General features: G+C 34.1%; 3 protein-coding genes across 4 annotated transcripts; all 3 read left to right on the top strand.

Moving 5' to 3' along the window:
* The first annotated feature begins 28603 nt into the window (after window positions 1-28603).
* Window positions 28604-29911, top strand: LOC107451125 (uncharacterized protein F54H12.2-like). The gene has a single exon (XM_016067120.2). It carries the CDS (start codon window positions 28604-28606, stop codon window positions 29909-29911), a length of 1308 nt encoding a protein of 435 aa, XP_015922606.2.
* A 3126-nt stretch (window positions 29912-33037) lies between these two features.
* LOC147806519 (uncharacterized) lies at window positions 33038-38394 on the top strand. Of its 2 annotated transcripts, none has more exons than XM_087169310.1 (3): window positions 33038-33249; window positions 33807-34008; window positions 34721-38394. In XM_087169310.1, exons 1-3 carry the CDS (start codon window positions 33181-33183, stop codon window positions 34729-34731), a joined length of 282 nt encoding a protein of 93 aa, XP_087025436.1. In that variant the 5' UTR covers window positions 33038-33180; the 3' UTR covers window positions 34732-38394. The 2 variants fall into 2 exon arrangements, with proteins under 2 accessions (XP_087025436.1, XP_087025434.1); XM_087169308.1 differs by having other exon boundaries at window positions 33807-34004; window positions 34721-36221.
* On the top strand, window positions 35528-38155 carry LOC147806520 (uncharacterized). The gene has a single exon (XM_087149660.1). It carries the CDS (start codon window positions 35528-35530, stop codon window positions 38153-38155), a length of 2628 nt encoding a protein of 875 aa, XP_087005786.1.
* Window positions 38395-62819: the final 24425 nt, after the last annotated feature.

The raw sequence follows: 62819 nt of genomic DNA, 5'->3' as shown, positions 1-62819 counted from the left end.
CAACAGATATATTTCCAGGAATTCTGTGATTAATTTCTGTAATTAAATCTACAACATTAGGGGCATGCTGTAGGCCTTCATTTTCACTGGTTGAGGAAGGTGCTCTTCTCATCAGCAACCAAGTTAAAGTAAGGTGCATTTGGTATCTCCTTCTGGAAAAAAATAAAAATAAAAAAAATAAATAAATAAATACACATATGAATATAAAATTGAGTGGCAAACAATAATAGCTCATGGTGATAGTAGCTTCTTTTGGGAAAAAAAATCCCTTAAAACCTGATATCTAAAAAGAGTGATAAAAGAATGACTTTTTGCTTTAAAATATTGAAGTATTAAGGACTTTTAAAAACCTTATAACAAAATTAAGTATTTTTAAGGGTCCTTATTTTCCCCAAAAAAAGTTAAGCAATTTTTAAGGACTAAAGACAGTAGGAACCCTGAATATTTTAGGGTAATTCCATACAAAGAATAAACCTTCAATTTCATAATGTAGTATTAAGCTCTATGAAATGGCACTTTGTAAAACATTAGTAAGATGGTCGTAATAAAAAATTACTTTTACCATTTACCCAATTATGCAGTAAATTATATAACAGTATCTACGTCATTTATTTTTAAATAACCAACCTTTACAATATTCAGAAATCTCTCAAAAGCTTCTTTGGGGGGTTTGCCAGGTATATTCCTACTTGATGCAGCTTTCTTTTTTCTGTCTCGAATGAAGCAAATCTTTGAAGATGGCATCAAATCAGGCTAAAAAAGAATTTAGTCAATGAACAAAATTTTATTGCATAAGTCAAAAAGGAAACATAGCTGCGACTAGATATAAACTAAAATTAAGTATGAATACTCAATTTATGAAGAATGTAGATGTTCACAATTATTTTGTCTTAAACTGTTGAAAGCCAACATTTTGTACAACAATTTATCATGTAGCAATGTGTTAATCTTCCACTACCACTTATGTGATATAAAAATTTAAGTTTCCCTTCATCTATATGATGTACACAATTTTGACATTTCTCAGAGTGTAATGCTTCTTGTTGAGTAGCTAATATATCAAGAATGAAGTCTCTTTTTTTAATTAAAACTTGAACTGAAAAGCATGAACATAGCTCAAATGTGAAGTCCTACATACAAACTGACCAGAAGTTCCAAAGATAATATTTTGCAAAATACAGATTGGAGATTACTCTACGTAAAAAGCAATTTGTTCATTTACCTACAGCATTTTCTCTTGTAAATATTTACAAAATTTTAAAAGAAAAACATGTCTTATTATACAGATTAAAAATTATTTTTAATATACATAAAAGGTACATAATCACCTTTTTGAAAACTTTCTTCCATCGACATGGCTCGCTAGTGCAGGATGGATTTTTTAAACCCTCCCGTATTCCACTCTCTATTGTGAATAAAAGGCCAGCCACATGAGAGCATGCCTCTCCTAACCTGTATAAAAAAAAATTTCAATGGTTAAACAACTAGGACAATTTAAAATATTGTACTGCAGATATTTGATAAAAAGATTAAAATACACTAATGCTTACTATATATATATATATATATATATATATATATATATATATCCGAAGAAAGTAACTAGGTAGCTCAAATTTTATTACAATTAAAACACATTAACAGGATTATTCAACAAACTTCCATGTATGGAACTCAGCAGTAAGTGTTAGTCTACTCATGAAACATAACATTTTTTTTTCCTTCAAAAACAGATGCTTAAAGTTATGTATCTTCAGTTATATACTTATGATATAGAAATAAAATAAAATGCTTACCCTGCCATACATGTGCAATGAGCACATTTAACTTTTCCAGTCACCTCTGCAATAGCCTAAGGCTCATGAGACTTTCTTAATGCCTGGCTTCCTTGTACCTCGCAAAGGAGAACAACACTTAACTTGTCACTTTTGAAAGAACGAATGGCTGAAATCTTACCGCTTGTTAAAAAGTTATATGCTTCTAATCCTTTATAGTTCTCAAAAGATTCATTCGTGTAGAAGCACTTCTTAACATGTAGATACATGTATACATCCCCAAAAGAGATATTTGGCCAAGCTGAATAATTATATATTCTGAAAAAATTTTCTCGTAAAAGGTCTTCCAACAGGTCAGGCAGAGTGTCGTCTCCAATTGTGAGCTTCTCCTGATACCGCTTCTTGGAAATTTCATCCAGCTGTTGAAAATAAGCTCCAGACATCTATAACAAAAAATTCTTTGAGTTTCTTTTTTAATTAAAAATATACATATAATGAAATTAATACAAAGGAATAAAACTTTGCATTTGTACCTCACATAGTAGGTGAATATGTTTGTTTCGTTACCTCTAGTAAAAATTGAATTTGTTGATCATAAAAATATTATTTATTATTAAAAAAGATTTCACAAATTTGAAAACAAACATGCCAATAGAAAATGCGAAGTATATTTGAAAAATATAAATTTTAAAAAAAAAGTCTCATGCAAAGTATTTGGAATAAAATTTTAATAACAAAACATTTTAAAAGTTTAGTAATAATGCTTGCTATTTTTACAGGTATTAGGAATGTTTATAATTATTTTATATTTGAAAGATAACTGATGAACAAACTGTTAACACACTGATTATTGGAAAATGGCACATTAGCAAATTTTTTTTAACAGCAAAGACAAATAGTACTTAAGATTGCACCTGTAATTTGCTAGGCTGTGAATTCAAGCTATGCAACAGGTATTTGTTGATCAGTGTCTGTTAAAATATTAAATCTAATACTCTTCAAGGATAATTTTTCTCTCTTTTTGTAAATACCAATATTAACAGTACTACAGTAATTTTTACCTAGGTTTGGGCGCGGTATAGCCAAACCATGGCTCTTGCGCCAAAAATTTACATCAATCAATCAATCTCTCTTTTTGTAAATACCAATATCATTATAAAAAGTTTTACTTCCTAAAAATAAAATATATTTTGATACAGTTTAGGTGTTATTTCGATTCAATTAATCATCTTACATGTCAAGAAATAATGATTCAGCACTTAGAGTGGACCTGGGATTACTAGCACTTTTTAAAGTATCGTTTATTAGAGTAACTGAAAGAACAGGTACAGATGGTTTTAATACTTATTATTACAAACAATTTTTATTACAAACTAAGAAGCCATTCAGTTTGAAGTCACAAGTTTTTCAGTATTCGATCAATTTCATAATGACTGATTTTACATTTTTATAATGTTTCTTTGTTTTAAAACTTTCTTTTCATTCATAAATATACAATAATTCTTCAAAGAAAGTCGTTTCACAAAATATAAACAAAAAAAAAAATTTTTTTTTTAAATAAGTCAACAAAAATTAGAAATCAAAATTTTAAAAAACTTTTTATTATTAAAAGCTACAAATAGCCATTGTGCAACTCCAGTACTACGTAGGTAAAATATCTACCTACCTAAAAACTACAATTTTCAATTTTATATCAAAGATAGTAAGAAAAAGAAAAAAAAACCAAAGAAATTTGATAATTGAAGGATACTATTAAATTTTTGTTTCTTTGATTTGTTGCTCATTATATCATGGAATAGCCCCCAAATAATATTAGAAAGGATTGGAAGCATGCGTTTTGGGAAGTAATGAAAACGTGAAATCTATATCAGAAAAATAATTACTATGAAACAATTATTACCTTGTTACGGATATACAATCTTCAAAACAATGATTTACAATACCACATGCCTGGACCTTGTGCCATTAAATCTTACATTCAATTCAATAACACATGCAATAACTGATAAATGTGTCGCTATATAATAAGAAAAAAACAAAAAAAAACAATACGCTTATATCATTTTATCAATGTTAAAATGATAAAGGGTATATAATTTTAACATTAATTGAGGATTAGTAGTGTTAAGTAGTAGTAACATGTGGCTTAATCAATAGTAAATATGTAAACCTAACATATGAAAAAAACGTTATAAAGCACTTCTTAACTTGTCAATAATATATGCCAACTTTCAAATTTAACTATTCCTGAATTATAATGCATAAACTTAATCTTGCTCTTCTAACTATATGCTAACACTAACGTAAGATGGTGCACAGCTTACAACACGAACAAATAGTAATAAACAAATGGAAAGAGGCTAAATCAAGACTGCCAAAAAAGCGAGTTATTCAAAATCTAGCAGCCATGTCACCTTTTTTAATAATAAATAGCAAAATAACTAAAACAAATTTTCACTCCAAACTCCTCAGAATTGCATAATAACATTAATATCTTATGAAATACAGCAGATTTGAGCTCAGAAATTTTCTAATTTATTTCTTTTATTGAAAACAAAATTATCCGTTTGAAAACATCGCCTATCAGAATAACATGTAGTAAGCAGCTGCAAACTTTTTAACCGGAACTAGAGTAGGTCCCGAGCTCGAGATTGTTATTGTTTACTTTTCTACTGAGAACACCATCCATATATTCTTTGCTTCAACTCTCGCCCGGCAAAAGATAAGAAAGAAAACAAAAATTGGTGAACGTAATACAAGAAAGCAATAAAATTCCGAAAAGTAATTTTTGAGAGACCCGGAATATTTTTTTTACAAACCCTGAAATCCGGGGTAGCTCCGGAAAACTACCACCCCTGTAACACACCCTGTACCACAATTTGAAGGAAGTGATAATCACTTCCTTCAAATTGTGGAAGTTTTAATTTAACTCTACAATATTCAATCGAACAGCCACACTTTTACTAAGCCCTTAGCTTATTAGACAAATGTAAACCTTCATTTTCTTGAAGTTTGTGTAATTCCTTAATAAATCTAAATTCTATTGGAGAATTTCATAGGCAAAGCTCCCCTTGTCTGCAAAAGTATTTCTGACTAACTTTAACATATGAGTAGGATCCAGAAAAAAAACTGAAATAAAACTGTTAGAATTTACAGGATTCTGAAATGTTGTAATCAAATTTTCATGCTCTAAACAACATCCTAAGTTTTTTGTCATTGTCAGATTTGTAGCTAGTCCATCAAAGTTCAAAGAAACTACGTCTGCATAAATTCCTGAAGCAAAGTTAGGCAAGTACTAATAAAAAAAATTTCTGGCTAGCATTTATGCCAGCAATTAGAAAATATCCCAAAGGCAGCTTCCAATGATCATTTATTCATAGGAGTAATACAACAAAGGCTTCTTTAGCCATAGGAAGTGAATCATTATTTTCATTTTGTCCAAGAGTGACGTGTCGACGGAAATTCTCTCCATCAAACTCAACATGCTGGCGTATGGCCATTTCGTCAAATACTAAGCTGAAGTATAAATGGTAGGCAGTGTTCTTTATTTTTAATTCCACAGCATGAAAGCATTCATCTGTAAAACCAGGTTCCCCCATCAATCCTTTGGTACCATCTAGCCAGAGTTCTTTGATGAGGCAAGGCTAAATTGAATGTTTTAAACACAAACTCATACGCTCTTGGTGAATAGAAGTGCAGAGTTAATGCAAAAGCTCGGAGCTCATTTAAAGGCTTTAGGTTTTGCTTGGTTTGATGCACTAGCCAATTGCCTGGTCAAAAACTCTTTGTTTACTCTGGAAACAGTTTCTAATACATGAATTGCATCTTCACCAACAAGTTTTTTCTTTTGCAATTCAGAGAAAAGTATATTCAAGGATGTTATTTTTTTCTTGTACAGTCTAGTTTTCTGGTGAAGCACTTTAATCTTTTTATTCTCACTCTCAATAATTTCTGATAAAAGATGAATTTTTCTTTTACAAGCTTCCTTGTTTGGGGATTGGTTTAAAATAATTTCTTCGTTGGAAGTAGATGGATCATGCATGATCAACGTGCCATGCGCAAAACAGACATTTCTCTGGCAATGGCATGATGGAAGACCATGCATTATAAAATGCATCCGCCATATCTGACATGAAGATATTGCATTTTATTTCACCAGTCTTCTTTTTAATTTCATTGAAGAAAATTTCCAGCACAAGCTGATCACATCTACTAGATGCAATGAAAGCTTAAGGAAACCCCTGTCGCAAGTCATCTATCGCTAAAAGAGTTATCAACTCAAAACCATAGGCATTTAACCCATGTGTGCCATCAAGGAACACACAATTTGTTCCAAACTTATTTAACAACTCTATTTGAGCCTCTGTCATAATGATTAATGTGAAATCTTCCATGGAAAGGAAAGGGTGTTCCACAGAATTTTCAGAGCTAAGTTGCTCTTTCACCTTTAAATGTACACTAACATAATCATTTTCATGCTTTATTACGGCAGATGATAGGTGAAAAGATTTCTTTATATTATGGAGGTCTTTTTTGGTCAGTAAATGTATTCTTTCCAATCCTTTATCACTTATACTAATCCTGATACAATCAAGAATAACATCAAAAGGGATGTTTGATGCTATTTTATTTGCTAATACAAATCTATCCTGTTTCGACATATGCATGTGACCTAAGTCACAAGCGTGTCCTGTCCAACATGCGTTTCTGTAAATATGACTTCATTATGTTTAAGATCATTATTCTTACTTCATTATGTTAAGATAATAGTCATCATTATGTTTAAGAACTTTGATTTTAGCTGGGCAAAATCCATTAATTTTATTACTACCACTTATTTTTAAATGTCTCTTCCCTAAATCTTTGGCGACAAAGTTCCCGGATCTGTGGCACTTGTAATAAATTGTAACATTACCATTAACATTTCTCTCATAGCTTCTATACTTTCGAAAAAAGATTTTGTATTTTTTTCCATTTCTAATTTCCAAACTTCAAAGCTCGAAAAAAAATCAAAATAATTTTCTGAAACTGCAATTTGAATGTCATGAAAGTCAGCAAAATGCTGTTCTATATTTACAGATCTTTCATTGCACAATGGACATATCCTTTATAATTTATAAGACCATGTTTTTCTCTTTCGTGGCTTTTAATGCTCCTTTCTTGCTGAAATTTGAAAATGTGCACACAAAAGGTTTTTCGACTTCTGATGAAGTTGATGTTTGGTATATGATATCCAAGGTACTGGAATTAACAATTTCTGTTGATGGCATTTCGATTTCTGATGTTGTTGGTTGGTTTTCCCAGCTACAGTTTCTGTTGGTTGATGTCCATACACACTGGCTGAGTGTCTTATCAAATTAAATTTGGATACGAAAGATTTATTACAAACTTTGCAAAGAAATTTCTTTTGTCCATTTAATGAAAGCTCTTTTACTTACTGATCGTGAATATTTTTAATATGCCTCTTTATATTAAATTTCGAAGAAAAAGATTTGTCACAAACGTAACAAAAGAAATTTTATTTTGATGGTCCTGAATAGGACCGTTTTTCATCATTTAGAGACATTTCAAATAAATATAGACGCCTTGAAAAAAAAACATAAACAAACTCGTTAGCCAAAATGTAAACAACCTACAGCACTCATCTCCCATAATTTCACGCACGCATCCATCTCTAACGTCATATTGTGACTTCATTTCAGCACTGCCGCTGGTGTATATTGCTTTTTGAAATGTGTTTAGATACAATTGCAAACATTGTTTAGAAATTACACCGTTGCTAAGATTTGCTACAGAACTTACGGACTAAACAGAGCATCAGGATTTAACCATGTCATTTCCATGTATTGATTCAATTCAGCAATTTGGGGGTTGCTTATTGGTGCGACGCTCGTGATTGTTAGGAAGGCATCCCCGATTTGATAGAGAGGAAGGGCTGATAATCTCGGAGTTGGTAGGCTGCGTGCTCTTTGGCCCATGCTTCACTGTAGACGAGTGGAAGGAGGCTAGGTCCCCCTCTCTTTCAACCGGCTGGTAGGGCATGCCTTGCACCCTGCTAGGGACTAGTCCTGCGTCAGTAGAGTGCCCTTGAACTCTGATAGTTTTGGCGGATCCACGCTCTCTTGGTGTAGTGCTATACCTGGAACTACCCTGGACAGATCGCTGAGGCTGAAGATTTCAGAGCCAGTGTGTTTGTTCCCCTTGTTGGGCTCGATGGTGGGCATGGGAGTGTCCAGTTGAACGTTTACGTGTACTATGGATACAACCAATAACACACACAGTTTCGAAAATACGACATATAAATTTGATTTATCAGAATGCTCAAACTATGAAACAGCAAAAGCCAGATTCCTCATTCTCAATTCTAAAGACAGAAAACTTAGTACAATATCACCCTTTATTGTGCAAAAATTCTTAGAATCCCACATTGGAAACCCTAAAAATGTCCGTCAGTTGCCTTCCGGTGACTTACTAGTGGAAACCAGTTCTAATAAACAAACCATGTCACTTCTAAAAGCGCATAAAATTGATAACTTATCCATAACCGTTACTCCTCACAATTCTCTCAATATATCAAAAGGTGTCATTACAGTCAAATCTCTACAAAACCTCTCAGTCAGCGAAATCGTTGAAGGTCTTTCTGATCAAGGAGTCGTTGACGCAAGACACATAACCATTAAGAAAGGCCAAGAAATATTTACCACACAGCATTTAATACTAACATTTAGCTCCCCCACTCTGCCAACTGATATCAAAGTAGGATACTTAAACTGCAAAGTACGCCCTTATGTTCCAAATCCTCTCAGGTGCTTTAAATGCCAAAAGTTTGGACATTCAACTAACAACTGCAGAGGTAAAGAAACTTGCTCCCGCTGCAGTGAAGCCGGACATATATTCAAAACCTGTACCCAACCCGAAAAATGTATAAATTGTTCTGATTCTCACTCTGCAAATTCTCGCCACTGCCCAAAGTGGAAACAGGAAAAACAAATAATCAACATTAAAGTGACTCAAAATCTATAATACACTGAAGCAAAAGCCAAATTTCTAAGTTCCCAACCAAAACCTAATCTCTCATATGCTGCAGTCGTAACCAATAAACCGAAGAAATCAATAGGCATACAATGCGATGTAAATGAAATTGAACCAAATAATAATCTCAAAGCGCTGCCTAGACAGGAATCCAACACATCAAAAGTTCCTTCCCAGCCACCTGCACAAACGCAGAAATCTGAAATATCCATAATCCCTTCGACATCTTCGCAAATCACTTCTGAAAGCCAAAAATACTTGAAATTAACCCCACAATTGATAACTAAGTTACAACAAAAACTTACTCAATCTCCACTCGTAAGCAAACAGAAATATGTGCCAAAAAGTAGGCAGAATAAATTTCACAAAATTAGGGTAAAACAGTCAAAAAATAAAGAACAGCAATCTCAATCTGATGCAATGAGCACCGATGACGATAACGCAATAGAAATTCAGAATCTACAAATGCAAACTGAGGTTGGGATGGAGACTCCTCCAAACCTTTACCCAAAAAATACGAAACATAAAATTCAAAACAAATAAATGGACAAAATAATATCTTGGAATTGTAGAAGTTATAATACAACAAAACCAGACATTATTGATATCATAAATATATTTTCCCCATGTTGTATTTGTCTCCAAGAAACCTCATTAAGACCTTCTCAAACAACCAAATTTCGCGGTTATAATATCATTAGGAAAGATAACGAAAATAATAACAAAGCCTGTGGCGGAGTCATGATTATGACTTCTAACATGTGTCCCTCCAACAAAATTATTTTAAATACTCATTTACAGGCAGTTGCTGTTCAATTAAACATTCATTGTTTATTGACAGTTTGCTGCATCTACCTACCACCTCGTGATATTGTACTTCCAGCTGACATTGACGATTTAATCACACAGCTTCCTCAACCTTTTATCATATTAGGAGATTTTAATGGCCATAATCCCATCTGGGGAAGTTCCGACTTAAATAATCGAGGACAATTGATTGAAAAACTAATAGATGATCATTTACTCAGTCTTATTAATACAGGTGAGAATACTTATTTTCACGCTCCATCACAGTCATTCCATGCCATCGATCTAGCAATTTGCAGCCCATCTCAATATCCATATTGGTCATTTAATGTTCATGATGACCTATTTAATAGCGATCACTTTCCCTTAATCCTAACTCATACAGGTAACAGTAATATCCAAATCTCCAGAACACCACGGCTTAAAATGAATACAACTAACTGGGACAAATTTACATCAGCCATAAAACTAACAGAAGACTTGTTAAATATAACTGATATAAATAATGCTGTAGAACATTTCACATCCGAAATACTTGAAGCAGCAAAACTGAGTACAAAAATGACATCAACTAAACTTCCAAAACATCCTAAGCCATGGTGGAATGAAGACTGCAAAAAGGCCCAAAAAGAGCAAAAACAACGTTGGCAAATTTTTCGCAGACACCCAACGACAGATAACCTCATAGCTTTCAAAAAAGCTCGGTCTATGGCTCGTAGAATCCGGAGAAATGCCCAAAAAGTTTCCTGGCAGAACTATATATCCTCAATAAAATATAACACACCAATAATCGACATCTGGAAAAAAATTAAAACTATATCTGGTAAGTACTCTGGACACAAAATACCTATTCTGAAAACTGATAATTCAACTCTATCACAAATCCCTGATATTGCAAACGCTCTCGCAGCTGCTTTTTCAGAAGTTTCTAGCTCTTCTAATTATACAGAACCTTTCGCATCTTTTAAAAGAAAAATAGAAAAAATCAAACTAACACCGAAGGAAGACGCTGACAATAATTATAACAAACCTTTTACAATGAACGAGCTCCAATATGTTTTGAAGAATACACATCCCTCAACACCTGGTCCTGATGAAATCCATTATTCAATGCTTCAAAATCTGCCGTATAAAGCTTTAACTTTCCTACTGCAACTATATAACCGAATCTGGACAGAAAGAGTTTTCCCGCGAAATTGGTCAACTGCATATATAATCCCTATCTTAAAACCAGGCAAAAACTCAGAGGAAACTGCGAGCTATAGACCAATTGCTTTAACCAGCTGCCTTTGTAAACTTTTTGAGAAGATGGTTAATAAACGCTTAATATTTTTACTTGAATCTCGAAATAAACTATCTCCATTTCAAAGCGGATTCCGCAGAGGACGCAGCACTAATGATAATCTATTAAAACTGGAAACCGATATTCGTCATGCCTTTTTGAAAAAACAGCACCTAGTCTCAATATTCTTTGATATGGAAAAAGCCTATGACAGGACGTGGCGGTATGGAATACTGCGGGATTTAATCAAATGCGACATTGGAGGCAACATGTTTTATTTTCTTAAAAACTTTTTATCTAACAGAACTTTTAGAGTTAAAATTAATTCAATTTTATCAGATGTTTTCCCTCAGGAGCAAGGTGTTCCTCAGGGAAGTGTTTTAAGCGTGACACTCTTCATCTTGAAAATTAATGACATGCTGCATCAACTTCCTACAACTGTCTATGGCGAGTTATTTGTGGATGATTTTAGAATATCATGCCGATCCGTCAATATGTCACTAATTGAACGTCAATTGCAAATCTCTGTAAATAAAATTCTAAAATGGGCAATTGAAAACGGTTTTACATTTTCTTCACAAAAAACTCATTGTGTTCATTTCTGTCGAAAACGTGGTATGCATCTTCATCCTGGGATAACTCTTAATAATAACGTGATTCCTGTTTTAGCAGAAACCAAGTATCTAGGCATGATTTTCGATGAAAAGCTTACATTCAAACCACACATATTTTATATTAAGAAAAAATGTTCCCACTCCATGAACATACTCAAGATCCTCACTAACTGTTCGTGGGGGGCCGATATGACTCCACTGCTTAAAATTTACCGTTCTGTTATCCGTTCAAAATTAGACTATGGTATTCCCGTATATTCTTCAGCGCGCCAATCTGTTCTGAAATATCTCGACACAATCCATCATCAAGGCCTTAGAATATCGTCGGGCGCATTTCGAACTTCGCCAGTTGAGAGTCTGTATGCGTTATGTTCAGAACCAACTCTTCATTTTCGTCGCTCGCAACTTTCCTTGGAATATTATTTTAAAATCAAATCAAATCCACATCATCCGTTATATTCAAGTGTCACCAATCCGCAATTTACCACCCATTTCTCTTCACGTCCATCCTGTATTCCTCCTTTTGGGATAAGAATCATTAATATTTTAGATGATTTTAACATTGTCAATTTCGCAGCTTTTACTAACATAGAGACTATCGCACCTTGGGTCAATGTCTCGATGTGTGTCCTAGATATCTATAATAATTTCAAAAAATCTGACACCTGCTCTAGCGTTTTTGTCCAAAAATTTTATGAACATCGTAATTATTATAATGATTTTAAACCAATTTTTACTGATGGTTCAAAACATGTGGCTGTGGTGTGGTTATTGAACATTGTACTATATCTGAACAATTACACCAAGACTCATCAATTTTTACTGCAGAATGCTATGCTATTTTGCTAGCTCTTAATTTTATCTCTGACCAAACTCATCGCAAGTGGATAATTTATACTGACTCTCGCAGTTTTATATCAAGTATTCCTCACATCGGGCGAAACCCTATGATTTCTAAAATTCAAAATTGCTTTATAAAATTGTGTGATGGAGGGTTCCACATCTACTTTTGTTGGATACCATCACATGTTGGCATACGCGGAAACGACCTTGCAGATATTACGGCTAAAAACACCCAAAATGTAAGCAATAACCTTATAACATCTCTTGATTTTAAACGAATATGTAAAACTACAGTACACAATGTTTGGAAAGAACATTGGAATAAACAAATTAATAATAAACTGCACGAAATTTATCCTAATCTTGACAACTTCAAAACAATAGATACTGATCGCAAAACCCAGGTTATTATTAATAGACTGCGCATTGATCATTCCCGTTTTACTCACATGCATTTACTAAAATCTGAACCTGCACCTAGTTGTTCTCTATGTCATGTAAACAATACTATTAAACATATTTTAACAGACTGCGAACGATTCAAACATTTGAGGAACAAACTTTTTGGCAGCTTTTATCCTAATCTTCAATTTTTACTTGGTGACCCTATACATCACAACCTTTTAAAGTTTATTAAAACTATAGGACTATATCCTCAGCTTTAAAATAATACAGTAATTTAACTTAGGTACCGACTTTTAACCTAGTGCCTGGCGCAGCATAGCCATTTCTGGCTCTTGTGCCAATAAAACCCAATCAACCAACCAACCAACCTTGTATCATGATAATTGATGTATGCAGATACCAAACCTAACGCTTGAACCTTAAACAAAATTTTGACATTAGAATAAGTGTTAATGATACTTTTCTAAACACTTAAAAATTTTTAACCTTGATTTTTTTTAGTCTTTCTAATATATACACAGTGCAGTCACATTAATGTGACCACCTGTCAAAAGCCAGAATAACCACCTTTGACAGAGTGGACCGCTGTGAGACGTGCAGGAAGAGAGTCAGCTAGGTTTCTGAAGGTGTTCACTGAGATGTTGAGAGATGCCGACTTCAGTGCCATGGCCAGCTGCGCTAAATTACGTTGTTGAGGATATGCGGCGCGATCAACCCGATAGAGGTGGTCCCACAGATTCTCGATTGGGTTTAAATCCGGAGAGTTTGCTGGCCAGGGAAGTACGGTAAACTCATCCTTGTGCTCTTCGTACCACGCACATACACTGTGAGCTGTATGACACCTCGCATTATCCCGCTGGTAGATGCCATCATTCTGAGGAAAAATCATTCGCATGTAGGAGTGGACATGGTCCGCAAGGGCAGATGCGCACTTGTGCTGATCCATCGCTCCTTCCACAATGATGAGTGCACCCAGTGAATGCCAGTAAAACATTCCCCAAACCATAATGCTCCCTCCTCCAGCCTGGATCCTTTCGGCAATTGTTGCAGGGTGTTTGCTTTCAGACGTTTCATGCTGTATACGCCAGCGTTCATCCGTCCGATGGAGCATAAAAAGTGATTCATCGAATAAAACCACCTGTCGCCACTCTGTGGACATCCAGTTGCGGTACTGGCATGCAAATTCCAGCATTCGTCGCCGATGAACAGCAGTCAGCATAGATGCCTTAACCAGGCTTCTGCTACGGAGGCCCATGCGCAGCAACATTCGCTGAACCGTTGTTGAGGATACACACTTGGTAGCCTTTTGGTTCATCTGGGAGGTCAGTTGCTCAACAGTTGCACGTCAATTCACCCGAACGCGTCTCTGTAGCTTTCCTTCGCCTCTGCCATCTATAGCCCGTGGTGCACCGCATGTGGCACGGCGCTGATTTTGGATAGTGCCATTTTACCATGCACGGTATACTTTCAACATGGTGGTACGAAAACAGTTCACAAAATTGGCCGTTTCCGAAATGCTTCCACACTTGGCCGGAAAGCCAATAATCATACCCTTTTGGACGTCGGATAAATCGCTACGTTTTTGCATTACGCCAACGCTTGAAATGCTCTCCGATGCCCTAGGACATCCTTTACATGCACTCTACTGTAATATGCTGCCACCTGCCTTCTGTGATTGGTTATTTCACGTTGACGTCGAAGATAGGGGGTGGTCACATTAATGTGACTGGACTGTGTATATAGTTACTATTATATTTTCAAATGATATTAATATTATTTTTTAAATTCATCATGAATAAAATTGATTTTTAAAATAAACTTAATTTAGTTATTGAAAAATGTCGCATAACATTAAGACTTTAATCTTTAGTAACCTTCCTCCAAATCGAATGGGAATAGTGAAAATAACACCCTTTAATCACTATCCAAGGGATGCTTTCTTTCAAAATCCATCATGGCACATTCTGGATTAAAAATATGTCCATTAATCCAAGCATGATTACTGATGTGCTGAAACAAATATAAATACGTCTGTTTCTTCTTATCAGGCAATAAGCTATAGATTAATGGGAATATTTTACCCATGTATGAACCATGAATGGTATAAAGCTGGCAAAAAAGCTTTGGTGCCATTTTAAATGTGCCATCTAAGTAGATTTTTTTGGATTGGCACAATATTCCGAGATTCTCTCTGGTGCCAACCATCTGAAAATTAAGTAAATTTTTTTGTTACATTTATACACGTGACAAAAAAAAAACTAAAAAACGTGTGAACCTGCCGAAGTTATTTAACCGTTTGAGTGCTGAAGAGTTTTCTTATACATATGCTTATATTGCGGAATGAAATGCGTTGTAATTTCATCGCACAATAAAAATCACAATTGAGTAAAATGAATAAAAACTGCGATTGATATGAATTCTACTGCCCTCAATAGATGCGAAAATTATACTAACCAACAGCAGCGTCTCCGCATTTTCGATACAAAACAAGCGAACCGCTATCGCTCTTCTGCTCATATTTGACACATAACAAGCGATAGCGCTTCTCCACACTCAAACGGTTAATATAGCTGAGCAATGAAGGGCATAACATTGAGTTGAAAAAAGAATTCAGTAGCAAAATTTACTTTTATATTGAACATTTTACCTCGGTTACAACTTCTCACAACCAAGTTCAAGCAATAACAAATATTATAGAATTTTTTTTATTTTATCTAAAAGCATTATTAAATCAGAGGTTTTGTTTGTGCTTCAAAAAAAAAGCAATATTTGTTTTTATCTCTTTTTTTTCCATTCACTTTGAAAATAAATGCCAAGAAAAAGTAAATGAAATGCTAAGAAATTTCCTTTCACAAGTATATAATTAAAAATAATATTCTGTGCTACAGTGTTATTTTGTGTAAAAAAGTTTGTTGCTTTACTGTTATTAACCTAAAAATTTCTGTAGAATAATTTGATATTTAATGCCGGGTACAGCATTTGACGTTGTTCTAATTTATTGACACCTGGATATCTAGTCTCTTAATTATTTTCAACAATGTGCTTCAATTTTTTGTAATCACAAAAAAGGTTTTTTTTTCTTTGCGAAGAGGGTGGTGGGGAAAAATCTTTATTTTTCCATTCCTGGGTTATTTATGTTGAGTTTTGAAATGCTTACTTATGACTATCGGTGTTCTAACCAAACAACTTCGAAAATAAGACAAAACATTAATTTTTTCTAAAAATAAGTATTTTATAGTATCTAGTTTCAGTTCTTTACCTAAAATATTAGTATTATTATTCTTTTTTTTTTAGTTTAAAAAATATTTATTGATGAATTATTTTAAAAAGTTAATCATTTTAGAGTAAAATGCAACTTTTGACAGATTTTTTATTATAGCAAGTACACCAACTTTTCAACAAAATTTTAATTCTCTATTCAAAGTAAAAGCAAACTTTAAACTTTTCTTTTTATGTATCAAATTTTTAAATTTAATTTTAAGGAATTCGACCACAGTTACACATACATAAATTTACCATGGATATAAATGCATAATAAACATATCATAGAGTGTTCTGGCAAAATAAAAGATATTTCTGCCAACTAATGGGTTCTTTGTATCATTTGAAAAAATTATTCTTCAGAAAAGTGTAAGCTGGTGTGTAAAGTTTAAAAGTGTTTATAAAAAAAAGTATAATAACCAAAATCCTTTCTCCGGTTATCTGGTCATCGACCAAGAGAAAATCTCTTCCATCTATAGTCTTCGCCCATTGATCATTTACTATAATATCTCTTAGAGTGCTTGGCGTAGGCGGTAATGTCTTTGCCCTTGCTCTGTACATTGTGCGACGGGCAGTTTTTAAATCTGGCAGACTTACTGCTGTCTCGAAGGTCTGCGCAACCTCTCCGATTTCCTGCCTGAAAATTATATATTATATTATGACTTGAATTTTTAAAATAACCAAATGATAATTAAGAGAAAACATTTGAACCCAAGTCTTTATGAATACGTAAAAAGTTGAATACTGTATTTACATAGTAAACCTCTTATCATCAGCTGTTTGTTAATATTTGTTATGTTATTTAAAAGTATACTAACCAAAATCCTTTCTCCGCTTAAAACTTTTTATCCAACAGAACTTTTAGAGTAAAAATAAATTCAATTTTATCTGACATTTACCCTCAGGAACAGGGAGTTCCCCAGGGAAGTGTTTTAAGTGTAACGCTTTTCATTTTGAAAATAAATGGCATTTTAAATCAACTTCCTGCTTCAGTTTATGGCGAGTTATTTGTGGATGACTTCCGCATTTCATTCCGATAACAAATATGTCACTCATTGAACGACAAATGCAACTGGCTGTAAATAAAATTTTAAAATGGGCAAATGAAAATGGTTTTACTTTCTCATCTCAGAAAACTCATAGTGTGCATTTCTGCCGCAAATGTGGTCTTCATCCCCATCCCGAAATCACTCTAAATAACATTCCGGTTTTCGAAGAAACAAAATACCTGGGACTGATTTTTGATTCTAAATTAACCTTCAAGCCACATATTAATTATATCAGGAAAAAATGCTCTCAATCACTAAATATTCTAAAAGTCCTCACAAATTGTTTTTGGGGTGCTGATATGGGCTCAATGATTAAAATTTATTGTGCAGTTATACGCTCGAAACTAGACTATGGCATTCCTGTATATTCATCAGCTCGTCAATCTGTTTTAAAATATCTCGATACCATCCATCATCAAGGTCTTAGAATCTCATCAGGTGCATTTAGAACCTCACCAGTTGAAAGTCTGTATGAGTTGTGTTCTGAGCCATCTCTTCATTTTCGTAACCTTAAACTTTCATTGGATTATTATTTTAAAATTAAATCGAGTCCAAATCACCCACTGTATTCAAGTATTACTGACCCACAGTGCATCACTCACTTCTCTTCACGGCCCTCTTACATTCCTTCATTTGGAATTAGAATCATCCGCATTTTAAATGACCTTAACATATTAAATTTCCATGTTTTTACTAATACAGAGACAATTCCACCCTGGGATGATCTTTCAGTTTGGATTTTAGATGTTTTTAATAATTTTAAAAAAACTGACATATTGATTTTAAACCGATTTTTACAGATGGATCTAAGCACGATAATCATGTTGGTTGTGGTGTAGTCATAGAAAATTTGACTATATCTGAACAGTTATATCATGACTCATCAGTTTTCACTGCGGAATGTTATGCTATTTTGTTAGCACTTAATTTTATTTCTAACCAAACTTACCGCAAGTGGATTATTTATACAGACTCTTATAGTTTCATCTCAAGCTTTTCCCACATTGGAAAAAGCCCCGTATTACAGAAAATTCAAAGTTGCTTCACAAAATTATGTGGGGAAAAATACAGTATTCGTTTTTGCTGGATACCATCCCATGTTGGCATACACGGGAATGACCGCGCTAACACCGCGGCTAAAACCACTCAAAACGTATGCAGGAAACTCGTAACACCTTTGGATCTGAAACGAATATGTAAGTTTGCAATACAGCTGGCTTGGAAAAAACACTGGAGCAAACAAAAAGACAATAAATTGCATGAAATTTTTCCCTCTATAGAAAACCACAGTTTAATATCCGTTGATCGCAAAACCAAAGTTATAATTAATAGACTGTGTATTGGTCATTCCCGTTTCACCCATAAACATTTACTGACTGCTGATCCAGCACCTTGTTGTTCTCTATGTCAAGTCGACATAGCTATCAAGCATGTTTTAACCAACTGCAAACGATTCGAACATTTGAGGAACAAACTCTTTGGCAACTCTTACCCTGATCTTAAATCCATAATCGGTGACCCTATACATCACAACCTTATTACGTTTGTTAAAAAAATAGGACTTTACTCTCTGCTTTAAAAATAAAGTAATATTTTTTAACCTGGTGGCTGGCGCAGTATAGCCATGTTTGGCTCTTGTGCCAATAAACTGTAATCAACCAACCAACCAACCAACGATAGTGTTATTTTTACTTTGCAGATAAACAGATAAGGTAATCCCATGCTGGAAATGAGGTCACTAGTTAGTTTAGTTGAAACGGGGCAAAGGAGGAACACAACGCGATGGTTTATTCTTAAATGACAAATCAATACGGTACAGCAGCACGAAACGTTTGAATTACAGGATTTTGTTTTTCTTTTTTGGTTGCCTTTATTAGAGATGCATCACTACCGGAATCAATCAAAAATGATTGACCCGAATTTTTATCCATGATAAACAAACGGCCAGATTAATTGGAAGGCAAGGAATTACTCGCCGCTATTCCCTGACCACTTGATTTTTTGAAAAATCACAAGGGGGCACGCATTTATGTGCGTTTTCCTGGAATTTACGATGGTAAAAGCACAACTTCGTAGCACTATTTCCAGAAGCAGTGGAGGAGGACTGAGCGCGCGAAGAGTTTCGAGTATCTTTTCGAAACCTGCTCCTGCTTCGAAGAAAGTTCACCTCCTTCCGTAATGATTTTATTTCCTTGTACAGCTGGGAGAGAGAAATTTCATCCACTCCCGATGAAGAAGGAGAGAGAACGGGGTGTTGAGAATCCCGCGTGGTGGTTGAACTCTGAGATGAATGGACTGAGGGAAGTGGAGAGGATTCGAGATCGCTAATATTCTGTCAGCAACTTCGGCAGCTTTTTCCGTTGACAAGGGGGAAATAGAAGCAATGATTGTTTGGACGGGGAGAGGTATCGCTTGGATAAATAATTCGAAAAGCAGTTCGTCTTCAATTTTGTGATTTTCCGCTCTGCGTTTCATATCCCGCAAGAGCTCACTTGGTTTTCTATCCCCAAGATTTTCTCCAGCCAATAGACATTTAGATTCTCCACAGCGTTCGATGATTTTGGATTTCAAGTCCATATAAGGATCAGTGACATCCGGTTGCATGATCACATCTCTCACGATCGTCGCCGTATCCGGTGGCAAATGAGCGACGACGTAATTGCAAACGTCGATTCTGGCATAAAGAACCAAAGGGCGGGGTCAGCTCGGATGAAGGGAGGGATGACTACGGCGGCAGCGTCACCTATTGTTCTGGATCAGAAGATTTTTTTATTTATAGTCCGGTCACCAATTTAGAGGTTTCAAAGTGTAGATTATTTTCCTCTAATCACTAAATACGAGGCTTGTTTTTTAAGTAAGTACCGTTTTGAAATTAGAAAAAGACGTGCAAAGATATCTCAATACTTTTATTTTTACATGAAAGCCTGTACCTTAATCTACTTTTCTACATAATTTCCTTCAACATTGAGGCACTTGTCATAACGTTGTACCAGTTTTTGAATACCCTCCTCATAGAAGTCTGCCGCCTGACTTCTTAACCACTGCATCACAACTGTTTTGACTTCGTCATCGTCTTGAAGACACTGACCACCCAGGTGTTTTTTCAAGTGCAGGAACAGATGGTAGTCACTGGGGGCTAGATCAGGGCTGTACGCAGGATGATCTAGAGTTTCCCATTGAAAAGATGTGATGAGATCTTTGGTCTGATTAGCCACATGCGGACGGGCATTGTCATGCAGCAAAACGATGCCCTTCCTCAACTTGCCACGTCTTTTGTTCTGGATTGAGCGGCGCAGATTGTTCAATGTTTCACAATAAGCTACTGCATTTATTGTCTCATTACGCGGCAGAAATTCCACAAGCAATACTCCTTTTCTGTCCCAAAAAACTGTGCACATGACTTTCCGAGCAGAAATCGTTTGCTTAAACTTTAATTTTCTGGGTGAATCTGAATGCCGCCATTCCATGGACTGTTGCTTTGTTTCTGGTGTGACGTAGGCCACCCATGTTTCATCACCCGTAACAATTTGGCTTAAGAAATCATCACCGTCGTTGTGGTACCGTTCAAGGAAAGTCAATGCACTGCCTAAACGGTTGGTTTTGTGCACATCCGTCAACATTTTTGGTACCCAACGTGAGCACAATTTTCGGTAATTCAAGTGCTCGGTCACAATGCTGTACAAAACACTACGAGAAACATTAGAAAAGTCAAAACACAAGAAGGAAATCGTAAAGCGTCTGTTCTCTCTCACCTTATTGTCCACTTCCTGCACCAAACTTTCATTAACGACTGAAGAACGCCCACTCCGTTGTTCATCATGCACATTTGTGCGGCCTTCTTTAAATGCTCTCACCCACTTTCTTACCATTCCATCACTCATAATGTTTTGTCCATAAACTGCACAGATCTCACGATGAATATCGATCGGTTTTAGGCCTTTAGCACTAAGAAATCTTATAACAGCCCTTAGTTCACAGTCGGCGGGACTCACGATTATCGGAGGCATCTTAAACACTCAGTAAACAACGTAAACAAGAAAGAATCAGACTGCAATGGCGTCAGTGCGTGGGCAATAGATGTAGGTATCCAGTGCGCATGCGCAGAACGCCGACCGCAACGCTGCGGCGGCGGTACAGCAAAACGGTACTTACTTAAAAAACACGCCTCGTATATTATGAGGACTCCAATGTGTGAAAAGAGCAAGGATGACGATTCTAAAACTTAACATAAATTTATTGAAACTTAACAAGTTTTGTGCGACTGCTCACTGACGGGATACTCTCTGGAATGAATATAAAAATCCTTAATCCCGGCGTCTCAGGGTAGGCTGAAGAGGCACAATTTGGGGGTTTGATCTAAAAATAGATTTTCTAGAAGGGAATCGCTACAGTATCAAGATTAATTTAAGTTAACCCTTTTGAAGGCTGTGGTAAGTATACTTACCACCACGTTTTACCACTTTTAATTTAGGTTTCTATTTTTCAATAACTTCAGCTTTCTTGAAGTGAGTTTGAATAAAATTGGTAACCATTTGTCACTTTTAAAAAACGTATAAAAGTTATAAAATACATAATTCCGTTTGAAGTTTGTAGCATTTAAGGAATTTATTTTATAAATAAAGAAAAATAAAAGTCAGTAAGTTCCTAATAGGTCATGTTAAATATATTTACCACCAAAAAAAGGGCATTTTTATGAACTAAATGAGTTTCTTTTTTTATATTAATTACTTAAAACAATTTCAATTCCAAAAATACTTTAATTTACCTTTACTAGAAATAAAGGGCCCGTTAAAGGGTTAAAAAGTGTGGCAATAAGAAGTCACCTTAGAAACTGAATAGAAAAAGATTAAAAAGTGATTTTAATGAATAACAAAAAAAATGTGAATACGCATAGATGAAATGTTGATCTTAGATTGTCATTAAAGCCACGTTCGAAATCCTGATGTGATTGACTTGGCTAGAGTAACCATATGACAATCATCTCCCTTCCTCCACCCACAAATTGCAGCCCCTAGATAGGACTTTTATGGGGCCTCTGAAAACGTACTACAACGAGGCAGTGAGAGTATGGTTGCAAAAGAATGGGCGTCCTCTCACACCTTATGATGTCGTGGAGAATTTTACCCAAGCCTACATTCGTACTAAAACGGCTGAGATAGCAATAAACGGGTTCAAAGTAACTGGAATATACCCTATGAACCGCTACATCTTCTCTGACGCTGACTTTATAGCTGCTGAGTTGGATGCAGGAAAAAGTTGCTCCATAGTGGAAAATGTTGCTTGTCAATTGATAAGGCAGCTGAAATACCGCAATGTTCCCCGGGAGCTTCAAGTGCAATTTTTCCGTTCGACATATCTCCTCTTCCCAACCTTCAGAAGAGAACCACTACTCGTGGACGCAAAGCAATAATGTCCAGCCTCATCACCGGAACACCATACAAGGATCAGTTGACCAAGTCGCTTGACAAAAGTGCTCTCAAGAAGACGTCCATGAGTTTTCCCGGTGTAAGAGACCGGCCAGGGGGCAGGGGTGGGACGCAAGGCCTTCAAAAAAAGAAAATTCGACCCACGCAACGATACGATTCATCATTGGACTCATCAGACTACGATGACCCTTCCCTTATGGACAGTGATGATGATACCAATCTAGATGTCAACGGTGGGGATAAACCAGACTCAAGCGATGCAACTTGCATTTTTTGTGATGGAAAGTTCTCTGAAGACACTCGGGGAAAAGTGTGGGTGAGATGTGTTATGTGCCGGGGCTGAAAGAGCCAGTTATGTTTGCGATTTCTGTAAATAATTATTTTTCCTGTAATAAATAAATTCTCTACCATTTTGTATTGTTTTATCCTGTTTTTAAACTATTTTTGGTGACTTTTTTGAAGAGGGCCCATATTTACACCCCATTTTTTCTGGTGCTTTTTAAAAGATTTTTGAAAATCGTCGTTTTTGAAATAATTGAAGTTTATCATTGTTTTGCCTTCTCGCATTTAGGAAACTTGTAATAGTTGTTAATGAAAGACAAAAATCAACAATTTTTCAAATTGAAAGTAACAAAAGAGGGTGCCCATATTTACACCTTTTCCTCTACTAATTATAATTTATATTGAAAAATACATTTCAACAGATAAAAAATTTCCAAAAGAGTTAAAATTGTATCTACTAATAGAAAATTAAAAACACATTTAAATAATAATTTATTTAGATATGAGAATTTCAAAATCGTGTTCTGTAGTAATATCTGATTCACATTACTGCTTTAAAATTTGATCTTAAATAGTATTACTAAATATATAAAAAAAGAAAGAAAGTTATGCACAAATAAAAAATAGGTAAGGACAATTGGTGACCACAAGCAAGAACTGTCATGGATTTTTGCTATGTCATTAATCTGTAATTATTGATAAGCTAAACGAACACAAAGCTAGCCCACCTTACTTTCGAATTTTATTAGTGCAATGTTTACCTGAGTTTGGTCGTATCACAATGTAAAGAAATTTGAAATTTTAAAATAAGACATTTTTTGTAGAAAAACTGTTTTTTTTTTCAATATTTAATAGAAATAGTAATATTGAGAACTTTTTACTAATTTTTGAAGTCCCGCAGACAATGTGGGGCCTAGCCGATGATCAGGCCCTGAATTCCGTTGATTTTTAAAACGTTTTAATTAGTATATAAAAATTACTAATGTTTCTTAAAAGTTGTGTTTTTCGAATTATTTTTTATTTTTCATTATATATTATAGGCTTCAATTGCTTCGACAAGCTGCAAGAAAAGTTCTTTTTCTTGGAGTGAGAACCAAATATTGCTGCATATGCTCTCGAGCAATTACCAAGCAAGTATCACATGTGAAACATATTTGTTATAAAAATTGGTCTGGGAACTCTTCAGCCATGGAATCGGACATTTTAGTTGAAGGGTAGTAGGGGAAAATTGAGCGTTCAACCCCACTTTTTTTACTATGGGATGAGCGTTCAACCCCACTTTGGGTCGATGTCCTCTTTTACTCTAGTTCTATGGGATGAGCGTTCAACCCCACTTCGGATCGATGACCTCTTGTCTATAGGATGAGAGCTATACCCCACTTCCTCAGTATGGATAAGAGTTCTACCCCACTGATAAGCTCTGAGTAGGGATGACGGTTCATCTCCTTCCTGACTTTATCGGTGAGTTAATTTTTATCGTTCAGAAAAAAAAAAATTTCTTGACTTAGAATTTTTTCTTAGTTTCATATAGTCTTCAGTAACTCCATCTAGTGAATGAAATAAACAATAATTTTGTAAAAATGGAAAATATTTTAAAATAGTGTATGTATCTCACTCATGCTGCTCTCTAGTGAGTAAAGTAGTTACTATTTTACATTTATTTTTTGTAAAAAAAGAAAATATTTGAGGATTCGAACCAGCAATCTCCCCATTACAAAATGCTTCCATAACACACTAGTTTGACTGTGACGCTAACCAGTGTGCTATGGATGCATGTACAGCTAAGAAAAATTTATATTTTTAAACGGATACTTTTAAATTTGACAACAGAGTTGATGAGGATAAGAAAAAGTGGAATGTGAATGAAATGTAACGATAAATTTTAGTAATTAATAATACTGTGATCATTTGTATTTTTCCAAGTGTGTGTGTGCGTGTGATAAATTGTTTTTATCTTACGATCGTAGTCTTTTCATTTTATTGGTGAATCATTAATGAGGAGATTTCGTTAGTAAGGTAAACATGTGTATTTAGTTGTTCAAATAGCGTGTCTATGGTTAATGAGTATGATAAAAATTGAGATTTTCTTGGTTCCTCGTTATCAGTGACGTGTAATGCATTAACATTTTTGTTAAGATTCTTGTGATTAAAAAAGTTTCTGAGAATAATGATAAATTTATGGTTACATCAACATAAAGTTAAAAGCGTTTAGTAAAGATATAACGTCACTCTTTAAAAGGATTTTCCGATAAGGATAACTTGTTGGTTCACATACGTGTTAAACTCTGATTGGACGAAGAATATTTGAAAAGCTTTGTAGTTTAGAAGTCGTCATTTATTTCCAAAAAGTTCTTTTTAGAATCGTTACTCTCTCCTTTTAGTCCACGATGAAACGTTCTTTCGCTACAATGGAGGGGAGTGTTAGTGCTTCTGCATCTTCACCAGTTACTGACGTGAAAACTCCTAGCGTATTACCGAATCACCTATACCATCTAGGTGGATTGAACTACGTGTCAGTCGTGTATTTTTCCGGCAATGTACTTATTCACTTGAGAGAATATCTACAAGGTGAAAATGGAAATCTGTTTCCTACTTATAAAGGTACTACACTCACTCCTTCTCTTTGGATAGCTTTCTTAAAGAAGTCAGAGGATTATGGAGAATCTGTGAAGGTTGGAGATTCCGTTGTTCTCAACGACAGTCTCTATATTTCAAAAGCAGATCTTGACATAGGAACGTATGTGACATTCCAAAGGTTTTTCAAGAAAAAGGACTTTTCCAGGAAATTTTGTGAATCCATGTGTACTCTATCGGAGCAAGAGTTTGTGAAACTTGCGACTGATAGTGATCTACAAAAAAAGATTACATCCTCTGCCATTTTCCATCTATACAAATACATGTTCCCAAACGTTGCGTTAAACGAGGTGAAAAAGCGACCACCCCCTCTAATTCCAACTCCTATGGAATTATCAGATGTTGACGATGTACTCACAACCTCACTGCTGGAGTTACTCAAATCATTCATCGAGACGAATGTAAACACCACATTCCAATGTTTCGGTTGTAGTGAAAATTATGCAAATCAACTCGGACATGAATGCTTAACCTTCAATTTCGAGCAAAAGCTTTTAAGCTGTGGTGATTTAGCCATTTTAAGCATTAACTTAAATGAATTGGTTCAAAACTTTGTGAACATAAACAGCCATATTTCCCACCATATTAATGAAAACTTTTTTTCGAAAATTGATGTAGACTTATTGCTCAGTAATGCTAAAGATTTGTATGTTGCATCCGACCCCAATCCTGTCGTATTATATTAATATCTTCTATATTTGTATATATATATTTCCATTTTATTATTTTTTATGTTTCCACTGAGATTATTTTATTGTAAAATTTGTTTCTACTTACATGTAATTTTTTTTTAAACTCATTTTTGCTTACATGTGTATTTTTTTTTTTCAAAAAATAAATGTGTTTTACATTTTCAAATTGCTCTCATTTTTGTTGTATACTTTTAGATGGTTACATTATATTTATTTTCTCTCCGTAAGAATGCAATTGGACGATTTTTATAATGACCCCACTCTACCTGGGAGTTTCGGTGGGGTGGAAGCTTTGTTCCGCTCGATGAAAGGAAAAGTATCTCGTAAACAGATAAGAAAATGGTTATCGTCACAAAATGCATACACTCTTCACAAAAGCGTAAGAAATAATTTTAAGCGGAATAGGGTGATGGTCAGTGGGATAAATATACAGTTTCAAGCTGATATAGCTGATTTGAAGGCGATAACGAGTTTGAACGATGGTTATCGCTACATCTTAACGTGCATTGATGTTTTTTCCAAATATGCATGGACTTTCCCATTGAAACGAAAGAATAGTGAGAGTATCATATCTACGTTTAAAGAAATATTTAAAGAAAGGAGACCTTTAAAGTTGCAAACAGATCAGGGTAAAGAATTTCTTAATAAAAAATTCCAAGTTTATCTGAAAGAAGAAGGAGTGCACTTTTTCACGACATTTAATCAAACTAAAAGTTCTATTATTGAAAGGTTTAATCGTACTTTAAAAACGAAACTTTGGAAATATTTCACTGCAAAAAACACTTTCAGGTTTATCGGTGTGTTAAAAAATGTGACGGAAAGTTACAATAATACTTATCACCGCAGCATTAAAATGGAACCCGCTAAAGTTACAAAGGAAAATGAGAAGCAAGTTTTAGATAATTTATATGAAAATACTCCTTTACGCAAAAGAAAAAAATGTGCTTTTAAAATTGGGGAAAATGTCCGCATAGCAAAATCGAAAATGATTTTTGAGAAAGGATATGAAAATAACTGGTCCGAAGAAATATTCACTATCACCCATTGTATACCTAGAATACCGCCAGTGTATAAAATTAAAGATTTGATGGAGGGAGAAATTAAAGGCACATTTTATGCTCAGGAATTACAAAGAGTTGTTCTCCCTAAAACGTTTCCAGTAGAAAAAATTTTAAAAAAACGTTTTCATAGAAACAAGTTACAATATTTAGTTAAATTTAAAGGTTACCCTGATAAATTTAACACTTGACTTCCTTCGAATGACTTATTCGCCCTATAAAAATCGAATGGCCTCTCACTGTTACATCATTTAACACAATGAGTTTCTATATTACACTACCGAGTGATGCTTCCATGAATGTTTTTCCCGACAATGTAATGTCCCATTTTCACACAAAGCTCCCAAGAAGATTAGAACTCTTTGGTGAATGGGAGGTTGGTTTAGTGGAAATAATTTATCCTAGAATGTGGAATAATATAATTGACGGTGAAAATTCATATGAATACGATTTAGGGAATGGGGTAAAAAAAATAAACTCTATTCCGAGTGGTTCTTATGAATCAGTGAATGAAATTATCGGTCAATTTGAAAAAAATATTAAGATACAACTAGGATATAATAAATTTACAAAGAAAGTTAAACTGCAATTGTCGAACGGAGCTACACTGCGTTTATCTAAGGGGTTGGCTGAAAGTTTAGGTTTTCCTCACAACGAAATATTGGGAGAAAATATTATACTTCCAGGTACGTTTTCTATGGAAAGTCCTTTCGTAGCAGATCCAAACGTTGATTTGCGTTTATTGTATGTGTATACTGATATTATACAACCTGAAATGGTGGGTGATGTAGTAGCACCCCTTTTACGAATTTTGACAGTGAAAGGAGAAGACGGAGAAATGGTGCATGCTCAATTTGATAGACCGCACTATTTACCCCTGAGTAGAAAACACATTGAGTCAATCGAAATAGTTATAAGAACTCACTCTGGTCGATACGTGTCATTTGAACGAGGGAAGTTGATAGTGAAACTTCACTTTCGCTTGAAAACTTTATAAGCTCAAAATAAATTATTTTCTCTAGAAAAAAAAAATGTATCAAAACTATCACTGCTGTACGAAATCTTTCGAAGATTATTACTCGAATCAAGCAGGAAATGGATTATCTTATTATAAAGGTGTATCTCTTCAAAGAGGAAGTGGTTTAGGTGGAATTTTTAAAAGTATGTTTCGAATGGTTTTACCTTTATTCAAATCTGGCGCGAAAGCGGTGGGGAGACAGGCTCTCAGGTCGGGAGTGGATATTGCAAACGATTACATACAAGGAAAGGATTTAAAAGTTGCTTCGAAACAGCGTATAAAGGAGGCAACTAAAATATTATCCAATAAAGCTGCAGATAAAGTAAAAACCATGGTTGGTGGAAATAAAAGGAAACGTAGAAACCGAAAATCTGTTAGTAGTAAAAAGTATCGCAAAGTGTGCACATCTGATATTTTTAGCTAACATGGCATTGATAAGAAATGATTCTATACCCTCTGTTAAATCCGAACTCGATTTATTCCTCATGCCACCCACACAAACTGCCATAGAAAAAGGACAGTGGTCGGAATACTATCCCATATCAAGCATCCGTGATGATCTCCCTATAGAATTTAATATATCTGGAACTTCGGAGGAATATTTCGACTTGAGTGCTACCCAACTCTACGTTAAAGTAAAGATTTTGAAAGATAATGCTCCTTTACCAGAAAATGAGAAAATTTCCACCTGTAATTTATTTTTTCATTCACTTTTTTCTCAAATCGATGTGATGTTGAATGATCGCACCATATCTTCGTCTAGTAATACTTACGCGTATAGATCTTACATTGAAACTTTATTAAATTACGGCTCTGATTATAAGAAAAGTTTTTTAACTTCCGAATGCTTTTACAAAGATACTGCTGGCCACCTCGAAGAAAATGATCCCTTCAAAGAGAATGAAGGATTGAAAAAGCGTTCTTCAATGATTGCAAAAGGGAAAGTGTTAGAAATGATCGGAAATTTACATTGCGATATTTTTTATCAAGACCGTTTAATGTTAAATATGGTAGACTTGAAACTAAAGTTCGTAAGAAATAAACCAGAATTTTGCCTCATATCACCTGTAAAAGGGAATTATCAAATAGTGTTTGAACATGCATCTTTATTCGTTCGTAAAGTTAAAGTGAGCCCTGGAGTCTTGATAGGACACGCAAAAGCCTTAGAAAAAACTTCAGCAAAATATCCTCTAGATAGAGTATTATGCAAAATGTATTCTATCCCTAAGGGATCATTCTCCTTTTCTCAGGATAATGTTTTCTTGGGTCCACTACCGAAACGATTGATTTTAACCTGTATAGATAATGATGCATTCAACGGTACTTATACTACGAATCCTTTTAATTTCAAACATAATGACGTAAACTTCGTTGGTGTGTATGTGGATGGTAATCCAGTGTGCTACAAACCTCTGACACCAAATTATGAAGATGAGCAATATATTCGCTCTTACAACAGTTTGTTGTTGGGAAGTGAGAAATTAGCGAGCAACAAAGGAATTTACATAAATCGTGATGAATTTTCTAAGGGATATACTATGTACGCCTTTGATTTAACTCCCGACTTGTGTGATGGGAGTTACCTCAATTTAATTCGCCAAGGAAATTTAAGAATTGAACTCAAATTCTCCAAAGCTCTACCTAAAACAATTTCGATGCTTATTTACGCAGAATTTCAAAACGTAATCGAGATTACAAAATCTAGAAGTGTTTTGTGCGATTTTTCGGTATGAATACATTACAAATCGAAGAAGTATTAAATAAAGATACATTCACTCAACAGATTTTCATCGGTGTTTTTGCGAGTGATAAAATTCCAAAACGAATAAGTAGATTTCCTTCTGCATTCATCGTGAATACAGATCCTTACAACAAACCAGGAAGTCATTGGTTAGCTTTTTATGTCGAGTCTCCTCATTCAGTCGAATTTTTTGATTCGTATGGACATTCATCAGACTTTTTTAACCACTACATTCGCAATTATTGTAAAAACTATGAATTTGTTACTTATAATGATGTACCTCTTCAAAGTGATTCGACCGCTGTCTGCGGACAATATTGTATTTTTTACTTGTATTTTCGTTGCAGAAACCATTCGATGAAATGTATCGTTAATTCCTTTCAAGTAAAATCTATACAAAATGATAAACAAGTGTATAACTTTGTGAAGAAAAAACTGTATCGTGAATATGTACCTTTTTTCATTTCATAATAAAGTGGATAAATAAATGTGGTGTGTTAATATTTCTTTCTCTCATTTATCATCATGGAGTCATTGAGATTAAAAGCTCCCTTTACAGCTCTCATTTGCGGGCCTACCTCTTGCGGAAAGACACACTTTTTAAGGAATTTTTTAAAATATCACACGCAATTAATCTTCCCAAAAATTGATACTATTGTTTGGTTTTACGGAATATATCAGTATTTATATGACGAAATACCTAATGTCACTTTTATAGAAGGTATACCTGAAAATTTCAGTAGTTACGCGGGTAAAAATACTCTCTTCATTTTAGATGATTTGATGTCTGAATGCGGAGATAACAAGCGCATTACTCAGCTGTATACTCGAGGATCGCATCACATGAATATATCGATTATCACAGTTAGTCAGAATATATTTCATAAAGGAAAAGAATTTAGAGAAATATCCTTAAACTCACATTATTTGTTTCTATTCAAGTCTAGGCGAGATGTGAGTCAGATATCTCATTTAGGAAGACAGTTATACCCCAGAAATTTAAAATTTTTTCTCGAAGTATTCGAAGATGCTACTAAAAAACCTTACTCCTATTTAATGGTGGACTTAAGGACCGAAACAGAAGAAAACCTGCGCTTGCGTACGGAAATATTACCGGGTGAAGAAACGTGTGTTTACCAATTGAAATAAAAAGAGTCAACTCAAACTGTACGTATCCATTTGATATCATGGGTGCTTCGAAAGAGGATATGCAAAGACTTAGACTAATATTGATCTGTCCTAAGAAATCGTTGAAATCCCTACTGAGAAAAATTCCCCAAACAACAATTAAATGCATTTCTGAGTGTTGTTTAAACACTTTAAAAGGGAATATACCAATCTCCTCACATCAAAAGAGAAAGTTAGCTCGTCATAAACATACCTTAAGAAAACTCTCTGACAAAAAGGTATCTTTGAAAAAGAAGCGTAACCTCATCGTTCAAAACGGAGGATTTCTACTGCCACTCCTTTTACCCGCAGCTCTCAGCGTTTTAACGACTCTGTTAAACAAATAAATAAATATGGAATATGCTAAAAAGATGATATTAGTACCCGAACATATCGTTTCACGCCACTTTCCATCTGACGAAAAACTCAGCGAATTGGATCGCGAAATGAAAAAAATATTACAATCACAGTTGGACGAAGATGAGAAAATAAAAATGTACAATCAAGTATTGTTAAAAAGAATAAAAATTGATTTATTAAATTCACCTGTACCAAATCAGGAGACTCCCTCTGAAGAATTACCTGAAATGAAACCTGAAATAAAGGAGGAGAATTATATTGAAAGTTTAATGCTGTCTGCCATTCCAAAACAGTACATGACGAACACAAAAAACATTCTAGATGTTTTTAAGAGAAACAACAGCATAGTGTCTTGGACACCTCGAGGGGAACTCGTACACAAAGGAAACGTAGTGAAAAATTCGAACATGGTAGATTTGATCAACAGTGTGGTGAGAAAAAGGAAAAGTGATACGTTTATTCCAGGACAAGAAGAATTTCGTGAAATTCTCAAAGACATTAATTTACCACAATCATTTATTAAAAATGAATCCTATGTTTCGCAAAAAGGATATTCTCTTGTACGCAAAGTGAAAAAATCTAAAATTAAATCATGTCAATGGTTACAAATGTAATTGATACGTGAACGTATTTACTACAAATAAATAAATTAATTAATAAATTTGCCGTTTTTACTTCTTTCTTCATTTCTTACTTTACGATTACGTTATCATTCAACGTCCGCGTGACGCGAAAAGCGGGGCGGGCGGGCGAGCGGGCGGGTGGTCGCGGCGCCTCCCCTCGCGTCCGTACGCGGTGGATTGGCGCGACGTTATTCTAATTATAAACCGTAATTATAATCATTTGACGCTTTATTATCGCGAATACGTCATAAGAAACATTCTATCACTATCACACACCCTCGTGTTCCTTACACAGAACCCATCATGCCTTTAGACAGTCGAGTCGTTTCTTTGATAATGATTATTCTGATAAACGTAATACTTTTCACCGCAAACATTTTAAACACACATAATGTCGTAGACTTATGCCGTCGAGATGGAATCGCAATTTCGGATAACGTCTCCTTCACTATTTGCAATGATACATTCGATTTAAAATACAATGGACAGAGAAAAATCAGTGTTGTTGCTGCTTTTCAGATAATGAACGAAAGCGATATCAACCCTGAAAATGAGACACTGAATCCATTACGATTGTCTGCGTAAAGAGTGGATAAGAAACTATCCTAAATGGTGAGATAGAGGATTTGACATTTTCTTTTTTCAGTTTAGAAGAAAGAATTTGACAATAAGTAGATAGGTATACCTATTTCAGATAAAAAAAAAAAACTTTGTTTAATGGGTAAAGTAAAAGAATCAGTTTTTATGGACGAAAAGTATTTTATCGATGAGTAAGGGAGAGTCTCTTTTCATCGACAAAGTGGTAGAAAATTTTATCATCGTCAAGAGAATGTTCTTTCATTGGTAACGATAAACTGATGTCTCTTAGTAATGCTTAATGAGGAATAGTGAGTTATCTACAAACATTGTCGCCTGTACATGTCTACCTACTGCACTTAGCAGCTACCCCTACTTTTATTTATTTGTTTATTTTCGTTGTTTGGAAACTAATGATAAGTTTCAATATAAAAGGGGGGTGCTTCAACGTAGGATAGAGCCAAATCTCGTCCACACGTCTTAGGGTGAACTTCACCTCCGTAAATTTACAGATATTTATTTTCTCCACCCCAAAATGGATACACCTTTGGATATGACCATGGATGATGAAGAAGCTGATCGAGTCATTAGAAATATCTCACAAGTAAGTAACATTTATTAATTCATTTTCTTTTATTTACTTTTAGTTATTTATTTTTCTTTCGTTCTCCTTTTTCTCTTTTGAATATTACTAGTAATAGAAATATAACATCTTCTCCTGTTGTTATTTAATTATTTATTTATGATAAAGAATGCTGATGTTATATGACATAAATTCTAAAATAAGATTTTTCACTCTTCAATCTATACTATTTTCTTGCAAATGTTTCAGTTCTATTTTAATACTGATCTGCATTTTTTTATTATCATTATTTCAGGAAATGATAAATTAATTCATTTTCTTTTTATTCACTTTTAGTTATTCATTTATTTATTTTTCTTTCGTTCTCATTTTTCTCTTTTGAATATTACTAGTAATAGAAATATAACATCTTCTCCTGTTGTTATTTAATTATTTATTTATGTTAAAGAATGGAGATGTTATATGACATACATAAATTCTAAATTAAGATTTTTCACTCTTCAATGTTTTCTTTTTTCTTACAAATGTTTCAGTTCTATTGTAATACTGATCCACATTTTTTATTATCATTATTTCAGGAAATGATAGATAGAATTAATCGGGAATATGCTTCATCTAAATCAGAATCTGTTGCAAATGTCAAAAAAAGACGAAAAAGACGAAGGGTGTCATCAAGTGATGAGGAGATGGACGATCCTGAAGCCGATAGAGCTGTCGCTGATGCCGTTCTCGATTCTCCCATGGAGTGTGAGGAAGAGAATATCCCCCAACCCAGCGTGAGTAAGTTTGTTTGTCTATACATCATATTATATTATGTTTCTCGAAATTACATTTATCGCAACAGAATTGTTTAATATTTAAAGACTTGTTTGTAGTTTTTTCGCTACGATTAAATCTAAAAGAGTAGCTTTTCTAAAAAATTAATTAAAATATAAATAAGACTTTTCAAAACAAAATAAAAATGAATGAAACATCAAGTTAACATCAACTTTTAACCTTACATTTTGAAATTTTATCTACTTTTGATTTTAGACTTCATCGACTTCTATTCAGACTTTTAGATATTTATGCTTAGGACTTTTAGCTCTCATTGATTTTAGTTTTGAGATTTTGTTTTCATCTCTTGTTTCCTTATTATTATAATCATTTAATTCTCGACATTTACACCGACGCTATTAGATTTCATTGCCTTTAAAGCATGTTTTTAATTGTCAAATGTTTTAGTTAATACACTTTTAACTGATCACCACCACTGTCATTTGGCAAAATTTTACTGTAGTTTTAAGAGAAATTTCAATGTGATAATTTAACTTTTATCTCCGTTTACCCCCTTGGGGTGGGTCGGAGTTCAACCTATCAAGTTAATATTAATTTAAACTCTTTTGCTTCCCTTTTCATCTTTTTTTTTAAAATGTTTTTTTCCTTTCAAGTCGTATGACTTTTATTTTATTTTTAAATTGCATGACAAATTTTTTGTTTCTGTTATTTATAGACGTCCAATGATGTGCAGATGGAAATGAGTGGAGTGGCTGATGGAAGGAGAGGACTAGAGTCGTTTCAAAGCCAGATGTTACACAGTAGTAAGAATAAAGACTTATTATTATTCTTAGAGGATGTTAAGCCACAATTGTTAAATGCCCTCCGATTAACAATCTCATCAGCTCCTATTAAATGGTACGTCTGTATTAAGGCACTTTTCTCTCGTAAAGGACAAGATGGGGAGAGAGAACTTGCGAGTTCCTTTTTTAGGAGTTGTAATCAAGTATCGCTAAGTTGTAACTCATTAAATGAGGAAGTGAAGTGTGCATACGTTAAGATTATCTCATCTTTTGACGAATTTGTCGATAGAGGTAGTGGGTGGTTACTAGAAGAAGTGAACTACTTAGAATTAAATTCCGCTCTTTATGTTCCATTTAACGGTTCCTCCTACATCCCCCTCCCACCGGAAATAGTCAAACGACGGGCTGTCTTGAATATTCGAAACATGAGCGATGAAAAATGTTTTTTATATTGAGTACTAGCTCATATTCACCCTTGTAACGATAATAAACATGCGAATCGCCCTTCAAATTATAAACCCTTTGAAAATGAATTAAACTTGACAGGTATATCATTTCCCATGCAACTTAATAAAGTTTCTAAATTTGAGAAACAAAATAATTTATCAATAAATGTATTTGGACATGAAAAAGGAGACATATTCCCTCTTCATCTTTCAACAAACAGAAGCGGAGTGCATCACATAAATCTTTTACTAATATCCGAGAGAGAAACCCGACACTTTTGTTTAATTCGAAATATGAGTAGACTTTTATCTTATTTAACCCATCACAACGGTGCATTATTTTATTGTGACTTTTGTCTCCATCGTTTTGCGACTAAACCTGCTTTAGATGATCACGTTGTTTATTGTAAAGAACATAAAATGCAGAAAACTAAGATGCCTAATGATCAAGAGAGAGTTTTAAAATTTAATTCCGTGCACTTGATGCACAAAATTCCATATGTGATATACGCTGATTTTGAGTGTATATTATCTAAAAATGAAACTTCATTAAGATCGCAAACTGAAGTAAATGCTCATCACATACCCTGCGGATATTCATACGTCATTATTGGGAATGAAGGTGAATGCATTAAACCTCCCGTCGTGTATTGCGGAGAAAATGCTGCGGAACATCTCGTTCATAGTTTATTGAGGGAAGAAAGGATGATTAAAGATTTACTTTCTGCCAATAAACCTATGCAATTAAGTAATGAGGACTATGAAATGTTTTTAAATCAAACTCATTGTTCTATTTGTGAAGAGCCCTTGAATGATGATAGAGTGAGAGATCACTGTCATATATCAGGTGCTTTTCGCGGTGCCTTACACTCAAAATGTAACTTGAATTATAAACTTATTCAAAAAATACCTGTCATATTCCACAATCTAAAAGGATATGACAGTCATCACATCATTAAAACTCTTAGTAAATTTAAAAACAAAAAAACGACGTGTATTGCAACAAACTCTGAAAAATTCATAACCTTTTCTATCAGTAATCTCCAATTTTTAGACTCTCTACAGTTTTTACCATCTTCCCTCGATAAGCTAGCGAACAACTTGGATGAATGCGATTTTCGTATCCTTTCTTCTCAAATAGAACCGGAATTACTCCCCCTTTTACGTCGTAAAGGTGTTTACCCCTATGATTACTTTGACTGTATGGAGAAATTCAATGAAACCGAGTTACCCCCTCGCGAGCTTTTTTACAATAGTTTAAATGATACACATATTACTGAAGCGGAATATAATCATGCGTGTACGGTATTTCAAACTTTTAATATGCAATCTTTAAGAGATTATCATAATTTATATGTTAAGACTGATACTCTCCTTTTGGCCGATGTGTTCGAAAAATTTAGATCTTTATGCTTAACGCATTTCAAAATTGACGCATGCCACACCTTCACCTTACCAGGTTATGCGTGGCAGGCGTGTCTAAAAATGACACGCGTCGAACTGGAACTTTTAACTGACCCCACCATGCATTTATTTGTCGAAAGGGGAATAAGGGGTGGTGTCTCCATGATTTCAAACCGGTATGCCCGAGCCAATAACATTTACATGGGTAATGAATTTGATTGTAATATTCCCTCATCCTATATCATTTATTTAGATATGAATAACCTCTATGGTGGAGCAATGCAAAGCTACTTGCCTACAAAACAATTCCGTTGGTCGCAAAATTTAGATCTATCCGTAGAATACATACAATCATTATCTGATGAGGCAGACGAAGGGATGATTCTCGAGGTAGACCTGGAATATCCTGCAGAATTACATGAGTTACACAATGACCTTCCAGTCGCTCCTGAACAAATGAAAGTACAATTCAATATGCTCTCTCCATACTCTCAAAGAGCTGCAGCCGCATTAAATGTTTCTAATAATTATAATGTATCGAAACTGATACCAAATTTAAATGATAAATGTAGATATATCCTTCATTACCGAAATTTGAAATTATATTTAAATTTAGGACTCAAAATGACTAAAATACATAAAATTCTCTTATTCAAACAAGAACCTTGGCTTCGTGCATACATTAATTTCAACACAAACATGCGGAAAAATGCAACTAATTCTTTTGACAAAGATTTTTGGAAGTTAATGAATAACGCGGTTTTCGGTAAGAGTATGGAGAACGTACGCAATCGCTTAAACGTGGACATTGTAACAGATAAGAAAAGGGCGTTAAAATTAATTGCATCCCCCTCTTTCCAATCGTTTAAAATTATTGATCCAGATTTAGTTATTGTAACACGAAATGTTACATCCTTAACTCTTAATCGTCCTCTGTATACTGGTTTCTCCGTTTTGGATATTAGTAAGACTTTCATGTATCAGTTTCATTATAATCATATTAAAACTAAATATGGTGATAAAGCGAAACTACTATTTACTGATACCGACTCTCTTTGTTATGAGATTCAGACTGAAAATGTCTACTTGGACATGTCCCATCACCTCGAGCTTTATGACACTTCTGATTACCCCGAAGATCATTTTTTATATTGCAGTAAAAATAAGAAAGTAGTAGGTAAAATGAAAGATGAGATGAATGGTGTTATCGTGAAAGAATTCGTCGGGTTGCGCTCAAAAATGTATTCTTTATTAACTGGGAAAGGTGAAAAGAAAACAGCGAAAGGAGTCGTGAAAAATGTTAGAGAAAAACGTTTAAAGCATGACATGTTTAAAAAATGTCTTTTCGAAAATTGCAGATTTCGGGAAAACATGAAAACTATTGTTTCAAAAAATCATGAATTACTTTCGATTACAACTAATAAACTAGCCCTTTGTCCTCTAGATGATAAGCGGTACATATTAGAAAACGGGTGTGACACTTTAGCACACGGTCACTTTAAAATCGGGGGTTCTTAATTGTTTATTTATTATTTTAAAATTTAGCGTAGCAAACTTCACTTCCCATTTAAATAAATTATTATTTATTTTATTTCCCCCCTATTTATTTGTACATAAAATGTATGTGAGAAAGACTTGTCTTTATTGTTACAACAGTTTTATTATTTATTGTCTTCAACCAGCTACAATCAGCTATAAAAGGATGTATGTAATTGTGTAAAGTATCTTTTTATTCAATAAAAATCTGTTTATCTTTCTTTTTTGACTTTATTATTTCCTTTCTATTTCATTACACGTATAGAAACAAGTAAAATGGCATGATCTTTTTATTTACAGCGGACAATGAAAAAATGTATAAAGAAATATGAAAATAACTATATAATAAAAATATAGATAGGAGTGAAAACGAGAAAAAATATCTAAGAACTAAGTGAATAAAGAAAAGGACAAAACTAAAATAATAATAAATTTAAAAGAAATGAAAAAATTATTAATAATAAAAAAATACTTACTAGACAAAATTACTTGCAAGTGTAAAATAAAATGCAATAAATATTTTCATATATTTGATAGTTTAATTGCTTATAAATGAGTCTAATTTTGCTCATTAATACTCTAAGAAATAATAAATGGATTATAATTAAAATATGTAAAAAGAGAAATGAAACTTTTATACTTGAGAGATACTTCTTTATTTTAAAACAAAGTTGAGAAAAGTTACATTGTTCAATGGAGATGCACAAAATCTTATATTTCTTTAAAGTGGATGTGTTTTCATGGTACAACGGTTAAGCGTGCTGCTCAATCGCTGTGCCATGAAAACATTTTGTAATTGTTAGGTTGTTGGTTCGAAACGCATCTTAAAATATCTGTATTTATATATTACCTTAGAAAATTATTCAGTTTATATAAGAAAAAAAGAAAATAAGATGCTTGCTATTTCATACACTAGATGTCAGCATGAGTACTCCATTTTTCACATTTTAAAAGAGTATAGATTCTAAAACTTTAGTACTTATTTCACTCACCAGATGGAGTCACGAGTATTAAAAAAATATACTTAATTTAATTTTAAACAGAACAGTAGCACCAATAGAAATTAAGTGAGGTATAGCTCTCATCCTATAGTCAAGAGGACATCGATCCGAAGTGGGGTTGAACGCTCATCCCATAGAACTAGAGTAAAAGAGGACATCGACCCAAAGTGGGGTTGAACGCTCATCCCATAGTAAAAAAAAAGTGGGGTTGAACGCTCATCCCATAGTAAAAAAAGTGGGGTTGAACGCTCAATTTTCCCCTACTAAGGGTTTAATAATAGCATTCAAATGCATATATTAATTCATTCAAAATTCATTGGAGAACGGGACAGAAATTTCTATAAGAAGATTTTAGATTCTCGGCCATATCACACTGTCACCGTCGAAAAAATTGAGTGCACAAATCATCTCTTGAGAAATGCTTCTAATAAGCTGAAAGAAATCGTTAAGTGTGGTAAATACGGGCACCACACACTAAGGAAGTTGCTCGACGATAGAATACTTAGATTTCGGACAGCAGTTACCATGGCCGTTCGATTCAGAAAAAACGAACAAAATGTACCCGAAAACAATAGAATCCGTGCGTTAAAAGAAGACATTTTACCTATGCATATTTTTGGATGCCACGACCCTTGCGCCTCATACTTCTGCAAAAAGAAAGAAGCAAAAAGGTATTCCTTTTATCTGAACATCACCATATATATTTCTGGTGGGATCGGCAGACACTTTTAATTAATATTTGGTTATGTGGTAGTATTTATAGATACTGTTATTTGTATATTATTTTATAGAAAACATAAGCAATTAAGTATGGCAGAATGATTAAAATCCCCATTTCTATTGTCAATTGTCCCCAATCTAACTAGTGATAATTATGATGAGTATTTTCAGGTTCTTGAAACTACTGCTAAATTAGCAGATTGGGAAAAGGAGCAATTAGTAATTATAACTAAATTAAAAATGGAGGGCACAGTTAGAAAATTGTATAATAATTCATTAGAAGGGAAAGATTTGGGTAATCAAGCTCTAAAGAATTAAAAAAAAGAAATTTTTTTGAGAAAAACTGTTTTTTTTTTCAATATTTAAAAAATATAGTAATATTGAGGACTTTTTACTAATTTTTGAAGTCCCGCAGACATTGTGGGCCCTAGGCCCATGCGTATTGGGCCTAGCCGATGATCAGGCCCTGAATTCCGTTGATTTTTAAAACGTTTTAATTAGACAATTGACAATCTTATGCTTTTAGAAACTGATATACGTGAAGCGTTTATAAAAAGGCAACATCTTGTGACGATATTTTTTTATATTGAGAAAGCGTATGATCGAATGTGGAGATACGGCATATTAAGGGACCTTTTAAACTATGACATTAATGGAAATATGTTTTATTTTATTAAAAACTTTTTAACAGACAGGACATTTCAAGTTAGAATGAATAACACTTTATCTGACACCTTTAACCAAGAGGAAGGTGTTCCTCAAGGTAGTGTCATTAGTGTAACCTTATTTCTTATAAAATAAACGATATTTTAACTACATTACCATCTACAGTGGACGGCAGGTTATTCGTTGATGATCTGCGGATCTCCTGTAAAGCATCTCATATGCACACTATCGAAAGACAATTGCATCTCGCCATTAATAAATTATCCCAATGGGCTGAGTTAAATGGTTTTAATTTTTCTACAACTAAGACAACTAGTATACACTTCTGTCGACGACGAGGACTCCATCCCGATCCTGAACTATATCTCAAAAGCTTCCGAATTCCCGTTTTAAGCGAAACGAAATTTCTTGGTTTGATCTTAAGACTCTAAACTCACTTTTGCATCTCATATTAAGCACTTAAGAAAAACCTGTGGACTAAAATTAAATTTACTTAAAGTTTTGACAAACACCTCTTGGGGTGCAGATACAGATACCATGCTCAAAATATATAGGTGTATCATCCGATCTAAACTTGACTATGGTTGCGTTGTCTACGGATCAGCTAAAAAATCTGTTCTTAAATATCTTGACACTATCCATAATTCCGGCATACGTATAGCAACAGGAGCATTTCGCACATCACCCATAAAAAGTCTAAACGTTTTATATCATGAACCAACTCTTGCTCAGCGACGGAATAAGTTAGCTTTGAGATACTATTTTCATGTCAAAAGCCATCCTATACATCCCATGTTTTCAAATGTTACAACTCCATTTTATGAAAGATTATTTAGTAACAGACCCTCTGCAATACCGACTTTTGGTTTGAGAATAAGAAAGCTTTTATCTGACCTAAACCTTGAAGACTTTAATATTTTACCTGCGAGCGAATTAAGACCTCCTTGGGACATCATTTCTCTCCAAACTATTGATATTTTTAACAATCTGACAAAAGCACAAACTGCTGCTGACATTTACTTGCAGTTTTTTAATTCACACCAAGAACAATATAGTAATTTTAATTCCATTTTTACAGATGGCTCTAAAGGCCTTGACCATGTTGCAAGCGCTGTTGTTACCCCTATCTCCACAATATCTGAAAAATTACATTCAAAATGCTCCGTATTTACATCTGAATGCTATGCGGTTTATCTGGCTGTTCAATTGATTTCTTCTTAAAGGTTGAAAAAATGGATAATATATTCAGATTCAAAAAGTGTCATAGTTGCCTTACAAAATAAAGAACTGAATACACATTCTATTATAAATAATATTTTAAACCTAGACAGGAATTTACTCCTAAAAGAATATGCCATGCTGGCATTTCGGGTAACGAAGCAGCAGATAAAGTGGCTAAGTCAACAAACAATGTAACAAACAACCCCCTTACCTACACAGATATCAAAAATGCAATTGACAATGAACAGTATTTACACTGGCAAAATGATTGGGAGAATGAAATAAATAATAAATTGCATGACCTGAAACCTTCTATTAAATCTTATAAAAGTCTAAACATTAGTCGAAAGCAAGAAGTAATATTAAATCGCTTGCGCTTGGTCACTCTCGAGTAACCCATAAACATCTTTTATTAAACGAAACTGCACCCGAATGTTCTCATTGTAGAGAACAGCTCACTATTAAACATATTTATACTCAACTTATTACATTTCCAAAAAATAAAAAAAAGATGGGAAGACTCCCCTGTATTAAATTTAGACCGGATGATACGAACAATATTAAAAATGTAAGTACGATGAGATACTTAGGGGTGACCCTCGATCCAGGTCTGACATGGATTCCACACTTAAATGATATTAGAGACAGAATTACAGGTTTTAATCAGGGAATTAGGAGAGTCGCCAGAGTTACATGGGGTCTCAGACCACAATTGTTGAAACGCATATATCTCCAGGCAAGTGAAAGAATTATACTTTACGCCGCCAGTGTCTGGTACAGAAATACTAGGAGAATTAACGAAAAATTAAACAGTATCCAGCGAATACCACTCTTAACCATCACGAAGGCCTATGCTACAACGAGCACAGAGGCAATCCAGATACTGGCGGGTGTTATGCCAATTGGTTTGAAAATCGTGGAGGACATCTTTTGCAAAAGGGTGAAGTGGGGCTGGAGACTCGAGGACATAAATTTTACTCTACCAATTGATCTTGATCATAACATAGATTTCGAGAAACCAGCCCTAGGGCATCCTTCAGATTACATTGCTTTGCCCTGGGGATATAGCAGCCCTAAAGATCAGGGAGTGGAGATCTACACTGATGGCTCTCGGATGGAGGCAGATTATCCGAATAAATTCAGGACTTCACACGCAATGATAGTTAAGAACAACGGTATCACGATTTTCAAAGCCTCCACCAGAGTCACTGATAACACCAACATATTTATTGCAGAGCTTTTGGCAATCAAGTCTGCCCTGATATGGCTACGTCAACATGATATTACACATGCAACGATTTTTTCAGACTCACTATCATCCCTCCAGGCCCTGGCTGACCCAGAACCCAGTTCCAAACTCATAGAAGAGATCAAAAAAATTTGGAATAAGAACACTATTTTGAACTGGGTAAAAGCACATGTGGGGATCCAGGGCAATGAGGAGGCAGACAGGGCAGCAAAGGAAGCCATTGGTTCTGACTGTGTGGATCTCCAGGTTCTGAAGACCCCCAAACAAGCTAAAACCGAAATCAAACAATATTTAATGGCAAGGTGGAAAACCAATTGGGAAAATTCTGAGAAAGGCAGGCATACATTTAAATTCATTAAGACCCCGTCAACTACAAGGTTGCAAACTAATTTCTATTTTAACCAATTTCTAACGGGGCACGGAGTGTTCGGAGTACACCAAAACAAATTTTTTAATAAATCAGATACTTGCTCTAACTGTAACCAAAGACAAACCATAGAGCATCTTTTATATTATTGTGATCGGTATCGAACACTCCGAAAAAATTATTTCTTCCAAAAAACAGACCAACAAATTTATGCAGACAAGGTTTGTAGAGAAATTATCAAGATTATCATTAAAACTACTCTTGAGGAACAAATGGAATTAATAAACAAAATTGACAATAACTAAAATTTTAACCTGCTTAATCTAACCACCTTGCCAAAACTTTTTTTTGGACCACATTGCCATTTTAGTGTTTTAATTTGACTTTTAACTTGACTTTGCATTTTATACATGCTTTAGGTTTGTTTACAACCTTTGGATTTTAATACATTTGGTATTTTACATTGCGATTGTATTTTATACATGGTTTTTAGATTGTTATACACCCCTTTTAACTCTTACCTTTTAGTATCTATTGGTATTTTGTCCTCTGTTTTTTTGTACTTTAATTGAATTTACTCTGCTTTACTTGTTGTTCTTCATTTTAACTACCTGTTACTACTTCACCCTCACTATTTTGGTTCCACCAGCAGGATTCAAGCTGGCTTGATTGGCTGGATCCTTTCAATGCCCTATTGGCAAGTGTATACATCTGTGATTTTGTCTTAGTTTTAACTTTTCAATTTTAGCACTATATTCATTTATGTCATTTTATCCTTTCACCTTTTGGCGAATTTATGAGCTGTATTTACGGCGGTTTTTGGTGAATTGTTAGATTTTTTGTCTTGTATTAAGGGTTCCACCAGCTCTGGCTCACTCAGTTTTTACTGGTTGTCTCAGGGTTCACAATTTTTGTATTATATATATATATAATTTTTGTATTCTATTTATATGAGGGTTAATAAGTTTTGTATTGTATATATACATATAATTTTTGTATTTTATTTATATAAGGGTCTGTTGACCTTTTAAATGATTCATTGTATTTGGCGTATGGGCCTATTGGCCTAGGCCGCTGTATATATATTAAATTAAACATATTTTAACAAAGTGTAACGAATTTAAAACACAAAGACAACGCCACTTTGGTTGCTTTAATCCAACATTGACTTTATTAATTGGAGATAAGCCACACAATAACATTTTTAATTATCTAAGGGACATTGGTTTTTTCAAATCAATTTAGCTTTAACTTATAGCAGAATGTTTTTTATAAAACAAGTTGTAGGTGCGGTATGGCCAAAAATGGCTTTTGCGTCAATAATACTTAACTAACTATTACTCACAAAGGTTTTTAAAAAGGTGAGGCGAAGTATTAATCCGCGTAACGCAATAGTTGAATCTGACCAGAATTTCATATGATCAAATTTAAGCTTCATAGCCTCTAAAACCTTTTTCACAAGTTTTGAAAGGAGTAGACATGCAGACAGTTCCAATCTAGGAATAGTCATAGTCTTTAATGGTGCTACACGTGACTTGCTGCAAAAAAGCTGGCTAAAAGATTCATCAGGATCTGCAACTGTCAGTAAATTACAGTTCCAAATACTTTTTCTGAGGCATCTGCTAAACCATGCAGAAAATGTCTTCTTCAAAACGCAACGAGGTATTAGAATAGTTTCTATACTATGAAGTGTTTTGATGAACAAAGTCCATTCTTGGGCAATATGGTAACCTTTCGTTCCAGTCTAGCTTGTGCAACCAAAGCCGTTGCATAAAAACCTTCGCTTTGCTGATGACTGAACCAAGTAGACCAAGAGGACTATACGAACGAGCAATTTGTCTTGAATCTCCCAACGGTATGTTTTCACTAATATCCTTCTTAAATGGCATCTTAACTACATATTTCCCCTTAGTCTTTCGATAAAACGAATTTTCAAAAAGTTCGTTGCAATAATTTAATTCTGAGGTGACGGGAGTTTTTGCTTCGTTAACATCTTCAACTTCCCAAAAAAAATTCAATATCTTGTTTAGCGAATTAACCTCAGTTGACAAAAATCAACGATAAAATCTTTAGCTTCATTACTTGAAATTCTAATACTTCCTGAAATCAAATATCCGAAACAACTATTTTGAAGCAATAATTTATTATCTTCTAAAGGTATTTTATCATTCTTCAAAAAATAATTCAGCATCCAATAACAAATCCACTTTTCTTGCTATATAAAATTCGTCATCAATAATCAGCTATATAAAATTCCCTATTACCAGCTTCACGGAATCTGATTCCGATCGAAATGAAACTCTCGTGACGTCATAAATCCGTGAATGTCAGTTAAGTCGTATTACGAGCTCTTGATTCCGCTCGGAACTAAATTCCGATGCGAAATTATTACGAATCCCATTCCGGCAGGTTTAAGAGTAAGCGAAATCTAGATTCCGATAAGAGTTTGTTTATTTCAGTGAACAAAATGGCGCTGTTTTCCGTCATACAGCCAGCTATTGCTGAAGAGAGTGATCGAAACACTATTAAGAGAAAGATCTATCGGCTTAAAAGATTTTGGGTATTCCAATATCCCGACAACAAGTCGTATTACGAGCTCTTGATTCCGCTCGGAACTAAATTCCGATGCGAAATTATTACGAATCCCATTCCGGCAGGTTTAAGAGTAAGCGAAATCTAGATTTCGATAAGAGTTTGTTTATTTCAGTGAACAAAATGGCGCTGTTTTCCGTCATACAGCCAGCTATTGCTGAAGAGAGTGATCGAAACACTATTAAGAGAAAGATCTATCGGCTTAAAAGATTTTGGGTATTCCAATATCCCGACAACAAAATTTAGAAATTAATTTAGGTTGGAAATTAGTTTTTTTTTAAATGGTGTTACTCATAGGCGAAATTTAGTAATGGAAATGAATAATATCGGATTGTGGAAATTAATAACAAAAGCTACATAAAAAAAATATGTACGAAAAACAATAGAATCTTAGCTAAAAAAAGGAATTACCAAAGTTAACTATTAGAATTTCCTATATTGTTTGAAATATGCATGTGTGGAGACTTTTACAATCGACTGTGTTGTCCTTCAACTATCTTATGGTACTTTAAGGTGGAAGCAAGTTAACATGTCTTATATAGTAGTGATTTGGTATTTAATATTTATAGTGGTAATTACGCCAGATATGCCGGTAAGGCTTCCTTTATTTTAATCTGGATTGTTTTCTAGGTATTCCACAATCATTGTTTGGAGGCGAATATTAATTTTTGAACCTGAAGCCATTTGAAAATACTACATTGTAATTTCACTCTACACTACTCTCTATACTTCAAATAAACACAAACTTGGCTTTTAGAACACAAAATTGTTGAAAATGTATGAATTTTTAAGCTTTCAGTTCTAAATTAATGCGATTTTAACTCGCATAGAAGCAGAGAATACAAACATATCGTTGCCAGATTAATAAATTAGAATTATAATAATTTTCTAATTGGTCAAAGTTAGCCCCGCCTACAAACTTCAATTTCACCGGAATCGTGTGGAATGGCGATTTCGATTCCGGATTCTGTGATCTGCTCATGTTACGGCAAAGTGGGTTTTACGAAATTGGCAATCCGATGAAAGCTATTTTCCGATCGGAATCGTTTCCGAGGGGAATAAATTTCAATGAATTGGTAATAGGGCCCCAGATAACTTGATCCCTTTAGGAATATTCAAAGTCGAAATATTAATTGACTTGGGGGGCATCATGTCAGTTATTTTGGGAACAACAAGTAACTCAACTTTCCATTCCGAATCATTTTCTAAATTCGACAATCGAGTTTTGATTTGCGAGTTTACATTCAAAGAAACATCACTGATTCCACTAATTATAACAAAAACCTTTTCTTTTCTTAATCCTAATACATTCATACTCAGAAGTACAAAAATTGCAAGATGAAGCAGAATCAAGAACCGCTCGAAACGGTTTCAAATTACTACAGCCATCGCGAAGATAAACAACTGCAGTATTTATGAATACTAAATTATTACTCTTTCCTGACGCCATCAAAGTTGTGAGTGGGGGAGCAGGGGATTGTTCGAATTCGTTGGACGAAGCATTATTGTTCAAAGCTCTTTCTCTTTCTTTCTAAGTTTCACTTACGATTTTATGCAATAGTGAATGGTGAGAATCTTTTTTACAGACAAGACAAACTAATCTGTTAGCTTTACACTGAGCTAATAAGTGCGTTTGAGAAAGGCATTTAATGCAGAGTTAGTTTTTTTCAAAATTAAATCTCTCCGAAACTGATAAGCTTTTGAATTTTGGGCAATGATAAATAGGATGTGTTTCGTTACACAAAATACAGTTTCGATAAGTATTGGTTTTAATGAAGAAAGTTTTTGAATTTTTAGGACGATTAAATTGATTTGATAGTTTAACAACGTAGTTCTGTTTTGGGAAACTATTTTTATTTATTTCTTCAAGAATTTGAATTCTTTCTTCCAAAAAATTATCTAATTTCGGGATTTTATTAGATTTTACACTTAATTCAAAAGCTTTTCTTGATTCTTTATCTAATTAATGTAATGAAATATTTAGAAATGAAACATCTGAGAAATTATTACAATAAAATTCTAGTACTGTTGATGATCGTAAGCATCTTTTTACATTGTCAACTAATGCCCGTAATTGTGATGGTGAATCATTTATTTTTTTTCAAAATTTAATAAAAAAAAAGCATCCAGAACTGCTCTTTTATTCTCATACCTGCTATTAAGTGCAGAAAACAGAGATTCAAACGTGTCTTGACAAGATTCCAACAATTTAGCTTCTCCTTTAAGAGATGCTTTGAGATAAAATAGTTTTTGTGTATCATTCAATTCTTTATTGTTACCGATAATTGACATAAATTGCATTTTAAACTTTTTGAAATCTTCATATTTTCCATAAAATTGTGGTAAGGGAAAATCTGGCAATTTATAACTACAATTAGAAACAATTTTTGCTTCTTTAGTTTTATCTTTATCTTTAATTTTGCATTCGGAAAGAGAAATTCGAAATCTTACTTCCAAATCTTCTATTTCCTCGTCTAGTTTTTCAGGTAAACAAAGATTATCCTTCAAATCGATATGTTCTGGAAGTTGAGTGTAATCAACTATCAATTGCTTTGCAATATTTTTTAGTTCCAGTAACGAATTTAGTTTTGTGTTTAGTAAAACTTCACGATTCAGTTCCTTTTCATCGACTTTCAATTCATCAAGAAATTTTAACAACTTTCCTAATTTTGTTTTAATTACGCCTCTTTGGCGGTTCAATGATATCAAAGAAGCCACATTCTTCTCCGGTTGCATAGGACCAACTGTACGGTCCCGTGATAGGTAAATAGTTAAAATTGAAGGTAATGCGGACTGTATGTAATAATTAACAAATATTTATTTAACAAATGTAATTAATTAGTTCACGCATTAACTTTCATTAGAGAGCGACCATACGCTCTTAACAATTCAATCAACAAGAACAAGAGTGAGTAGTTCAAAGGGTTACATTAGGATGAAAGATGGCTGACGCCATACAATCTCGCCGAACGGTAATTAAACACCAAACACAGTTAAAGTTAAGTTATCCAAAATTAATTCAAGTTTCAAAATTTTAATTCTTTCTTCTCTAACTTGGTACAATTTTTTTTTGTTGCTGAATTGGCCAGCCTCCAGCATCCTCCTCATTGCAGTATCCTCACTATCAATAGTTTGTAGTAAGTGTATAAGAGCAAATATATTAGGGTGACGGGTTGTGGCTCTTCTGTTTATTTTTGCATGAAAGGCTTCAGAATAGTTATTTGTTCTATCTAAAGTGTTGTGCAAATGATTCCACAACTCGCTAAAAAAAGAAGAAAAAAACCCAGTTAACTATTTATATCAAGTATTTCTCTTATTCATCAAATGGTGATTTCATTCCTTAGCTTTAATACTAATACCAAAGTGTATAATTATGATGATCATCTTGCAAATAAGCTTTTTTCACAATTTGTTTGTTTTGAATTCAACAAACATGCATTGATCAATTAATAGCTTATAGTTTAAACGTTACTTTCAAAACACATTTTGCAAAAACTATTAAAACAAGAGCGCTATGTTTTGGGGTTAATTTTGAAAAAAAAATAAATAAATAAGACTGTGTTCTGGGGAAATATTAAACTCTGAAAATTTCTGCACTCTTGATTAATGCTAGGTAATTTTGTTTTATATATACATACAATTTTTGAATTTTAAAAGCCCCATGATGTGAAGGTAGATGATAAATTACTATGCGAAAGTGCTATGAGTATTGTGTACATTTGATGATCAATAATGAAATCCAAATTTTTGTAGCTTCTTTTATGTAGAAGGAGCTAGAAATTGACGAGAAACCATTCAGTGATACTTACATTGGATACTTCGGTGTCATACGTTGGCTCATCCAAGTGTCTTCAAAATACTTAAAAAAAGCGATGAGCTTCTGCAAATTGAGGAATTGTTTGTTCTATTAACATATTGGCTATATCTCTATATGGTGATTCTTCAGGAACTAATGGTAGAGCTGTTGCTCTTCTAAGCCATAACTTAATGCTGGGGTTCCTCTTGCTGAGACGTAAGAGACCCAGCTTACGTGACTTTAAAATAAAAAAACGAAATAAGCAAATGTTTCAAATTAAGATTATAGTTTTTCACCTTGAACTCATACACTATTACTGAAATTCTAAATGTAGCTTAAAAATGTTATACATACCATTTTCACCAAACTTAGAACAAAGTGAAAGTAACAAACTTTCACTTCAATACTTGGAAGGACTTCCTTCAGAGCCTTTATGCTTGCCAACTCAAAATCTACCATGGCAAAAGTCGGTGCTAATAAGAAGTTGTGACTCCATGCTGCAGATTTTACGAGTTCAAACAGCCTCTTGTACAGAGCAAAAGTTTTACTTTCTAGCAGACAAGAAGCCATGGGAAATATCTGGCCCATGTAATCCCCATGTAAGGTATATAGCTGTTTGAAAATTTTTGGTGTTACCTTAAAGGTGTCATCTACAAATAATTTCGGGCTGGCACAAAGGTTTCTTAAGTTTTCTGCAGTGCAAAATACCTACAAGTAAAAGATTAATTATATCTCTATGTAACACAAATACATAATAGTTTAACATAGTTTTTATTATTATTGTAATGCAATTCTGCTCTACATTTTAAGATATAGTTATTAACTTCTTATAGTAGTTTTCCTACATATAAAGTTAATAGTTTCAACTTTCGTAGAAAAAACTGTTTTATGTCAAGGGACAACAAATATTGTGAGTCACTTATCTGGGATAGAGTATGAGAGCAAAGGAGGGCTTAGCCATCTAGTATATTATTAAATAATGCTTAGATTAATCACTGCGGAAACTAATACTTGGTGCACCGGAGTACCTGGCCAAAAAGGCCACTTCCGTAAATTATATGATTACAAACTGAATCAAAGGCCATAGATATTAAAATTATTTGGGTTAGTAAACTTAATGTTAGGTAGCTAAATAATATTGCGGTAAAAAAGATAGAACAGGGATAACACGGACAGGTAAAAACATGCATAAACAGATAAAGTAATAAGTTCTTAAAATTATTATTCACTTTTAATTCATAACTATTGACAAATAAGCAGTTAGTGATTAGCATTGTTAGTAGTTGTATTAGTAAATTGAATCAGAATAAGCCGCAGTAATTCCGCTAAGGATTGGGCTTACCCAAGAAGGTGGAAAAGGGTAATGATGAAAGAGGACATGAGGAACCAGTCAGGGGGATAGAAAAATCAGCAATACGATTCAAACGATGTCTTGAAGATTTTTATAGTGATGGAGAATGGCCTTAGGCCGTCTCCTGCTCTTAGGGTCATCTGGGTCGTAGTTAGAAGAAGACCAAATGCCCTGTCCAGTACTCTTAAGAAAATATTAAAGAAATCTATTTTGTATAAGTCAAGAAGGCTAGGCGTACAGGTGTCATTACGGATATTTTTGTTCCTGAAATACCAGGGTGAATTTGTGATATTGCGGAAGGGTTTTATTATAAGCACTGTGGGAGAGTTCTTTTTTAGAATAGGATAAAGTGCACATTTTGCTGCTATGAATTTACTCTTAATGTTTTTAGAATGATATTTGAATGTCAGGGTATCCATAATGACACCTAAGTACGTGGCCTTCGTATCCCATTTGAAAGAGAAGTTGTTATCAATGATAACATCCTTCTTGTAGGTCCTTCTTCTGGTGAATAGCTCCGCCTGAGTTTTGTCGATATTGAGGGTAAGTTTCCAACTTTGGAAATAGTCAATGATGGTGAGGAGAAGGTAAATAATATTCCTGTTGATATCGCTGATATACTTGCTTTGTGTGGCTATGGCAGTATCGTAAGTGCAGTCAGAATACCAGAATCTCTGGGGATATCATTAATAAAAATTAAAAATAGGAGGGGTCCTATTTGCTCCCCTATGGAACAACACTATTAATGGGTCTTAAGGTTGATAAAAAGGTATTGTAGTTGACCATGAACTTTCTGTGTGTTTGGTAGAATCGTATAATTAGAATAAGTGGTGTAGGGAAATTGTATTTAATTTATTTATAGATAAGTGCACCGATCCATACCTTGTCGAAGGCTTTAGCCAAGTCGAGAAAGACGGGACATGTGTGTTTGTTGTGTAGCCATCCTTCGTGTATGTATTCAGAGAGCCTGATGAGTTGGTGTTGTGTGGAATGTTTAGGACGAAAGCCAAATTGCTCATCGATGATAATGTGATTATCATCGCAGAAGTCTCTCATTCTGCACAAGATGATGTCCTCAGCAATTTTGCTCAGTGAGGAGAGTAACCTGATTGGTCGATAGCTGTCTGGTTTTGTTAGGTCTTTTCTGGCTTTAGGACAGGTTTAATAACTGCTATCATCCAATCAGTGGGGAAGTGTGATAAGCGTAGAGCTGAGTCAATAATGCCTGTTAAATAGTGAATGTAGTTAAGGGGGAGTGCTTTGATAAGTCTATTATTGTTATCCTTACCGGGTCCTTTATTATTCTTAAGTTTCCTTATGGAGTTAATTACATCACTAAGAGGGACCGGGGTGTGGGTGTCAGGGTCAGAGCTGCAAGAAAGAAAATTATTAATACCTCCTCTAACCTCTAGGTTAGTAGTATCATTTCCGGCAAGGTCGTTGGTAAACTGCAATTCAAGACTGTCTGCAATGATGTTGGCTTTCATATTGTCATCGATGAAAAAATTATTATGTTCCAGGGGTGGGATGCTTGAAGATTTAGCCTTAAATTTGCTTGATTTGTTGACCAAATATAGGTCTTTGATATACTTGGTGTAGGATGATTGCTTGTGTGCTCGAAAATCTCCTAATTTTAGCGTTGATCTGATTCATTCGAGCTTAGTCATTTGGGTCACTAAAATGCAATTAAATTTATTCCAGTTTATTTTATTTATTTTATTATTAAGACTATTAGGGACATTAATGCTAAACTTAACAGGTAAGTGATCAGAACAGAGTTCATTTAACCTACTAGTAATGATGAGGTAATTTAAATTTCTAGAAAGGGCGAAATCGATCGTATTAGCTGATAAGTTGTATTGTTGGGGGGGGGGGGTTGGTGTACATTTAATTTAGCTAAGTTGATGAAATTGAATAGAGAGGTGCCCAGGCGGTTGCTATCATTGTTGTTCCATGTGCTGTGTTGAGCGTTGAAGTCACCAGCCAGAAAAATAATCAAACCGTAGGAAATTAAATTTTCGAGGTCGCTGATAAAGCCAGCCGGGGCGGTGGGGGGGACATAGTCACTAGAAATAACAATAGATTGGGATGGGGAGAAAAATAGCTCGAGATGCGTTGCTTCTAAATAATTGAAGTTAAGGTAATCAAGAAGTTTATGATTAATATTATTTTTGATAATGGCAGTTCCATCACAGGCTTGTGTATGCCATCGATGTGACTTGGTGTGATAATATAGATAATTAGGTATTTTAAAAAAGTGAGCAGTGACAAGTTTGGTTTCCTGTATTAGTAATATGTCCGTGGAGCATTGGTTGATAAAATGCTTAAGTTCGTTAATTTTGCCACGGAGGCCATTGGCATTCCATGATACAACAAGAAAGTTTTTAAATTTACTGAAAAAGGATTTATTATTCTTTGAGGGGACTGATTTTGAGAAAAAAACTTTGATTAGATCTACTGTGCTATCAGCGTTTTCTAATTTATCAAAGAGTTCAATATTACCGAATTTATTTTCAAAAATTTCGATAAATCGAGCAACTTTTTGAAAAGTGTTTTCTACACGTTTATCGGCGTTTGGGGAATCTATGTCATCGGGGGGTAGATCAACATCTCTGCTGGCTACTTGGGCATAAGTCGGTTGACCAGGAGGACGGGTGTATCTCTGTTGGGTGTAGTTAGATTGATGGGCGAATTGATTGTAATTATTTCCGTAATTTGGTCTATTGTTTATAAATCTGTTCTAAAGCAAAAAGACCAGGACTCTCTCTATCTCTTCCTGGTGACAGGCAGACCAAAACTTGCTTATCCCGACTGGCCAGTGGACACCTGAAAAGTCTCACTTTTTCTGCTAATCAAAAGATCTTTCCTCTTTGCCCTAAATGCCAACAAAACCAGGCATCACCTGAGCAGATCTTGAACTGTTTAGGGCTGAACTGGAACGACATTCATTCCTCCCCCATTTTGGTTTCGGATTTTCTTAAAGTCAACGGATTTATTGATCTGGTCCGACCCCGTCAGACCAGATGGGAATTAGAAACAACAACATAAATCTGTTCATTCTGGACTTAGGGGCTTTAGTACATTTTCTATAACTGGCTGTGTGCTCACCACCGCAAAGCACACAAGTGGCAGAGATGTCACGCGATTTGGTACAATCCCTTGACTGGTGATCCCCTGCGCATTTAACACACCGGGGTGCACAGCGGCAGTTGGACGCTCCATGTCCCCAGGATTGACAATTAATACACTGTAAAGGGTTTTTCCTGGGTTTGAAGCTCTCAACCTTGACCTCAATGTATTGAAATTCACTATGCTCATAAATATTTCTGTAATCACTCATTTGACTGAGGTAAATAAGAAATATAGGTAAAGGACTTTTGTCTCTAGTTCTTTTAGTATGCTTAACATCAATTACGCTGTAGCCAAGGTCCAGGAGATCTTGTTTCACTTCCTCAACGGGGGTGAATTCTTTAATGACAACCTTAGCTGGTTTCTCACTTTTATTGGGGAGTACCCAATAATCAATTTTAACCTGGTCTAAAATTTTTGTAATATGTCTATGAACCTCTGAATTTTTTGGGAAGACAAGAATAGTCTCATTGCTGGCGAATTTTTTTTATCAATTTCAGTACTTAGGGTACACACAAGATTCCTAGGCTCCATGTTTTTAACGTTAATAGGGGGTTATTGTTATTATCATCCAAAACATCGTTATACAATATCGGGGTCAAAAAATTTGTTTGATTTAGTTCTCCTGACTTTTATGCTATTATCAATAATACTATCTTCGTCACTATCACTATATTCGCGTGTTCTCTTGTTACTGCAAGAAGGGAGGGTCTCCATTCTATCATGGGAGTTATGTTCGTCATTATTATAACTAACACTAAGTAGTGCCTCCATTCTATCATCATGGGAGGTCTTATTAGAAAAATTATCATTAATATCCGAAGATAAAACATTATTTAAAACAACATGAGATACATCAATATTTAGGGAAGAGGAAAAAGAGTTAGGAAGTTTAGTTTTTGTAGCTTTACGTTTCTTAGGCCAGTGATTCAGCAAATAATCGTATAAATTGCACTTACCTTCTATGTGTCAATTTTTAAGCAAAAAACTGAAGAAAACTATTTCTATAAATCAAGGTAAGTTCTACTTACCCCGTTCTCCAGGACTGCCACTGTTATTGGAGGTAATAAATGTCAATTTGTAAAGTCATAAAGGACTCTAACATGTTTTATAGACAGTCACTTTAATAATAACGGAATCAGATAAAACATACAAAAAGAATAAACAATTAAGCTTCAATCATTTACGGAGCTAAAAATCGCTCGTTCCACATCATCGTCACAACTGGTGGCGCTGTGGGCGCACCAAAACATCATGCGCAGAAGACAGCTATAGTGAGAAATCTCGACACTAAGCTTGGTAGAGTATCAGTAAGACTTCTGAGCAGATATTTAGATTGCTCAATCATGAACTTGTCATTATTGCGCGATACGGAACGGAGATATCCGTGTTGTTTCGAAATGCTCTTTATTCTCTCGTCTTTTAACCCTTTTACTACACTAGCACATTTAGTGAATTCCAATTTATTGATGCTATTTGCCTCATTGAGGATATCTTCATCACGGCACAATTTAAAGGGGACAGCTTCCCAAACAATTCGGGGTTTGTTTACACATGAATCTGGAGGGTTATCCCTTTTAAGCACAGGATTTTTCACAATATCACAATTTGATTCATTCATTTTTCAGTCAAGAAAAGTTATCCACGTGCTTCAGTGGAGTCTAGTAATTTCCTACGGGGTCCTCACTCCGACCTTGATAGAGGACAGAGTAGTCTTGCGTCACGTACACTAGTTTGAGAGCAGCAACCAAACGTTCTTCTCGTCCCGAGGTTGAGAGAGGTGTGGAGATTAGTATCTTTATAAGCGTCGAAAGCTTTAATGTTGCTTTGTTTGCCTAAATCTGGGCTGTACGGCGGATGACCCATCAGTTCCATCTTTCGCTCCGTCAGAAATGCCTTTGTTTGAGAGCTCGCATTGTCATGAAGAAGAATGATTCGCCTGTTCTTCTGCTTTTTTCGAATTTCTCCGATGACTTCTGGCAAACAAATGGTCGTGTACCATTCAGAATTGACCGTCCTGCGTTGCTCTAACGCCACTGTTGCCACATGACCGTTAATGCCGAAGAAACATGCAATCATTTGCTTCGATGTGCTTCTTCCTCGAACAACTTTTATTGGTTTTGCCTCGTCTTGGTAGACCCATACAGTTGATTGCTGTTTTGTTTCCGGCTCATATGCATAGATCCATGATTCGTAACCTGTGTGGATGTTATACACAGCCTTTGATGTACCTTGAACGTATTTTTCCAACATTTCCTTCCACCAATCGACACGAGCCTTTTTTTGAGTGTTTGTCAGATTATGCGGGATCCAACGCGAACAAATTTTTTTTTACGCTCAAATGTTCATGCAATATTTTATTGATGCTAGTCATATTAATGTCCAAAGACGCCTCTATCTCACGGTATGTCACATGATGATCTTGCTTTATCAGTTCACTCACAGCATCGATCTTTTCTGGCACAACAACGGATTTTGGACGACCTGCACGGGATTCGTCCTGGATCGAACCTCGACCACGATTAAATTCGTTATACCAATTTTTTACAGTGCTGTAGGATGGCGCTTTATCGCTGAATAAAGAATTAAGTTCATCGAAGCACTCTTGTCTTGACAATCCACGTCAAAAGTTATGAAAAATAATGGCACGAAAATGTTCACGATTCAATTCCATTTTTTGAAAGAGAAGAACTTTTCAATTTACTGTCAACAACACAAATAAAGCTATAATGGTAAATAGTCTGCTGAATTTATGTTTAAAAATATCAAACTTTCGATTTAAATCGTCTGCGGTCGCTTAGCAACACTTACTGTTGCCAAGGCCAGAAATATAAATAGCAACCCTCGTATATAAACAAAAATTTGACAAAAAAGTGCGATTTTTAAACTTGTAAAACATGTGATTTCAAATCCCGATGAGGCTTTTAAATCACGTGAATTTGAAACTATATCGAATTTAAAAAATGCGAGAATACAAATCACGATGCGTAATTTTTAGATCACGATGCATAATTTTTAAATCGCGCGATATTACAACCGCAAAAGGGAATTACGACATTGGATTTTAAGCTCACGTGAATACGAATTGCTACATAGGGTTTTAAAAGCTCCTAAATACAAATCGCGATATTGGTTTTTTTAAATCTCGTAAATAAGAATCGCAATGTACAATATTTAAATCGCCTGAATAAGAATCGCAATGCGCAACTTTTAAATCAGGTAAATACGAAAATCGATGAATGATATTAAAATCGCGTGAATTAAAATCGAGTTATTTGCAGAGTCTGGACTTGGGATTTCTAAAAGGCTTGTTTGAATTTCTTTTGTTTAGACTTAATAAATAAAAATTTACAAGATTAATTGAATGAGCAAATAAATATTTTCACCGCAAATCCACCTCTATTTTTTTGTTAGTTTTCACGCCAGAATACAAGAAGCAGTGACGTCTGAATTACGAAAATACGAGCTATCCCGCCGACGGAAAAAAAACCCGGAAAATCTTATTTTCTGTGCGTGAAATCGGAAAAAATAGCTAATAAGTAAAGATGCGGAAGGGTTAGCAGCTAGGACGTAGTTTGAGTTTTCTATTTATCTTTGAAAATCGTAAATAAATATAATTATTTTACTTCAACGACGAGTTTTAAAAAAAAAGCGGGATATTTATTTAAAAAAAAGAAAGAAACTTTAAGAGAATCGGAGTTTTTGATAAAATGGTTGAAATTCGACAGAAAAAAATCTCATCCCTGTATAAAGTTTAACCAGTTTTATCCCAAGGAAATGATTTTTAGAGAAACTTCAGAGGGAGGAATAAAGATTTCAATAATTTCGCTCCCTGGAAAATTAAATTCCTCATAAAATATTTTAACTTGTGCAAAAAAAAAATTTTTTTTTCAGCGGAAATTAGCGGGAAAAATGGGAAAATCTGAAAAAAAGCGGAAATCCGCGAATCCGCAGAAGAATCTCATTCCTGTAATTGACAATATTTGTTGGATATTAATAAGAAGTCGCTGAATAAACAATGTTTTTAAAACATCGTCAGATATTTGACTACCAGCTAACGATCTCATTTCATGTAATAATTGTGTTGGCTTTTTCTCACCTAAATACAATTCCTGTAACAAAGTCCTCAATCGCGAACTTTCGGACTGTGTAAAATGTTTTACAATACGTTCCTTAAGAACCGTGTATGGATTATCTGTATATCCCAAAGCAGAGATGTATATCCCAAATACCCATTTGCCCTTGAATTTGATCATAAAAAGCATGATTAGGCTTTAAATTGAGATCATTGTCAAGGAAAGATTTCTTGCCTTCCTGAATTTTTGAACCTTTCATAGTAAATGGGCATTTCACTTCAACTAGTGCTGAATCGCAGCAATCACATATGACTTTACCGTCTGGTGAGGCACCAAGAAAGCAAAAGGTTGGATCGATCCGAAGCCCTGTTCTACAGTATTGAAAGCTTTCGTGCTTTATAGATTCATATTTTATGAAAGCTGATATAGCTTTCCTTTCATTTTCAACACCTCATCGTGTTGCTTCAGAGCTGAATGGCTTGTCAATTTGCAATATATATCTCACAATACCAGCCTGTCTTGTTCGACAGTGAACCACTCTATGGAACATAGAGGAGGTGATACGTCCCATTCTGTAATGCATCCAGGTACTAGACATACCCTGATTACGGTTCTCCTCTTTTCTCTGCTATCTCAGTCCACACGGATTGATTCAAGCTGCTTCATAACAACTTCAATCTTTTGTTTGCTAGATAAGGGAGTTGATAAAGGATATAATTTTTGAACTAAATCAATCATATTTGGTGCTAATGGCGAGTCCATTTCAACATCACTACTTGCACTCTGCGTGTCTTCACTTAAAACAGGTGCATCCGGATGGCTTTCCTAAACGGAAGAAAAATATAATAATAGACAACGAAATAAATAAAAACAGAAAATAATAAGCAATATAATTGCATTGAATGTGAAATTATATAATTGATATAATTATAACACTTTTATAAAAGTGAAGAATTTCATATATGCCTCTTCAGATGGTTAATGCCATGTTAATTTCATTCGTTTTTGATTTTGACCCTCTATTTTTATGGCTGAAAAAATACATAAATTTTCTTCTAATTTCCAATTTTTTCTTTTAAAGGAATTACTACACAACATTACATACTTTGTTTCACTTTTCGTTTAAGGATTTATTTACAATGTTAAATTTTAATACACCTAAAAAATTTTAAAATAAATTTTTCATTATATAATATTTTAAATGTCTACAGACATAATTCAAAATTATCAGACATAACTTTTAGAATTTATAAACATTTTATTATAAAGAATTAAGATCATTTTTGCAGATTAAAATAATTAACAAATTAAGATAAGTTCTTAAAAAAAATAAATCTGGCCACATTAAATGAAAATCTGAAATTTATAACTCAATAGTTTAATTACAGAATAATAACATAATCCAAGTTCTATGGCAAAATGAATACCTTTTTAGCTGATTTTTTCCACGTACAAGGCAGTGACGTACATGTTGGGTCAGTAACACCTTCCTTGATAGCAGCTTCAATTGTGAAGAAAAGTGCAGCAACGTGAGAACATGTTTCGCCGAGCCTAAGAAGGTGAGAAATGATTTGATGCTGTTGCTTTCAATCATAAGAAACATTATACATAATTAAGTAGTTATTTAACTTTTTAAACATTAAATAAGTCGAAAATCAACAAGACTGTCTTAAAAATGACTTTAAAAATATTATTACCCAGCTTTATAAAATGCTCTGTTAAAGAATTTTTTCGTTCTTATTTAACGTTTAAAATATTTAAAGATTCCCGGTTTAATTTAAAACATGTAGGTAAGAGTCGGGTAGCCCCGCCCACTTTAAGGAGTATTGCTTATATTTCTGTATAATATTGAGTAATGATCAATATTTTTGTATGTTTCTATTGTTTTATCATCTAATTAAATAATGCAAAAAGAAAAAACCAAAAAAAGAATAGTTTAAAGAATTTGACTACTGTATTCAACATATTTTCAAAACTATTGTTTACCATGTTACGAGCTACATGTTACGAAGTACTTGAAACTTTGAAAATAATCTTTTTTTTATATAACAATTAATGTCTGATGGTCCATTGACTTGAAAAAATATTCTATACATATGAAATTGACAGTGGGCGGGGGTACCCGACACTCCCCTACCTGTTAATTCAAATACTTTTATATCTAGAAAAAGCTATAGTATTTTCAATTGATTTTTAATATTATGCTTTTTATTATTTTGATTTGGAATTTATTTTATCTTACCAAAATTCTATCCGATTCAGCTCCATTATCAATGAGCAAAATGGTGCTTCATTTTTGGTATTGCACCAAAAGCCCTGCAGCAATAAATCAACAGTTTTTGGCAAATTTGGCCACAGTGTGTTTCTTGTTTTGTCTTGATAGAAGCATATGCTGGAATATTTGCAGCAACAGCTATTGATGTAGCTGTTTCTGCTAACATACTTCTAAAAAAAAGAAGAAAAATTATAATTATCTTTCCATAAAATTTTATTTAAGTAAACATATGTTAATATATTCTATGAAGTAGATAATAATATTTAGTATTAACAATATTATCTCTATCCAAACGTAAATTCAAATTCTTAAGTGAAATAAATTAAACAGGAGGTAGAAAAATAAAAATAACCATTGCATAAATTAATCCAGTCTTCCTCGTCAATACCTTCATTAATCAAATAATGTTCAAAAATTTCAATACAAATATTTTTTAAATTATTGTGAGGAATACTGGTAAAAAGATTTTCAGAATCACAGGTCAGAATTGTATTAACACGAGTGTTGTTTAAATATTTAATAACTTCTTGGTTGTCATTAATGATAAAATGTTTATCATTAGAAATAATTTTGTTTAAAATAATGTTTAAGTATTTAAAAAATCGTTTACCAAAAACAGAATTATAACACCCTGTGCAGCATGCAACAAATCTAAATTTAACAGGTGTTTTATGTTAATAGATTAGTCTCTATTAATAGATTAAGTTAATAAATGATATGCTATTTGTAAATTTGAGCATTTTCAATATTAACATTTTGTTTGAATTTAAGTATCTAAGAATGAGCTTCATATAACTGAAACCATAGGTCTTATGTTGACATATAGCTGTTTTGTTAATGTGGACATGTCTGTATTAACCTTTTATCTATATTAAGCCTTAGTGTGATAACATAAATTTTTTGCTAACACATCATTTATTAGGGTTTAGATGTATTTGCTAAATTAAATTAATTTTGTAGGCAATCAACAACGGTGAAACCAACGTCACCTCTACTATAAATGTCGTACTTGAAGGCTTGCACGGCAATGGGAAATCCTGCTTGCTACAATGGATACCGGCGGCGCACATGAATATTGAGGGTAACGAGTGTGCGGACACCTTGGCTAATGAAGGTCACATTTACAATTCAAATTTCAATAATTATAAAAAAAGAATTACCAAATATGTTCAAAAATGATAGTGAAGTTATGTAAATTTATAAACATTGTCCACACTTTCACATAACAATTACTATATTTTATTTATCCTTTCTAGAATAAGGGGTCTGTTCAGGCCAAATTTACTACCGTTTAGAGATACCTTCACAAATTCAACTTTAGGAAAAACGGTAGTTTCAAAATACTGTTTCTTAAAATTTTATTCTTTTATACCACAAGAAACGATATATCCATATTTTTGTGTTGATGCTTTAATATAAATTTTAATTTTCACAAATTATGTCTAATTTTTCACAAAATAGGTACCTATCAAAAAAATCTAGACAGACCTCTGTAGATGTTATATTAACATCTCATATACAAATATGACATATCATTTAGAGCATACTGAAATAGGATATATTTTTCTCACTTGTACATCTTTGGGACAGGCACTTCTGGATTTTGCAATAATTTCGTTTTCACTTCCTGTACAAATTGCAATTTTGTTTGAATCTGCAGAGTGATTATGAAATCCAGTTTCTTTCACTATACTGCCGTTACTTACAGAAACTTTATTTTTACACGCAGTAGTCTTTTTCCGCATACACACCCAGTACTGCACATCTTTATACGAAGAATGAAAGTAAAAATGATTATCTTTATAGTTGAGCATATCTTTGTCCCTTGAAGATTTAATGAAATTAATTTGAGCAGCCATTTTTCTATCAGAACTTATAAATCACAAAATAATTTTGCACGTGAACGAATGTCAAAGGAAATAAAGAGTTTAAGGGGAGATGAGTTCTTAAAAGTTGTAGTATTTAAATTTTTTTTGTACCCGATAAAATCATACTTAGACCTGTATTTTACCTGGTACGTTACGCGCGCGTATGCGGTGTAATGCATTTGATTTGTTTTGTACATTAACCTGGTAAAATATCTTTTATCTATATTAAGCCTTAGTGTGATAACATAAATTTTTTGCTAACACATCATTTATTACGGTTCAGATGTATTTGCTAAATTAAATTAATTTTGTAGGCAATCAACAACGGTGAAACC

Source organism: Parasteatoda tepidariorum, chromosome 8 (assembly GCF_982258835.1).
Source record: "Parasteatoda tepidariorum strain Cologne lab strain chromosome 8, Ptep-v5.0, whole genome shotgun sequence".
NCBI lineage: Eukaryota > Metazoa > Arthropoda > Arachnida > Araneae > Theridiidae > Parasteatoda > Parasteatoda tepidariorum.
Note: the sequence above shows the minus strand (reverse complement) of the source record. Positions and strands in the feature narration are given on the sequence as shown.

Bases quoted from the DNA above. Each gene is read 5' to 3' on its own strand.
- LOC107451125 (XM_016067120.2), top strand. From the start codon at position 28,604: ATGGCATTGATAAGAAATGATTCTATACCCTCTGTTAAATCCGAACTC.
- LOC147806519 (XM_087169308.1), top strand. From the start codon at position 33,181: ATGGATACACCTTTGGATATGACCATGGATGATGAAGAAGCTGATCGA. The intron at 33,250-33,806 runs GTAAGTAACATT...TCATTATTTCAG, and splicing joins TCATTAGAAATATCTCACAA to GAAATGATAGATAGAATTAA. The intron at 34,005-34,720 runs GTGAGTAAGTTT...TGTTATTTATAG, and splicing joins AGAATATCCCCCAACCCAGC to ACGTCCAATGATGTGCAGAT.
- LOC147806520 (XM_087149660.1), top strand. From the start codon at position 35,528: ATGAGTAGACTTTTATCTTATTTAACCCATCACAACGGTGCATTATTT.